Raw genomic sequence first — 72,089 nt, 5'->3', positions numbered from 1 at the left:
TTATTTTCCACACCTTGTATAGTTAATCATCGTGGAATTTGTCCTGTTCACTAGATCCTGGACTGCCATTTTACACAATGTAATACAATGTTAGTGCTTAGCTGAGCCTTACTCATATTATCATTTATAGTGTTGTGATTGCCATCCACTTTCAAATTATGTGTAATAGTGGCCAAAGTAGTAGGTGCTGCTCTCAAGATGTAGGGCTGGAGGAGGCAAGAGTCGGATAAGAAAGATAAAAGTGAAAAGTTCAGCACTAGAGATTAGAGCACGTCTCAAAGCCTGAAAACATTCGATGCCTTGCTAACCAGATGTATCACATAAGGCTCTCAAGAAGAATAACCACACTTGTGACATATGCGATACAGTGAGAGCGATAACCTGCTGCTACCGTCTTGATTAACCGGACAAGTTGGCAGGTGGTTTGGTCTTACATTCATAGCAAACAGCACAGATGTGCAAGCAGGAGGAAAGATGGTGGAATGTCTGATCTACCCAATAATCAATGAGGCAGATAACAGAACGTTATTTCATTTAAACCTGAAACTTAGATTTATGATGGATGGGAAAGATCAATGCACTTTTCATAATTTAATGAATGTAGATATTTTTAGCACATATTGTGGGCTACCAAATGAAAATCATGAGCTTGGGAGTATTGTACAGAAGTCCCAAAAATTAAATTGCAATGTAACATTTGTTGCCTGTATATTAGTTTTGAAAACTGTAGTACATCGGACATGATTATCCATTTAAAAAGCTGTGAAGTTTTTCAAGATAGTCAGCTATCAACTAGACTCCCGTCATCGAGAGAACTGAAACTGATTTAAACAAACTGCATTATATATCCAACTGTAGCTGGATTTGAGACAGCAGTGGGAAAACTTCATTTATTGTTTTCAAAATTATTTTGGTTCTTTCGTCGATTTTTTTTGGTTCGATCTTTTTTGTTTTGTCAGTTTATTAAACAAAATTGTCTAAGGGTGATTATCTTCTACCAATTATTTTCCACAACGGATACGTTCCATCTACCTCGTAGGGTTTTCACGCCGCATCCCACATCTTTTTGTAGCTGTCACGTTTCCCAAACTGTTGTTAATGTGTTATGCTACTTCTAGTCTATGAACCTTGTGTTTGTTCTAGTGTTTTTACTGTGGTTTTAAATTCATAAAATTTATTATCATCATTATTTCATTTAAGTAATCAATATTACAGTTACACCATCCATGGTCTCCACATTAGAGAATCTCCAGGCTACTTCCAAGCACGTGGGGTTGTGTAGGAACTGTCATTATCTCGCCTGATTGCTGGGATTACACCAGAGTTAGCTGTTTAATAGATTGTTGCTGGATGAAACTGATGTCAACAAGTAGATGAAATGAAATGGCGTATGGCTTTTAGTGCCGGGAGTGTCTGAGGACATGTTCGGCTCGCCAGGTGCAGGTCTTTTGATTTGACGCCTGTAGGCGACCTGCGCGTCATTATGAGAATGAAATGATGATGAAGACGATACACACATCCAGCCCCCTTGCCAGCGAAATTAACCAATGAAGGTTAAATTTCCCGACCCTGCCAGGAAAAGAACCCGGGACCATATGACCAAATGCCAGCACGCTAACCATTTAGCCATTAGATGAAATGCCATGGTGATATGGATTATGAGGCAGATCATATTCACTGTCAACAAGGAATAAACAACAGGTGGTGCGACGTAAAGCAACTAGTGATAAAAATCATTGTTATCCGTATTGAAGATACTGAATAAATATATTGAATATATATGTTTTGAATAGGTGACAAAATAAACCTTTTAGCATCCTACGTAAAGCAACTAGCAAAAAAAAAACAAAAAAACAAAAAACAGGCGAACATCATTCTCGGATACTGAACATCTCTCAAAAGAATTATTTTGAATTTCTCCATCGAAAGATGGATATACTTATAGATGTATTGAATAGGACGACACAATAAATCTTCTTCCTTTGTAAAGCAAAAGGTTTTTCCTGTTTCTTTTTACAAATTTGAAACCAATTTCTCAATGAATCTCTTAAAATGTTCTTGTAAAACTGGGAAGGTCAGAATCATAGTTTACAAAATCTGTGACTTTTTCTACTGTTGGCAGTTCATTTCTATCAAAAAAGCAATTTACTTTTTGCTGCACAGCACTTCCTATCCTATCTGTTAGCTAACATATGATCACAGATGAACTCATTCCTCTGCGCTGAGCATCACTTATACACCAGGTGAATCTCCTCTGCCAGTCCGCGCTGACATTGATGTCATTAACGCCGCCACACTCCATGTAGTGCTCTCTTCTACCGCATTCGCAGTTGTCACGCTGTATTCAAATTGCACCACCACCTTGATCTTCTAATTTTCTTCATTTATGAATCCTTCAAATTCATACTCAGCACTTTCCTCATTAATGGTACAGGTTTCTACAACCACTATCTTCGGCAGGTAAAGAAGTCTTCTGCAGATTTAGCTGGTGAGTCTGAACAATGACAACTCTATTTTTTATTTCAGGTACTTTAAAAAAAAAAAAAATCTTTTTCCTCATCTTCTTCTGGATGTTCTCAGGAGCGTATGTCAGCATTGCCACAGAGTTTGAAACACTTGCTCATGTCCTGGGAGCCTGTACTTACTTAACTCACATCGTCATGCTGCCAGATCAGCCATCGCCATTGCTCTGAAGAACAAGGCATTCAAAGCGTACCAAGAAGTTCATAGTCTCTCCAGTGATGGCAGCAGTCGGCAAATAGACATTTATCATCTTCAAGGCAAATTCTTCACAGACACATCATAGATCCTACCATAAGGTTTGAGGCTCACATCAATAAACCGAGGAAGTCAGTGCAGGGAAGAACAACATCTATCAACCTACTGTTGAATATTTGAAAGAAAAGTTATCACCTCGCAGATATATCTGTCACTGGTTTGAAGATTGGAGTGAAAGGCACTATCCTGAAGCTTTTTGTAGACTTCTGTAAGCAGTTCGGACTTCCTAAAACCTTCATCACTACCATGGCAGTTAGTGCATTAAAAGGTTCTATCTCCATTTCTAGGAAGCACACATATGGTCCTTAAAATATTATCCTTTCTTTGATTATTACATTTCTATAAAGAATAGATTCATTCCTAATCAAAATTTGTATGGTGGTCTTCTTTAGTGCAGGTTCTGGGAGAGCTTAGATGACATGGATGAGACCAATGAGGGAATGACCCATGTCTCAAACTTTACTTTTGAACAGATGTTGCTAATTTGTGGATATAAAGTACATTATCAGAGTACAATATTTTGCAACGATGCCAAGAAGTTAGCCTTGAGGGATCATTGACTGAACCAGTAGCACCAAGAAAGACAGAGCCAAGTACGTGTTCGTAAGTAAACTGGTCTCCTCAAGGTCTGAGATGACTCAGCAACTTGCTGCATGGCCTTAGAGTAGAACACTTATATAAGCAGATGGGAGGAAAGCATTAGGCAGTGTTAGTCTCTCTGCTGAACTGCCTTATACTAAGGTAACTGTAGAGTAGTGCAGTCCATGCCACAAGGAGATGTCAAAAGGTAAATTAACAAAGAATATGCTGGTACATAAAACAGCCTAGCTGGTCTGTCTGTAGATCAATTTTGTAATCTCCTGTGGAAAGTGATATAGTGTTAGATTGGCAATGATGGAAAAAGTGCAAAATAAAAGTAATTGGGCTCAATTACAATTACGTGAGAAAATATTATTCAGTTACTAATTACTTTATTTTTCAAGAAGTAATCAGTAAAATTACAATTGAGGCAGGGAGTGATAGAGTGGGTTATGCTGAGAATTTGGAAATTTTGAGTTACGGGTACCCTCGTCTTTCGGTGTGCCTAATATCAAACACATCCCTAGGCTAAGTTCCCCCCCTTTTTAAAAGAACTTACGCAAATTGCTCATCTTAAGTTTATACTGCAAGACAGTGAGCAATGCCAAGCAGATGCAAGCCTTTGTGATGAATGCTGCCTCTCAATTACACAAGCTGGCCAGTACCTGCACCTGTTCTTAAGCACGTGTTAGTTGTGTACAACATGACGGGCAGTGAGTAGTTAGAAAAGGAAAAGGGCTTAAGTGTGGACAAACTTAGGATTAGGGGATATCTATATAAATAAAAATGAATCGCTAAATGTGTTGCCAAGTGCAAAACTCGGAAACGGCTGGACCAATTCGGCTAATTATTTTTTCAAATATTCGTCGAAGTCCGAGTAAGGTTTTTACGAAGAGAAAAATTTGAAAAAAATGCCAGGAAAAATGTAAGCCCCATTTCTCTTTTTCCATTCAAACTGTTCGTCTCTCTTTCCTTCTCCCACGTTTGCGCTTAGAGCTGTTCTCCTCTAACCAAATGTCCGTAAATCTGAATGTTATCGGTTAAAATGGGCGAATATCGGATTATGTACAAAATTTCAAGCTGCATTTGATGCCGTTAACAAAAAACGGTTTACAAAATAATTGAGTGTGAAAATGTTTAAATAATGGAATTTTACCGGCACCTCAAATGCAAAATCTTCATTGCATAGAACTTATGTCATAACTCCTATTTTATATTCACTATATTTGTAATATTTTCACTGCTGGTAAAGGAACATTTCAGCTCGACGTAGGTAAGTTTGTTTTTAAATTTAAATGATAAGAACATGCACTATTTGTGTTTCTTTCCAGTAATGTTCAGAGAATTTTATGTGCAGGCACGAAAAAGTCAGTCGCTAGCCAACTTCTTTGCTATTGAATTTGCATGGGGGGGTCAAAGCGAGGCAAATGGTCTTCAAGTATGGAAGTTATTTTTAAAACCAACCCCAAGTTCTTATCTCGCTTAGTTCTCAGTTTGTGACAGGAAGAACGTCTCCTTGGGTTTTGGATTCGCGCGTGACTCGGCTGGTTGGCTGGCTGTCTCGCTGCCTCGACTGCCGGTACGGATCTCCCACTCTCTCCAGACTATCCTCGTTGCTCCAGACAGTCGCATGCAGTGTCGTGTTTTGTTATAGTTGTTGGAGACCTTTGTCTACCCTGATTGTTGTTAAACCTTAGCTTCTCAACAAACAATTTCATCGATTTCTTTGATTGATTAATTTATTTTGTGTGTGCTTCCATACACAGTATACTCAATTCAAGACTCATGCCGCCTATGAGACGCGGGCGGAGCAACTTCGGTCGAAGAACTCGAAATGCTACAAGCCAAGGTAATTTTCAGTCGAATCGAACTGCACAACAACGTGAAGAGCCAAAGAGAATATGTGAAGAACGAAATGAAGCCAAATACAGTAGAGACAATACGCGACACTTACGGATTTAGCCTTGTTAAAATGGGAGACAATTCGACGGTGGCGCTCCTAGTGACTTGACCTGAAAAGTCGTGCTAAATTCAAATATCAATATACGAAAATGGATAAATAAATTACGTCTAGAAAGAAAGTATTGTTGAGATATTAATTTCGAAGTTGCTAAAGGAATTCTGGATAAATGAATGAAGAATTATTTAAAAGGTTATTATTTAAAGACTGAAATTAGACATATAAACAAGATGTGAAATGGGTTGATCTTTCATTTATGCATTACCTTTCTTGTTTTAGCATTCCTGCCTGAACGTTTATGGTTAGATTTGTCTTTTCTCTCATTTAAAAAACGTTGTATCATCACATTAAGACACTTGTCAATAAAAATATTGCCACATTCCTCACACATAGGCCTATGATGCAATGAATTAACATTTAAAAGCTGGACAATTTTCCTCTTAACATGAAGCCTACTAACAAAAAGAAAATTTATAAAATCCCGGCTTTAATATGAGAAGAGGGATAAAAGAAAGAAAAGTATGAAAATGTTGTCGATAGTGATGCTTTGTGGAATAGTTACGTACAATTAGAGTAAAAAATGTAACATACCCTTGGCTGTATAGTCGAGGAGTTTTAAAGTTGCTGGCCTGGAAATGATCTGAACAGATTTTATAATTCTTATATAAGGGTAACGTCCCTTCTTTCTTGTACACCTTATCCAAATCACTTCTGTGTCATTTCAAAACCCATAGATCACACCTACAACAACACATCGGTATTGAAGGTTAACTGCTGCACTATGCAATAAAATATGCGTATTATATTTTAAGCCTGTTGAAGTATGGATCGAGCAGGTCAGAAAATTATGAAGTACTATAAAAATCTCTTTGTCACTGGAAGAATATATATGCAAACTCAATATTACTTACATTTTCTTGTCACGAGAGTAGCGCATTCTTCTCTACTTCATAGTTACTGCAGCCAAACACACCATATACCTTTCCCCTCATATTGAGAGGAGATATCAAGGAATGACACACGCTACTATTTAATTATGTCAACTCACTGAAAACGCATAAATAACACCAAAAACTTCACACACAAATACACGTGCTCTTATGACAGACTCAGTAGTTCTCAGGTCTACCCGCTAGAGAGAGAGCTCTAATAGCTGTCTCTCGATATCTCGCTGAGTGTCGCATATTGTCTCTACTGTATTTGATGAAACTGAAAGGATTTGGATGTCACAAACCCGTGCAGCGCGTCGTTCAGCTAATAACCTTGCAAGTTTGAATCGAGCTGCTTTCAGTTACGATGTTTCAATTGACTACAGTGCCTATCAATGTGTTGCTACTGGATCTATGAACTCAATTTGCCAATATTGTAAGGCATTGAAATACAAAAATGAAGCCGCTGGATTGTATTGCGCAAATGGCAAAGTGAAATTAGTGCCATTGATTCCACTCATTGGTTTCAGGAACAGGAACAGATTCCATACATTTCCTTACAAATATCCAAAACTATAACAACTGCTTTCAAATGACTTCATTTGGGGCAACAAATGTATTTCGGGACAATTTCATGCCAACTTTCAAGGTAACATATAACAAGCAGACTTATCCCCCATATTGCTTTGTTTACTTCATTTTATAGTTTATGTGACAAAAATAATAAACCTGTCCTTCTTAATTTACAGATACAAGGCCAAATATACCACAGAGCAGGTTCACAGTTGTCGGTGTTAGATGGCGACTACAAATTTCTGCCAATTTATTTCATGGGCAATTCAGTACAATAAATTGATCTGCGTTGTGCTCATAAAAGTTCAGTGAAGAGGTCTATTGTAGAACAATTACAAACTTTTTTCATCAACACAATCAGTTGATTACATTGTTCAGAATTGCCCTGGATCTCATGCCATCTGATAGGCCTAATCACAAAATTGTAATCAGAACTATCCATGCAAATTTTTGAACTCACTGGATTTGCCAGGATTGCCGCCTCACATTCTTCAATTAAAGATCTGATCAGTGATCATAATGTTGCAAAAATATCAACCAACCGTGTCTTTGTAATGGCACACGGCTAGCGGTGAAAACATTACTGAACAACGTGATCGAAGCAACCATTCTAACGGGGAAGTATAGATTGTGATTCCGACTGACATGCCATTTGAATTTAAACGACTGCAGTTTCCAGTGCAGCTCACTTTTGCTATGACCATAAATAAATCCCAGGGGCAGTCATTGAGTGTTTGTGGCATTAATCTTGAAAACCCATGTTTTTCGCATGGCCAATTGTATGTTGTCTGTTCCTGTGTTGGAAAAACATCAATTTGTTTGTTTGTTTGTTTGTTTGTTTGTTTGTTTGTTTACGCGCCTTCGACTGTGTCATATGGAACAAGTTGTGGGAAGTGCTCAATGAATGTGGAGTCCCAAAACACTTAACGTCATTATTGAAAGGTCTTTATAACAGTCATAATGCAACCATAAGGGTGGATGGTGAATGCTGAGAATTTTTCAATGTGACAAATAGAGTCAGACAAGGTTGCATAGTGTCACCCCAACTCTACAATATCTACGCAGAGTATGTAATGAGAAGAGGATAATGGAATTTCAATCAGTGGTAGGAAAATCAACAATTTACGCTTCGCTGATGATACTACACTCATTGCAGGAAGTGGACAAGAACTTGATGAATTGCTCTCTAGAGTGACAATCATTAGTTTGGATTTTAGTCTAGAAATTAACATGAAAAAGACCAAACCAATGGTTATCAACCGACAAAGTCAAATCCCAATCCAAATAACAGGATATCTGAAAGATCTGGAGTTGGTGAATGATTGTGTATATCTGGGCTCCATAATCAGTAACACGGGAAATTGTGATAAAGAAATAAAATGTCGGATTGTCCTAGGTCATGCCGCAATGGTTAAACTCACAAATATCTGGCAGAACCGGGCATTATCCAAAACAGTGAAAATAAGATTGGTGGAATCACTGGTGTTCTCTGTTTTCCTGTACGGTTGTGAGACCTGGACTGTGAAGGCTAGTGACAAGAACCTAATAGATGCCTTTGAGATGTGGTGTTGGCAGAGAATGCTCCGTATACCATGGACAGAAAGAAGAACAAATGCCTCCATTATAGAAGAACTGAGCATCACAAAACGTTTATCTGTCCGCATTAGCGAAAGTTACCTCCAGTTCCTGGGACACATTTTGAGGACAGAACGAGACAATTTAGAAAAGACCTTTCTGCAAGGCAACATTGAAGGCACCAGACCAAGAGGCAGAACAACAAGTAGTTGGTTAGACCAAGCAAAGAAGATCACCAGTCTACTTCTTCACAATATCTTAAGAAGAGCTGAAGACCGCTCAGCATGCAAAAATCTCGTTAAGGATGCAGTTACTAACAAAGTGAAGAAATGAGGTCACGACGCTCAGCAGTGAGTAAACCGACTGATGATGATGATGATGATGAATCAAACAAAACGTATTGTGTATCTTCATAGTGTTGATTGGAATCAGTGTTTTCTATGATAGTTGTTTCCTACGAAGAAAGAGGAGTAAGTTTTGCCATATTATCTTCACGCCATCAACTTATAAAATTACTTGATTTGCAACAGGGGATAATTATGGCTCTGTGAGGGATTTGAAGATCTGCTGAACAGTTCCCATCTATGTTACAGTCTATCAGGGTTATTTCTGGGTAGTGATATTCTGTGACCTATTTCAGCATTTCTTTGTTCACAATCAACATATTAATATTGCAGGTAACAAAAACACATTTTTCCAGTAGTTTGTTATTAACTTTTGGTAGCAGTAGAAAATTAACTCATTCGATGTTGATAATGTAGTCATTTGCATTATTCTGACTGACTGACTGAATATGAATTCAATCCATTGTCGTTTATTTTTGACAGAACGACATCTGTCGGGTCAGCTAGTCAGTGATGAAAGGGAACAATGGTGGCTCCTGCAAAGCAGTAAGTTAGGCGTGCTATCAGTGACAGGTAGGGTGAAACTGGAAAAGGTGATATACACTGCCTGGGAAAAAAAAAAAAAAAAAGTTAAGCACCCAGAAGGTGTGGTTGAAAGTGAATGGAACTACCATGTGCTTTTATTGAACTGATTAGTATAAGGGATGAAAGAGACAAAGCCGTTGGCATTTAAAGGTTGAATGTTGAATCCAGGTCAGTACAGTGTCACACCCGCACTGGCCGCAATGCATGCCTTTATGTGGTTCGGAATGGTGTCAAACAGCCTTTGGATCCTCTCCTGAGGCTAGTTCATCCACATTTGTTGCAGCTGTCTCTCCAGATCCCATAGGTTGGTACTGGGACGGAGTCGCCTTCCAATGTCATCCCACATGTGTTCAATGATGGAGAGGTCCGGGGATCTTGTGGCCACGGAAGGATCTCAACATGCTCTAGGCAGTCCATAGTCACACGTGCTGAGTGTGGACATGCATTATCTTGTTGGAACATTGTCCCCGGGTGCTGTGCCATAAAGGGTAGGACGTGCGGACACAGAATGTCTGTGTCGTATCACTGTGCCGTCAAAGTCTTCTGAAGCACTACACGCCTGTGTGTCTTTCCACAGTATAGGCAGGATCTGCCCTCTGCTCTTGATGCCACCAAACCATAGGATCTGCCCTCTGCTCTCGATTAGCACCAAACCACAGGATCTGCCCTCGATGCCACCAAACTCGCACATGATGATCATCGGAGGTTATGGAGAAGCGGGACTCATCGCTGAACGTGATGCGACGCCAGTCGCCACCTGTCCATGCCTCCAGGGCAAGGTACCACTGCAAACGCAGGCATAGCTGTTTTGGTGTCAATGGCAACCGACGCATGGGGCGGTAGGACCCAAATCCGGCGAATACGAGTCATCGAGGCGTACGGGAACTCGCAGGTTGTTGTAGAGTCTCTAGTACATCTCCGCGGATGGCGGGTGCCAAAGTAATGGGATCCCGCAATGCTTGGCACACCATACAACTGTCCTCCCTCGGGGTGGTGTTTCTTGGTCTACCCGAACCTGCACGACGTGATTGGGTGCCCTCTTGTACCCACTGAGCCCAACATCGGGCCACTGTGACATCTGCATGGCCCACATGCTCGGCAAGTGCACAATACGACCAACCAGCCTCGTGCAGTCCTAAAATGCAGCCTCTGTTGTATGCTGTCAATTGGTGGATAAGCTGTGTAACGTGTCTGCGAGGCATCGCTGATGCTTCATACTGTACGCAGTCCTCTCTGAACGCCTTGCTTAACTGTCTGACTCACAGCAGTTGACTGGTAACAACTTACCAACAACAGGATGGTGCTATCACGAATGCACTTTGGTGGGCGTTCTACACATTACAGATCTTGTAAATCTAATAATTTACTCGCACATTAATGGTATGCAAGTATACCAAAATGGGATAATATCGGACCGCTCCTTTTGGGTGCTTACCATTTTTTGTCAGGCAGTGTATATTTTGTGTGTTTCTACAAAATAGGTGACTATAATGCAAGGAAAGGTTTTTATTTGATCTGATAAGTCGGCAAGACTGCAGTAGGATTTACTCATAGGAAAGAATTAATGACAATTAAGAAAGAAGGCACACACAGGTATTCTGTGAAAAATTCCCGTCCTCCAGGAAGAAAAATTAATAAAGCTAAGTATAAGGATGTGATGTCACTTCTACCATATATATATCACAGAAGCACTATGCACTCCAGCTGGATGACTCAAGTACAGATGAGAATCATAATTTATGATGGTGTTTAATAGCCTCTCAAATATCTGATAATTTAAATAATTTTTTGTTGCATAGATCCATACGTATTCACCGGTAGCATTACATCATTTAGAGGAAGGTACAATTGGGTGGCACAAAAGTCTTAATAGACTTTATTAAAGTTGGTGTTAAGTTTGACCGAAGATTAAGATTCTCAAAATTGTATTTTATTGTGTTTAATGTTTTTTTTTTTTTTCTTCACAAAATTGCAGGACAAAAACAAAGTTTTAATAGTGCTATACACTGAGTGGCCAAAAGTCATGGGAAGACACTGAATGTGATGTTAATAACTAATTGCTCCTCCGGGAGCCCTCAAAACAGCAGCAGTACGCCGATGCATTGACTCTACAAGGTGTTGTAATCGTTCTGGAGGGATGTGGACCCAATGCATCTTGCACTGCTATCCACATTTAGTTTTGTGTAGTCAATGCTGGGTTCATGGAGCGTACACCAGCATCGACAGCATCCCATAAATGCTCGATTGGATTAAGTTCAAGGGATTTGGAGGGTCAATCCATGGTCATAACTTCACTGGAGTGCTCCTCCAACCACCTGCGTGCCACCACAGAACGGTGCCATGGCACATTGTCCTGTTGAAATATGGCATCTTCATCAGGGTACTCTAGGGCCATAAAGGGATGCAGGTGGTCTGAAAGAATGTCCACATAACATGCACCTGTCAGTGCTCCCTGCAGCCGGACAATGGGGCCTAATTGCGACCATGAGGGCGCTGCCCCGACCAGAACTGAGCCACAACCTTGTTGATACGCAGGATCCATACTTCATGGGGTATACGCCATGCTCTAACGCGCTCATCAGCTCGATACAACTGGAACTGGGATTCATCGGACCATACCACATGCCGCCACTGTTCCATAGTCCATTGCCAATGTTCGCGGGCCCATGCATGTTGTTGAGCTCTGTGTCGAGGTGTCAGCAAAGGGACACGAGTTGGTCATCGGCTGGTGAAGCCTATGCGAGTTGCCTCCTTACAGTCCTGGTAGAAATGGGTTCCTGACTCTCAACATTCAATTGAGCGGTTATCTGACTCACAGTAGCCCGTTGAGTGCCCAGTAAGGTTCTGCAGAGGTGATGTAGGTCCGTTCGTTAAACACCTGTGGTCTTTCCGTGTGGTGGTTTACATGGGTGGTAACATTCTCTCTGCGATATTGAAGATGCACCATCGGCACTGTTGATCTCAGAAACCTGAATTCGCTTGTAACCTCCGCAATGCTGTGCAATGATCATCCCACGTTCGAAGTCAGTTAACTCGCGATGTGTTGCTGTCTTCACTACTAGTGTCTGTGGCAGACTTCTCAACTACACCACAGCTAGCCACAAAGCTCAGGGGTCATACACGGCACATTTTCTAATGGGATCACCCTTCTCGTGACTTTCGGACATGTAAATGGTAATCCTAACTCATGAAGACTCAGACAAGAAAGGAATGTAATGTATAATATAGAACTTTATAATATTTTAAAGTTTGTGATGTGTAGTTTTTAAGTTTATCTTTGTAGCTGAAGATGGTCTTCGTAATAGACCAAAACTAGTCCTATTGTAAATGAGATAGAATAAAATTCTACAATACAATTTACTAATGTTGATTAGGTGGAAGTGTCCAAAATGAAGTTAAAGCTACTGATACAGATGAGCATATCGAGGAAGACTCGGATATCTGAAAATACTGAAATATGTTGTTTACCTTGGCAGGAGTTCAATATTCAGTATAATTGAAAATGTGAATACCTTTTGTGAAGGAATAACATGTGTAGTATGTAGGTTGATCAACAAAGACTGAGACTGATTTTTTTTCCTGTAGCTTCTGTGATAGTTTCCTATCTGTAACATAAATATTTCAAAACAGGGGGGTCTTATGTATAATGTCTGTAGGCGGCAGCACTCTCATATCGGTAGACTGGTAGTAATGCTCTATTGTGTAGACACTACGTGCATTTTGCATACCAGACAGTGGAGGTGACGCAAGAGGAGCAGTACAGCACAATCAAATTCCACGTCGTTATGGCTGCATCATTATCATCCTGAAGGAAATCAAGCCAGCACAGAGTGGAAATTGCCAGGTTCTCCAACATCAAAAAAGGCAAAAGTTGTTCCATCTGCAGGGAAAGTGATGGTAATCACATTTTTGACTCTAATGGAATGATTTATCAGCATGCAGTTCCCCCTCACAATACTGTTACAACAGCATACTGCATGTCAGTATTGGATACACTGAGGAAGCACATTGCAAAGAAACGACCAGAGCTTCCTCGGACTGGGTAGCAACTTCTTCATGACAATGCACGGCCTCACGTTGCAAATCAAGTCGTGCAATTTCTAGCTCGATTCAAAATGACCTGTGTACCGCATCCACCTTATAACCCTGATCTTGCACCTGTGATTTTTTTTATTCCCACCACTAACAGCAACGCTTAGGGGCATTCGATTCGAGAACTCTAAAGCAGTGCTCAAGAAAAGTGAGGCGATTCTTAAGGACTTGACAAAGAATGGTCTGCAGCATGTGTTCAAGGACTGGCAGAGATGCTATAAAAAGTGCATTGAAGTAGGAGGGGACTACTTTGAAAAAATCAGGTTAACACTGAAATGGTGTAATAAACATCTGTGAAAAAAAAAAAAATTCTCAGTCTTTGTTGATCTCTCGTATTTGGGTAATGAAGGTGATTTTAGGGTAAGCAAAGTACTGAGTTAGAGTGATAGGAAAGTGGATAGATGGATGGAAAGATGGAATGATGCTTTTTTCCATGTGATGTAATTAGTTGGAGGAAAGGAAATTTTGTTTGGAAAAAAAGGGAAGGAAAAGGAGCTAACATGAGAGGAGATGAATCTATTGTAATACAAAGTTATTTTGTTTGTTTGCAGGTGAAAAGTAGAGGTTAAATGAATTACATCCTGTAAATAATTTTCCTAAAGAGTTTGAAATGTATACTTTGAGGTGGTAAACAATAAAGTATATGTTAACAGGAATATTGTTCTCTTTATTAGGACAAACACAAAACTCAAATATCTCAGTTCCATCTAACTCTGGTCTGGCATAACCCGCTCTCTCACTCACTGCCTCAATTCCTTTACAGAACGCTAGTCCTAAGGAAATCTCTGACATCTCTTGTTAACATGCTGCTGTAAAAAATCACAGTTTGTAAGGAAAATATATTATTCACTTTGTGTGGTTTCTTTTTTAGCAGGGCCGATGACCTTCAATGTTAGGCCCCTTTAAACAACAAGCATCATATTTTTTTTAGCATAGAGACATTAAGTGGCTGTCATCACTGTGAGAGACTATACATAGCTTGGAACTTGCAAAATGATTTATATAAATCATGTCATTTGGTTTTCCAGGTACATCGCAACCTGGAGGACCTGTTTCAGATACCTAGCCATTATGTTTTCCAGTGTTCTTAGGTTTGCTACTGTCAGTTTACTTTATCAATCAATCAGTCAACACTGATGTACGTTTAGGGCAGTCGCCCAAGAGACAGATAACCTATCTGTTGTTTATCTAGTCTTATCTTAAATATTTGCAAAGAATTTGGAAATTTATTCAATATGGCATATGACAGGGTCCGTAGAAAAAAAGGACCTGGGAAGCTATGAAAGTAAAAGCAATAAATGAACAGATAGTGACAAGGGTGAAAAATATGTACGATGGAAGCAAAAGCTGTGTTAAAGTCGGAGCCAAAACACTGGATAGTTTAAGTTAACAAATGGGGTACTTGTAAAGCAAGGAAGCGCCCTCTCACCTCTGCTATTTATAGTGGTTATATAGATGTTGATTCCCATAGGGAATCTGAAATATTTGTTCCGAATGAGTAAATTTTTATAATACCAATATAAATGGTCCGTTATTGGACATTATAAATTTTCCAGCTAACTCATTCCTGGTTGCCAGCGTTTCGCCCTCGTGTGCTAGGCTGGGCTCATCAGTTGGTACCTAGCACACCTACCAAGACGCCAGCTAGTGCATACCATGGAGGCCACTGCATAGGCTAATTGCAGCCACCAGCAGTGCCAATGCACTATGAGAGACTTTGTCTCATTATCAAAAATTGATGCCTGCTTGGCCATCAGATATATAGATGTTGATTCCCATAGGGAATCTGAAATATTTGTTCCGAATGAGTAAATTTATAATACCAATACCAATTCCCTATGGGAATCAACATCTATATATCTGATGGCCAAGCAGGCATCCATTTTTGATAATGAGACAAAGTCTCTCATAGTGCATTGGCACTGCTGGTGGCTGCAATTAGCCTATGCAGTGGCCTCCATGGTATGCACTAGCTGGCGTCTTGGTAGGTGTGCTAGGTACCAACTGATGAGCCCAGCCTAGCACACAAGGGCGAAACGCTGGCAACCAGGAATGAGTTAGCTGGGAAATTTATAATGTCCAATAACGGACCATTTATATTGGTATTATAAATTTACTCATTCGGAACAAATATTTCAGATTCCCTATGGGAATCAACATCTATATATCTGATGGCCAAGCAGGCATCAATTTTCAATAATGAGACAAAGTCTCTCATAGTGCATTGGCACTGCTGGAGGCTGCAATTAGCCTATGCAGTGGCCTCCATGGTATGCACTAGCTGGCGTCTTGGTAGGTGTGCTAGGTACCAACTGATGAGCCCAGCCTAGCACACGAGGGCGAAACGCTGGCAACCAGGAATGAGTTAGCTGGAAAATTTATAATGTCCAATAACGGACCATTTATATTGGTATTATAAATTTATAAATATTTGTTCCGAATGAGTAAATTTATAATACCAATATAAATGGTCCGTTATTGGACATGAAGTTCTCAGCACAAAAGGGTGAAGTGCTGGTAACAACACAAAACAAAAACCGAGCGTATAATGGCATGCCATTAGGAGGGGAGCAGTTGAAAGGAGCTGAAAGCTTTAAATACCTGGGAAGAGTAATTGAAGAAAATGGAGGAAACAGGACAGAAATCAATGAAAGAGGAAGGTGTGCAAATGGATTCTTTAAAATTGTGGGAGCATTGATATGGAACAGGGATGTACCACAAAAGGTGTTAACTACAAGACTTATGTTGTGCCAATTCTGACATATGGATCAGAAACATGGGCAATGGAGAGGGATAAAAATAGAATATAAGCAGTGAAAATGAAGTCTCAGAGATGTTGAGTAGTTTAAGAAGGATGGACAGAGTAAGAAAAGAGTAAAATCAAGGCTGCAGTGGTATGGACATGTTGAGAGAATGGGAGAAGAAAGGATACCAAGAAGTTAGAAATGGAATTGAAGAGAAGGAGACCTAGAGGAAAACCAAGAGACAGATGGCTGAAAAGTGTAAAGAAGAGCAGTTCAATTAACAAGACTAACATTTATCAAAAGTCAGGAGTCTACAGATTCCAATGTCAAAACTGTCATTCCTCATACATTGGACAAACAGGGAGGAACTTCAAAATCAGATACATGGAGCATGTAATTGCTATAAAATGTAATAGATGCTCGGCAGTCGGACGGCACATTTAAGATTCAAAGCATAGCTTCAGTAATATACAACAAGATATAGAGGTTCCCATGAATTTGTACAAAGGCCTTATTCTTGACGTTGCAGAAAATTGTTTCATTCACTTAGACCAGTTCTTTAACTCCAATTCAAACCTGAACAAAATCTCAGAAAAAACCAACATTCTTTTTGATTTTTTAATTAAAGTCTTTAGGTGTGTTGATCTTCCGAGTAGGCGGTCAATATTTTGAATGATACACAATACCCTATCACGTTACAGACCCCCACCATACTGTTCACAAGACCCACCTTAAACCCTCTACCCCCAGCCCGCTCCTTCCCCTTCTCCCCCTCCACCCCTCCAGACCTACCTCACATAACAGTCCGTATCTTCTTCTCATGAGTTTAACATTTCAACACGCTGTCCAAGGTGAGCCACATTTAACATATACCAGCACATTTTAGCATGCCCAGACCTATTATATTTTAACACTTATATTCCTTTATTTTAGAGCCTCCGTGGCTCAGACGGCAGCGCGTTGGCCTCTCCGCGCTGGATACCGTGGTTCAAATCCTGGTCACTCCATGTGAGATTTGTCCTGGACAAAGCGGAGGCGGGACAGGTTTTTCTCCGGGTACTCTGGTTTTCCCTGTCATCTTTCATTCCAGCAACACTCTCCATTCTCATTTCATAGCATCTATCAGTCATTAATAAATCACTTTGGGAGTGGCGACCCCATCGTACTAATAGCCTATATCTGCTTCATTCGTTCCGTCAATGACTGGAAAACAGGTTGTAGGTTTTCATTTTTCATTCATTCCTTTATTTTATTCTTGCTTCAGGCTGATAAAAATTCTTCCGATTGAACTGAGAACTTTAGATCATCTGTACTACATCGGAAAATAATACTGAACGACAACCTATTACCACTGGCTGTTTCTTACAATTTCATATACATCAGTGCAAATTTTAACAAGCAAAATCAAGCCCTTTGAGACAATGTGTACTGAGAAGTCTACACGTTCATTACACGATCAAAGTGTCATCAACTAATTTACAATCTCACTTTGACAACATTCAAATCAATAATGTCTTAGCGGACTGACAGATTGTTGTGCAGTGATTTGAATGCAACCGTTAATGTGGATTGTCATGCATTGGCACATGGACGGACCAGCCAGAGCTGTGTATCAAGCGATTTCTATAAGTTCTTGACGTTTTATTTGACACATGATGTAAATAGACGTTTTAAATACTTTTGTACTTTGATAATATGTCAGAACCTTCTCTTAATCTTTGATTGGTAAGAAAACCATATACATATCTCAATGTGTCACTATGCCAGTTCTAATTATTGCTATAAGTTCTTGTTATTTTATTAACACAAGGTGTAAATGGGTGTATAAAGACTTTTGTACTTTGATAACATATCAAAACCTTCTTTTAATCTTTGAATGGTAAAAAACTATGTACATATTTCAATGTGTCACTACGCCAGTTTTAATTTTTATGTCCTTGCTCTTTTGTTTGTGATTAATGTGTTTATGGCTGATGATGACATTTAAAATGGTAATTCTAAATTCCCACGGAGGGAATAGATATTTTTCCACCAGTAGAGCATATCAAAAATCAGATCAAAAATTAGATGTATGGCTTTTCAGGCGTTTGCTCTATTAACCAGCATTTCGTCAGGTCTGACACTAGACTCGTCAGAGTGGGATGTGTCAGACCCTACCCACTTATGCTGGGGTGTATGCAGGTGACTTATCAGAAGCCTCTTATGTGGCACAGTCTGATAACTGCATACAGGAGATAAAACTCCACAATGGAATTAATGCCCGCCTAGCAATTCCAAATGGTAATTCTAAATTCCCACGGAGGGAATTAGATATTTTTCCACCAAAAGAGCATATCAAAAATCAGATCAAAAATTAGATGTATGGCTTTTCAGGCGTTTGCTCTATTAACCAGCATTTCGTCTTAGGTCTGACACTAGACTCGTCAGAGTGGGATGTGTCAGACCCTACCCACTTATGCTGGGGTGTATGCAGGTGACTTATCAGAAGCCTCTTATGTGGCACAGTCTGATAACTGCATAGGGGAGATAAAACTCCACAATGGAATTAATGCCCGCCTAGCAATTCCAAATGGTAATTCTAAATTCCCACGGAGGGAATTAGATATTTTTCCACCAATAGAGCATATAAAAAATCAGATCAAAAATTAGATGTATGGCTTTTCAGGCATTTGCTCTATTAACCAGCATTTCGTCTTAGGTCTGACACTAGACTCGTCAGAGTGGGATGTGTCAGACCCTACCCACTTATGCTGGGGTGTATGCAGCTGACTTATCAGAAGCCTCTTATGTGGCATAGTCTGAAAACTGCATACTGGAGATAAAACTCCACAATGGAATTAATGCCCGCCTAGCAATTCCAAATGTAATTCTAAATTCCCACGGAGGGAATTAGATATTTTTCCACCAATAGTGCATATCAAAAATTAGATGTATGGCTTTTCAGGCATTTGCTCTATTAACCAGCATTTCGTCTTAGGTCTGACACTAGACTCGTCAGATTGGGATGTGTCAGACCCTACCCACTTATGCTGGGGTGTATGCAGGTGACTTATCAGAAGCCTCTTATGTGGCACAGTCTGATAACTGCATACGGGAGATAAAACTCCACAATGGAATTAATGCCTGCCTAGCAATTCCAAATGGTAATTCTAAATTCCCACAGAGGGAATTAGATATTTTTCCACCAATAGAGCATAACAAAAATCAGATCAAAAATTAGATGTATGGCTTTTCAGGCGTTTGCTCTATTAACCAGCATTTCGTCTTAGGTCTGACACTAGACTCATCAGAGTGGGATGTGTCAGACCCTACCCACTTATGCTGGGGTGTATGCAGCTGACTTATCAGAAGCCTCTTATGTGGCATAGTCTGATAACTGCATACGGGAGATAAAACTCCACAATGGAATTAATGCCCGCCTAGCAATTCCAATGGTAATTCTAAATTCCCACGGAGGGAATTAGATATTTTTCCACCAATAGAGCATATCAAAAATCAGATCAAAAATTAGATGTATGGCTTTTCAGGCGTTTGCTCTATTAACCAGCATTTCGTCTTATGTCTGACACTAGACTCGTCAGAGTGGGATGTGTCAGACCCTACCCACTTATGCTGGGGTGTATGCAGGTGACTTATCAGAAGCCTCTTATGTGGCGTTTTATCTCCCATATGCAGTTATCAGACTGTGCCACATAAGAGGCTTCTGATAAGTCACCTGCATACACCCCAGCATAAGTGGGTAGGGTCTGACACATCCCACTCTGACGAGTCTAGTGTCAGACCTAAGACGAAATGCTGGTTAATAGAGCAAACGCCTGAAAAGCCATACATCTAATTTTTGATCTGATTTTTTATATGCTCTATTGGTGGAAAAATATCTAATTCCCTCCATGGGAATTTAGAATTACCATTTGGAATTGCTAGGCGGGCATTAAATCCATTGTGGAGTTTTATCTCCCGTATGCAGTTATCAGACTGTGCCACATAAGAGGCTTCTGATAAGTCACCTGCATACACCCCAGCATAAGTGGGTAGGGTCTGACACATCCCACTCTGACGAGTCTAGTGTCAGACCTAAGACGAAATGCTGGTTAATAGAGCAAACGCCTGAAAAGCCATACATCTAATTTTTGATCTGATTTTTGATATGCTCTATTGGTGGAAAAATATCTAATTCCCTCCGTGGGAATTTAGAATTACCATTTGGAATTGCTAGGCGAGCATTAATTCCATTGTGGAGTTTTATCTCCCGTATGCAGTTATCAGACTGTGCCACATAAGAGGCTTCTGATAAGTCACCTGCATACACCCCAGCATAAGTGGGTAGGGTCTGACACATCCCACTCTGACGAGTCTAGTGTCAGACCTAAGACAAAATGCTGGTTAATAGAGCAAACGCCTGAAAAGCCATACATCTAATTTTTGATCTGACATTTAAAATGTCGAAACTGGTCCCATATTAATAAATGTTGTAAATAACATCTACACAACACGTAATTTGTATTGAAAAGGTGGACCCTTAAGAAACATTCTTTCAGAAAGACATACGTCTTGGTTGAGCAGCTCCTCTCCTTTGTTCCAACTTTTCCCTGACCGAACTTGCAAAATTCTTGTAACACTGTACTATTTTGTCGGTAATCACCCAGAACAAATCGAACTGGTGAGGGTCCTCTATACTGGAACCATACTCTAGTTGGGGTCTTACCAGAGACTTATACGCCCTCTCCTTTACATCCTTACTACAACCCCTAAATACACTCATAACCATGTGAAGAGATCTGTAATCGTTAATATGATTACCCCAATGAAGATCATCCCTTATATCATTAATGTCTAGGTTCTTACATTGTTCCCCATGAGGTGCTGTCACCCCATCAACATAATGTTAAGGTGAGAGGACGTATCGTTTAGTTTTCCAGATACTTTGCAACCTGGAAGGCTTGTTTGAGATATCTAGCCATTATGTTTTCCAGGGGGTTTTTTTAGGTTTGCTACAGTCAGTTTACTGTATGTTACATCAACCATATCTTGCATTTGGGGCAAATCGATGAAATTTAAGCAATATATGATATACATTATGAGATATTGAGAATAGCATCTCTTGTACATTCAGTAAGTCCTGAAAATATGTAAATATTTTAGATGGATCACTTGTTTGAGCTACTCCAGCTATCACCTAACACCCTATGATGCCACACCCACGGTATTCCCTGCCTGTCGTAGGAGGCGACTAAATGGGTGCCAGGGGCTCTGAACTTAGGAGCGTGTGTTGGCGACCACGGGGCCCTCAGCTGATTCCTGGCATTGCTTCCACTTACTTGTGCCAGCCTCCTCACTTTCATCTATCCTATCTGATCTTCCTTGGTTAACTCTTGTTCTTTTCTGACCCCAACGCTACTAGGTTTGCGAGGGCTAGGGAGTCTTTCATATTCACTTCACGGCCCTTAACTTTCTTCGGCTGATACCTTCATTTTATGAAGTGTCGGGTCCCTTCCATTTTTTCTCTCTGATTAGTGTTACATAGAGGATGGTTGTCGAGTTGTACTTCCTCTTAAAACAGTAATCACTACCACCACCACCTCTGCCACATGGCTTTTGTTGTCAGTTATAAGTGGATTAAAACACCCAGAGATATTGTGATGGCATGTGTGGGCTGGACCACTAACTACTTTTACAGTTACTTAAAAGGTATGGTCAAATGTTCCACCTTTACAATACTAAAAAGTAATTTTATTTTTTATTTAATTATTGAAATAACATTTAAAAAGTATAATGGAACATGTTTCATCTATCTTGTAGACATCATCAGCTGAAAAGTTTTTAAGATTAAACACAAAGGATAATGACAAAAACACATTAAAAATAATTCGAACTGCCGAATGCGTGAGTTAAAATGTTGAAGAATATGCTGGAATGTTCCGAGCACAACACTTGAATACTTTAGAAGTGAAATTTAAAATATTGTACACATATGATGGTTCAATAAAATTGATAATAGAGTCCTCCTTAACGTGATGATGCTGTGTTGACATACAGTCTGCCGATGCAATATTTTAAATTTCACTTTTAACAGTATTCAAATGTTGTACTCAGAACATTGCAGCATATTCTTCAACATTTTAACTGGCACATTCGGCAGTCCGAATTATTTTTAATGTGTTTTTGTCCTTGTCCTTTGTGCTTAATCTTAAAAACTTTTCGGCTGATGAAGTCTAAAAGCTAGATGAAACATGTTCTGTTATACTTTTTAAATGTTATTTAAATAATTAAATTTAAAAAATTTAGTATTGTAAAGGTGGAACATTTGACCATACTTTTTAGGTATACATATGACAATACAGGCTTTATAATGAAATTCATTTTATGCAATACTTTTACAGTTTTCGGAGAGGGTTAGAACAATAACCACCACCACCACCGGACCATATCATCAATGACAGTACAGCTGCTCAGGATGAACTAAACCCTGTAATGGTCTAACTCCTGTCTAGTCAAGTATATCCTGGGTTGAGTGACTCTGCAGCTTTCATTCATATCAGTGGAGCTTATTTGCTGACCTCAGTAAGCAACAGATAAAAGACCTCTACATATGATTGTCCCTTATCAGTCTAAACAGAGTACAGCTGACATACACACACACAGAGGTATGATCACTGCTTATCTTTCATTACATGTTACACTATGACTTTGTAAAATAAATATCAGGAATGTGAACAGGACTGTTTCAGGGTACATAAACTCTTGATTCAACGGACCCTAATTCAATGGACTTTGGATGTAACAATTATAATTTGACAAATAAATAATATTTGCAGATGATGTTCTGATCTGGGGAAAAACAGGGGTACAGGAGAAGCTAAATCTTTGGAATGGCAAGTTAAAAGAATATAGGCTAAACATCAGTTTAAAAAAAAAAAGATGTTGAAATGACTATCAACGGAAAGACACAATTTAAAACATTTTCCTGGAGGGAACTCTGTTACAGCCTGTTCCTAACTTCAAACACCTTGGAACAGTCATTTCAAAAGATAACAGAATGAACCAAGAAATACTTTATAGAACATGGAAAGCTTCTCAGTTTTATTTTAAAGTGACAAATCTACTGTGGGATGATAAAATACTTCAGAAAGCAAAACTAAACATGTTTCATACCTACTTCATTACAATTCTCACCTATGGATTCGAAACACATAGCCTACACGGTAAGGCTAATTTTTGTATTTTATATAATTTACACCCCCATTGGAGCACTTTAATCAGTCATATATATTAAAGTCTAATAGTATTAGATAGAAGAGCCTCAGTGGCTCAGGTGGCAGCGTGCCAGCCTCCTCACCGCTGGGTTCCGTGGTTCAAATCCCAGTCAATCCATGTGAGATTTGTGCTGTACAAAGTGGAGGCAGGACAGGTTTTTCTCTTGGTACTCCGGTTTTCCCTGTCATTGTTCACTTTCATTTCATTTCATCTGTCATTCATTAATCATTGCCCCAAAGGAGTGCAACAGGCTTTGGCAGCCGGCATAATTCCTATCCTTGCCACTAGATGGGGGCTTCATTTATTCTATTCCTGACCCGATCAAATGACTTAAATACAGTAATCTTTTTCTTCTTATTCTTCTTCTCCCAAAACTTCTTCATCGTGTTGAACCTGGCTGCCATTTGGTTGTCAGTAATGGTGTACTTCCTTCATTCAAATGTTATGAGTTTGAATCGTAAATGTTTATTCCTTAACGACAAGGCTAATAGTAAAAATCCAGTCAACAGAAATGAAATTCATTAGAACAATGAATCAAAGGAGCAGGAAGGACAAGATCAGAAGTGGAGCAAGCAGGAAGGAGGCTGGCATCAAAAAATATCTGTTGCTGAGCTTTTAGGAAGACGCAGGCTACAATGGTTTGGACATGTTATGAGAATGGACAGAACGAGAACAGAAAAGAATGACTTTGACTGAGAAGTAAAAGGGGAGAGGCCAAGAAATCGATGGAAAAACACAGTGAAATTAGAGGTCAACAGGAGGAATGTCAAGTGGGAGGACATAGAGGAACAGAAACTCTATTTATTTATTTATTTATTTATTTATTTATTTATTTATTTATTCACGAAGCACAAGATACAGCTACACTGAGCAAATTTCATTTGCACTGTCAACAGACTAATTAAAAAATGTAAACTTTCATGATAAAATATAACAAACATAACAAAAGATAACAAGATGAGTTACACAGCCTACTAATAAGGACTGTCCAAATCAAAAACCATGAGATTGTCCATGTTCATAGCCAAGGCGTCGTGGATCAAAATGGCGGAATAACCTCTTCACAATCAACTTATCCTTAGGAGGTGGTTTACACCCCTCTCAAATATAATTTTATTTGATGCTATATCAAGCTCTTATCGCCTATTAATATTGTTAAAGAGAGTTGGGAGGAAGATCAGGAAAGATTGTTGAAGTATTGACTGCTGAATGTGGAGAAGGTCCTTGGTTCTGATGGAGCGAGAAGGAACACAAGAGAGAAGAGGGAGATAATATGTTCCGAGCGGTAATGCCCATTTAAGATCCCGTGGAGGAAACTCAGGTCAGCTACCTGTTGCCTGTTGTGCAGTGGTGACACATTGCTGTGTAGACAGATTTCTGAGCTTGGATTTTCTATTCCTAACAATTTCAGTACAGAAGGATACGGCTCTGTCTAACTGGTTAATATTGGAGGGGGAGGCTGTTGTCCAAATCGGAGAGCAGTAGTTCAAGACAGGTTGAAGGAACAAATGATGAGTGCTTGTACAGCACACCCGGCAAACTGGAGTTGGAAAATGATGATGATGAAGTTGACAAATAAATACAGGTGATAAAAATAATTTTTAAAATAATAATTCTTGTCTCTTTTTTTTTTCCTTAGACTTTTCTCAATTTCTTGATATGTGTGTGTGACCTAATTTTATGACTGAATATTGCAGTACCTGCAAATCGGTTTACCAACACCGGTTTTCACCCTCTCTCTATCCCATTATAATCATCATCATCGTCATCTCACCCCCTGTGTGTGGGGAACGCAGACAAAGAATGCACTCACAGTATCCCTGCCTGGCAAATAAAAGGGACGACCAAGGGATGATTGTATTAGAACCATGAAACTATTTGTAATTAGTACCATCACGTGGGGAACACCATAGGTTGCTTTTACTTGCACCGTAGTACCACTATGTCAGGTACCAAAAGTTTATGATCAGTAGCACGCAGGAGCACCGTGCTGTCAGGCCCCCGCTGAGAGTGCACTGTCGGCGTTTACAGTACCTGTGATAAGTACCACTATATGAGGGACACCATGGTTCTGGCTTGCCTATGTTTAGTACCTACTATATGAGGAACACCACGGGATAGTACGAGTCCCTGTGGTTAGTACACTTATGTGACGAACGTCACAGGTTTGTGTTGCCTGTAACTAGTGCTGCAATGTGTGGAACATCATAGGTCTGTTTTACATGTGCAAATTTCCTTACCTGTGAGTAGTACCATAATGTGTGAAATACCGTGATTCTGCGCTACTTTTGATTAGTACTGCACCATGTCAAATACCGTGGTTCTACTTTTCTAGCGATAATTACCATTATGAGGGGCCGATGACTTGGATTTTAGACCCCTTTAGACTGCACACATCATCGATTCACTATTGTGCTTTAGAAGCAGTCCCTTGGCCAGTAATACTATTGTTTTATGTCAGTTACTATGAATTTGAGGCTCTGCGGGTCGGATCCACTGATTGTTTTAAATCATATCCATCCATTCATCATCCTCACGTTTTGAATTCTGGTCAGTGGAGGATTTTGGACTTTTAATTTGTCATTATATTTCGTCTCATTTTGTACCATTAGGGGTCGATGACCTAGATGTTGGGCCCCTTTAAACAACAAGCATCATCATCATCATCATCATCAGCAGCAACGTCATCTCACACCTAGATCCACAGTTCTCCCAAGGGTGTCAAATAGAAAGATCAGCACCAGGAGAGCCCAACATGTCTTCGGCCACTTTTGCTACTAAAAACCATAGCTAAATAAAGAAAATCTATAAAGCATGCCAAAAAACAGACATGAATGTTACACCATCATTGTACATGTATTTGAAAGCTCAGGAGTGCCTCGCGAGTTCCAAATCCAATCCTGAAACCAAAGTGAGAGTAACCAATGTTTTGCTCACACTTGCTATATTAGGTATGATGATGTATGATCTTCAGAAAGACCTTACGAGCATCGCTGATTAAGCTGATAGTTCTTTACCTAATACGTGCCTCTTAACAAGGAGAGGTCAGACTCTGCGTCCAACCGATTTCAACGAGCTTCGATGTACCTATTGGGGGATACACTCAACAGTAACTCGTCTAGAAGAGTTTAGGTCAACACACTTTCATTTTTTAAAAAATTGAGGTCAAACATCATGATGCAGGAGCCGCTTTGGACCAAGTGGAAGTGATAGATCACTAAAGGTCTTTTCTGCTCTGATGGCGGGCGGCCTACGTGCTGTCAGGGGAAGCGGGGAACATGGGGCCGACCAATCCAGCACGACGCGAGAGGCCGTTAAGGGAAAGAGGCAGAGGCCACTAATACAACGTTGCCAGGACCGCCCGTGCGCTGTTAAAGTTGTTTTGAAATCCACATAACTTTGAAATACAGAGCTTCGTATGTTATAGTTCGAGTATGGCCTGTGGATGAGTTTTATTTGTTTTATTTATTTATTTTTCACATTTTATTCTATCTTCGATGTAGTACGATACGAGTTAATTAATAGTGCATATAAAAAGTGCATTGACAACAGACCGAAAAATAATTCTTTAAAAGTACAGAGTTACACAACACATTTGTTCAGTGTCGGGTATTCACCCTTTACGTAATACCGTAACTGAGGAGAGTTTTCCTTATTACATCTTTGTGGAATCCATCGATTGCCTTTGTTATACAGTTCGTTTTGATTCGTTTGCGCGGTGATTGAAATGAGATGGAACCAGATGACTGGGTAGGTAATGTCTTTAACTTCCTTTACTATACGCTCAACAGTTTGCATACTAACTTGACAAGCTTCTGACACACTCTGCTGCACTTTATACACACTGACTAAAGGGCCATTATTTTCTGCTTCCTTTTGAAAATATTCATGAACATTGCTGATTACTTTTCTATCCTGGCTCCTTATCTCCTTGCTCTTCGCCATTGTAAGATATATAGTGCAGTTATTACATACAACAACATTGAGCAATGCAAATAGAAACAAACTAACGTCACATCACATATCACGAGCACGCTAATCGAATAATGCAGTAAAGGACGCGGCAAGATTTACTCATAAAACAAGAATCATCTTAAAATAAACTGATCAAGCAAGCTCCTTGTAATACCCACATGCATACTGCAAGGCTACTCGGCAACACAGCAGTTCGGAGAGCGAAGTGAGCATGGCAAACTCCCCGGGAGACTGAGCAGTTCTCAGCGCCACCACCAGGCGATCTTTTACCTGATTGGGCAGTGACATGCCCCCCGCACCCCACTTCCCCTGACAGCATGTAGGCTGCCTGCCATCACAGTAAAAAAGACCTTTAAAAGGCAAACAAATTTTATTTAAACATGTCAGGTCTACAACCAAAAAATGTTAAATCCCCGATTCCGATGTAGCGATGTACTTGGAGAGTTACACTGCAGTCAAACGGAGTGATGGCCGAGTTGTTTGCCTTTTAGTGTTCTATCACCTCCCCTTGATCTGAAGCGGATCCTGCATAATGATATTTGAATTTGTTTTATTTATTTTTTTTTTTTTGAAAAGAAAAGTGTATTGACCTAAACCCTTGTACACAAGTTACTGTTGAATGTCCCCCAAGTGGCACATCGAAGCTCGTTGAAATCGGTTGGATGCAGGGTCTAGCCCCTCCTTGTTAGATATTATTAGAAAGGTATAAAAACACTCATTGTTTATATAAATGTAAATAGTATTAATTTTGTTTGTGCTTAAACAGGATTTCTTCAATTTTTTTTTTTAGCAGATAAGCAGTTATGTTAATAATAACATAAGATGTAATAGACATTGTGATACTCTGAAGATGAAGAATTCTTGTGTTTTGCGAGAGAAATGTTTACGACATGACAACATGTAATTCACACACACAGGCGGAGAGCACAGCATTATTATGAGATTCTTGAAATTCAGGTTGTTGCCGGGCTCGGTCAAAAGAGACAAGGTCTAACAGTAGGAATGAAGAAGAGGAACGTGGAGCAAATGCAAGTAGTGTCAGATCAATGTGGTCCTGCTCTTACAAAATACAGAGTACTTCTCAAGCTTAAAATGATGTGATGTCCAAGTATTGCTCTTCTATGTTCTTCTTCTGTATTTTTTGTCTTTTCTGTTTGTCTTTCACACCTTCCTCATCTCTGCTATCTGTATCCTGTTTGACTGAGGACCCACCGAGACAGCAGCACTGTATCACAAGTACACTGGAGATAAATCACTAGTTATCCAATGTTAGCATAAGAAAGTATTTATTCTCTTTGCAATTTATAGTGGAATAATAAGAAATAAGGTGGCCATCCAGTTGGTATTCTGAGCTGAGGTTAAAAATTACAATCTACTAGCCAAGAAATAGACATGTCATCGTCATCATCATCATCATCATCATCATTCCCCTTATTCAGCTCCTGCCATGTCAAAACATTTATGTCACTTGTCCACCTTCCACCATTTCTCTCCCATCATTGTGTCCCAGTCCAGGTTTCTTCTTCATGTACTCCTCTGTATTGAATTGATCCACCTTGTTCTAGGTCTTCCTCTTGCTCTCTTTCCCTTGAACTTCATCTCTTTCCTCCTCCATCCTCTTTATATGTACAAACCACCTTGGTTTACTCCTGACCAAAAATATGGCTTCCGATTGAGATAGCTAAATAAATTTCAGGAAACTCAATTGTCAAAAATTACCAATGTTTCGTCCCAGTGCAGCATGGACTCATCAGTTGGATACTGCACCTTCCCAATATACTTGTGTTTCATTGAATTCTACTCTCCTCCCTACTTGCCATTGTCCAGGTCACAGCCGCATAAGTCAATATGGGTGCATAATACATTCTGTACATTATCTCTTTACACTTCCTTATTGCAGACAAGGTTTCTTACACTCTAGTAGAATGCATTGCCCTGTTGCACCCTCTTGCTAATCTCCATATCCAGCCTTGTATTCTGCATTATTTCACTCCATAAGTATTTGAAACTGTCAACAATTTCAGGGCTTTGACCACCAATTTTTGCAATGCGTTTCCCTTGTCTTTCTTCCTCTTGGTATCTTGCTTTTCTCTGTGATGATTTTCAAACCATGCTTTTCAGTTTTCTTGTTCACTGCATCAAGTTGTTCTTGTACTTCTTTGCTGTATAGACAAGTGCAGGCTGTCATTGCTTCTGCAAAGCAAGAGCATTGATTCTGAGGGGAAACCCAGAACATCCTATATTTTCGGCATATTTACAATATTTTTCTAAAGCTATTAGTCGTTTTTGAGAATACGTTTTTCTCCTGCACTTCTTCTTAAAGTCTGTTGGTTGTGTGGAGGTGTCGCTGATGACTGATCAAGCCGAACTTCGCATGAAAAACATGTGGCCACATAGGTCACATCTAAAGATGGCCAGGTAGGCATCAAGTTTCGAAAATGAGACCAAGTGTCATAGTGAGTTGACACTGCCGGTGGATCCAAGTAGCCTACGCAGTAGCCTCCAAGGAATGCACTTGCCACACATCTTGGTGGGTATGCTATTTACCAACTGATGAGCCCGATTTAGTACACTGGAGCGAAATGCTGGCAACCAGGAATGAGTTAGCTGGAAAATTTATAATGTCCAATAACGGACCAACTATATTGGTATTATTAATTTACTCATTCGGGACAAATATTTCAGGTTCCCTATGGGAATCAACATCTATATCACTTTTCAAGTTTCGTGGCAGAGCTGGGAATCAAACCCGGGCCTCCCGGGGTAGCAGTTAATCGCACTCACCACTACACCACATCCTCGTACAGATCTTTATTTCTCCTAAGTCTAAACTCTCCTTCCTTTGTTGTCAGTGCTTCCAAAGATTTTCCTCAATAGTGTTTTCTTTAACTCTTCCATTGTTTCTCATGAAGAACATGCATTCTGTTGCTTACAGATTATTATTACTACAGGCTCTTATTTTGCAGATGGCAGGTCCACGGTGCTTGTGGGACATGGTGTTCTTCGTGGTCCTTGCTGTAAGTGTTGGCAATTGTGCTCGAATTCTGATGCTGGCCCCTGTGCCTTCCAAGAGCCACTTGATCTCCTTCAGTGCTCTTACAAAGGAGCTTGCACGACGAGGTCACCAGGTGACTGTTGTGAGTGGGTTCCCTATCAAACCTCCAATAGCCAACTACACTGATATCACAATTGATTCAAGCTTCCCGGAGAATGGTGAGTCTCTCTCAAAACATGTAAGTACCATACTTACTCATGTAATCCCCACCCCCACCCTTTTATTACTTTGTTTTTCAACCTCAAAAATGGGGAGGGAAAATTATGTGAATCTAAATGAAAAATCAAACATAATTACCTTACTTAAGTAACAAAATTTATTTAGGCCTAAAATAGTACAAAATAAATTTAAAATATGTATAATTTTTTTTTTTTTTTAATCGAAGGCAATAATATGTTCCCTAGCAAAAATTGTATGGAAACATTGTCTTTTAATGTCACGTGAGAATTTGCTGAAGATAGGAGCCAGATACCTGAAATAAATTAGAATACTGTATTAGGGTAAAGTCTGTAAAATTGCCTGTGCTAATATGTATTTCACTTCAAAGAAATAGACTTACCATGTCATTCATTCTTCAAAGAGACAGATTGTTTCTTTTCATGAACTGACAAAGCCACCCTCTGCTTGTTTTAAAGTCAGGAATTTTCAAGGTTTTTGCTACTTCTTCAGCCTTTAACTGGAGCATCTCATGGGTGAAAAGTCATCATTTCTCAAATTGATTTACTTAAGAAACAACTTCCTCGTCAATTTCTAGATTTTTCCTGGTTTTTGGTCCCCAAAATGTTGTTTTCTTGGTACACTGTGATTATTTCTGTTTTGGCCAGAAACGCAGGTGTGGTGATGCTACGGAAAATTCACAAGATTGCCGTTATATTCGGGCAAATTCTATTACAGACAATTTAAATTGTGTGTCGTAACTACTGTTTCTCTTTCTAGGTTGTTTAAGTAAGTTAGACAATAGTATCAAATTCACTGAAGAGTATGAGGACCATAACTCAATTAACTTTCTTGATATTACAATAACAAGAACTTCAAACAAGTTTGATTTTCAAATTTATAGAAAACCCTCTTTGAGCCCCACAACCATAAAACAAAATTCCCTACACCCATAATCACATAAACAAGCTTCATTTTACAGTTTAGTGTGCAGAGCCCTAAAAATTCCCCATTCAACCGCCAATTTAAAAAAAGAAATAAATACAATAAAAGAAATAGCCATATTCATTGGATACAATCCCTCAATCATAAACAAATTAATTAACAAAGTGAAATTAAAACTAGCCACAAACCTCTCCTCAATAGAAAATGACAAATCAAAGTACGCAACATTTACCTACACCAATCCGATCATACATCAAGTAACTAAACCCTTACAGAAACAAGAAATTAAAATAGCCTTTAAAACCCAAAACTCAAACTAAAAAATATTTTTTAACCACAACACAATAAATTCAGACAAAAATAAATACTCAGGTTCCGGCATCTATAGATTAAAATGCACCGAGTGCAACAGTTCGTATATAGGACAAACCGGAAGAAGCTTTATAATCAGATATGCTGAACTTTTCAATGCCCAGAAACACAATAAATACTCAGCAATGAGCAATCACATGAAGGATACAGGGCACAGCTTTACCACAATCAAACAGGATCTCCAAATTTTAAAAAGAGTTATAAAAGGCAGACTCATGACCGAGTTTGAGAATTTATACATTTTCTTGGACCAAAAATACAATGCAAATAAAAACCTAAATGACCCAATAGATAACAGAAGCCCTTTATATGATCAAATAGTAATTTTGTTCAATAAGATAAATCTCCAAGACAAAAGAATTCTTTAACATTTTTGAAACAATATCAAGAAGTATCCCTACCAATGCACACAACTCCCTCCCATGCGCCAACCACAAGCCGATGAACACATCACGCCCCTCTTCCTCTCCCAATGTACACAACTCCTTCCCATGCGCCAATCATAAGCCCATAACCCCACCTTCTGTGGTCCACTCCCCTCCACCAAGACGACATACGTACAATACGAGGAGCAAAACATTAGTGACCACCAGTGTTCCTAAAACTTCCCACGCAACAAGTCAACAGTCCAACAAATTAAAGGTAAGCGCAAACATCACATCTCTCTCAACGCATAGGCAAAAACCTCCTCCGATTTTCTTTCATTCTTTTTATAAACAAATTAATTATGGTTCTGTACTTCATTTCAGAACTTAACACGTACCAGATATCGTACCACAGTTTGACAGCCCCCATTGAACCATTAACCATCAACAATATTCCTCAACAACAGAAGCTTACTATCAATATAAAATGTATCAGTCAAATGAAGAAGATAATAATGACTATTCAACAATCCTCTTCAAGATATCAATTTAATTACTCAACATAATTTGTAGTAATAAATATTATCGCTCTCTTCGCGTCAAATTACACCATTAATCAAGAAACTGCACAATGGCGAGGGATGATCTAATGTTACTTTGGCAAACTCACACAGTTCGGCCTGCAACAGATTAGTGCAACTATAAGTAATCTGTTGAACTGCAACGTGAATGCAACATTTTTCTGGGTTAGACATTAACCACAAACAAACTTTAGAACTTGTTGACTAATTTCATATAGACTATATTGAGTAAAACATGCCAAAGTCAAATACTACGACATTGGCACAGTATTGGAATGGTTTTCCTCACCATTTCGTACTTAACATTGCATTTGTTTTTTACCTTCTCTACCATTTTGTATTAACATGTAAATCTTCATCCATATCAAACATCGACTACGACTTCAAGCCATCAGTATTGTCATTTTTAATCACATGACACCTCCTTTTTCAAGTGAATTTTTATACAAGTATTCGTTATCGTATTAGAGTTTTAATTAATTTAGAAACATTGTTTGTGATGAACTGTAAATTTCACTTTAACATTTTGCAACATATTTTAGAATAATTTTTAACCAAGTACCTGGTAAAACTGAGGTTTTGATATTGACTGAGGATGCCCCATAAGAAGGGGCAAAACATGTCTCAACTTATATTTTAACAATGTTTTAACTTATATATGTTAACATTTTGAAATGTATTGCATAGGTGGTAATAAAATAAAATATTTTATATATGTTGTTGTTTGAGTCATCAGTCCATAGACTGGTTTGATGCAGCCCTTCATGCCACCCTATACTGTGCTAACCTTTTCATTTCTACGTAACTATTGCATCCTACATCTGCTCTAATCTGCTTGTCATATTCATATCTTGGTCTACCCCTACCGTTCTTACCCCCTACACTTCCTTCAAAAACCAACTGAACAAGTCCTGGGTGTCTTAAGATGTGTCCTATCATTCTATCTCTTCTTCTCGTCAAATTTAGCCAAATCGATCTCCTCTCACCAATTCGATTCAGTATCTCTTCATTCGTGATTCGATCTATCCATCTCACCTTCAGCATTCTTCTGTAACACCACATTTCAAAAGCTTCTATTCTCTTTCTTTCTGAGCCAGTTATCGTCCATGTTTCACTTCCATACAATGCCACGCTCCACACGAAAGTCTTCAAAAACATCTTTCTAATTCCGATATCAATGTTTGAAGTGACCAAATTTCTTTTCTTAAGAAAGCTCTTCCTTGCTTGTGCTAGTCTGCATTTTATGTCCTCCTTACTTCTGCCATCGTTAGTTATTTTACTACCCAAGTAACAATATTCATCTACTTCCTTTAAGACTTCATTTCCTAATCTAATATTTTCTGCATCACCTGCCTTCGTTCGACTGCACTCCATTACTTTTGTTTTGGACTTATTTATTTTCATCTTGTACTCCTTACCCAAGACTTCATCCATACCATTCAGCAACTTCTCGAGATCTTCTGCAGTCTCAGATAAAATAACAATATCATCGGCAAATCTCAAGGTTTTGATTTCCTCTCCTTGGACAGTGATTCCCTTTCCAAATTTCTCTTTGATTTCCTTTACTGCCTGTTCTGTGTAAACATTGAAAAGGAGAGGGGACAAACTGCAGCCTTGCCTCACTCCTTTCTGGATTGCTGCTTCTTTTTCAAAGCCCTCGATTCTTATCACTGCAGACTGATTTTTATACAGGTTGTAGATAATTCTTCGTTCTCGGTATCTGATCCCTATCATCTTCAGAATCATAAATAGCTTGGTCCAATCAACATTATCGAATGCCTTTTCTAGATCTACAAATGCCATGTACGTGGGCTTGTCCTTCTTGATTCGATCCTCTAAGATCAGACGTAAAGTCAGGATAGCTTCACGTGTTCCTACATTTCTTCTGAAGCCAAATTGATCTTCTCCCAACTCAGCTTCAACTTGTTTTTCCATTCTTCTGTAAATAATACGTGTTAAAATTTTGCAGGCATGAGATACTAAACTAATGGTGCGGTAGTTTTCACACCTGTCAGCACCGGCTTTCTTGGGAATAGGTATAACAACATTCTGCTGAAAAACGGATGGGACTTCTCCTGTCTCATACATCTTGCATACTAAATGAAATAACCTTGCCATGCTGGTTTCTCCTAAGGCAGTCAGTAATTCAGAGGGAATGTCATCAATTCCAGGTGCCTTGTTCCTATTGAGGTCACTCACAGCTCTGTCAAACTCTGACCTCAAAATTGGGTCTCCCTTTTCATCAGCATCAACAGCCTCTTCATGTTCCAGAACCAAATTATCTACATCTTTACGTTGATACAACTGTTGGATATGCTCCTGCCATCTTTCTGCTTTGTCTTCTTTCCCTACGAGTGGTTTTCCATCTGAGCTCTTAATATTCATACACATAGATTTCCTTTCTCCAAAGGTTTCCTTGATTTTCCTGTATGCAGCATCTACCTTTCCCAGGACCATACAGCCTTCGACATCCTTGCACTTCTCCTTCAGCCATTCTTCCTTAGCTGCCTTGCACTTTCTATCCACTTCATTCTTTAATCGCCTATATTCTTTTCTGCCCTCTTCATTTCTAGCATTCTTGTATTTTCGTCATTCATCAATCAGGTCTAGTATCTCCTGAGTTATCCACTGATTCTTAGTTGATCTTTTCTTCCTTCCTAACATTTCTTCAGCAGCCCTACTGACTTCATTTTTCATGACTCTCCACTCTTCCTCTATAGTGTTTCCTTCAGCCTTTTCATTTAGTCCTTGTGCAACATGTTCCTTGAAACAATCCCTCACATTCTTTTCTTTCAACTTGTCTAGATCCCATCTTTTTGCATTCTTTCCTTTCTTCAATTTCTTCAACTTCAGATGGCATTTCATGACCAACAAGTTGTGGTCAGAGTCCACGTCTGCTCCTGGGAAAGTTTTGCAATCCAACACCTGGTTTCTGAATCTCTGCCTAATCATAATGAAGTCTATTTGATACCTTCCAGTGTCTCCAGGTCTCGTCCACGTATACAGCCGTCGTTTGTGGTGTTTGAACCAAGTATTGGCAAGGACTAAATTATGATCAGTGCAGAATTCAACCAGACGACTTCCTCTTTCGTTCCTTCGTCCCAATCCAAATTCTCCTACTGTACTACCTTCTCTTCCTTGGCCTACCACTGCATTCCAGTCTCCCATCACAATTAGATTCTCGTCACCTTTTACATATTGTATTAAATCTTCTATCTCCTCATATATTCTTTCGATTTCTTCATCATCTGCTGAACTAGTAGGCATATAGACCTGCACTATTGTGGTGGGCATTGGTTTGGTGTCTATCTTGACGACAAGAATTCTTTCACTATGCTGGTCGTAGTAGCTTACCCGCTGCCCTATTTTCTTATTCATTATTAAACCAACTCCTGCATTTCCTCTGTTTGATTTTGTGTTGATAATTCGGTAGTCGCCTGACCAAAAATCTTGTTCTTCCTGCCAACGTACTTCATTTATGCCAACTACATCTAACTTTAGCCTATCCATCTCCCTTTTCAGGTTCTCTAACCTACCACAACTATTCAAACTTCTAACATTCCACGCTCCGACTCGCAGAATGTCAGTATCCATCTTCCTGATGATCGCCCCCTCTCGTGTAGTCCCCACCCGGAGATCCGAATGGGGGACTAGTTTACCTCCGGAATATTTTACCCGGGAGGAAGCCATCATCAGTACATCATTCATACAGAGAGAGCTGCATGTCCTCGGGAGGTAGTTACGACTGTAGTTTCCCGTTGCTTTCAGCCGTGTAGCAGTATCAACACAGCTAAGCCATGTTGAGTATTATTACAAGGCCGTATCAGTCAATCATCCAGACTGCCGCCCTTGCAACTACCGAAAGGCTGCTACCGCCCTTTCGATGAACCATTCGTTAGTCTGGTCTCTCAACAGATACCCATCCGATATGGTTGCACCTGCGGCTCGGCTATCTGCATCATTGGGACACGCAAGCCTCCCCACCGCGGCAAGGTCACATGGTTCGCATATATATATGAATCATAAAGACGAGATAAGTCCATGGTTTGCAACTAGTGGAAACCGTAGATAAAACAGGGGTGAAATATGCGATTAATCTTTTTCCAAATTTTCGTCCTAAAAATCACGGAGGGAAAATTACGCGAGGGGGGGGTGGGGGAATACACAAGTAAATATGGTACATTGAAACTTCTCATTGCAAGTACTTCAAAGATACGGGCACTTCGTAAATGTGGACAGATTTTTATGTTCCAACTGAGATCTTCTTCTTTTCTTCATGGGGCGTCTAAATATTAGTTCCTAATTAGCATCGATCTCTAAGATCTTCTGCTACCATGTTTTCCTTCATTCCCATCTAGATATACCTGCTTCCTTCACAAAGCTGCAGGTTGTTCTTATTGGGTCTTCTTGGATTTTTTCTCTTTCTTCACCTGGTAGTCCTAGAGTGGAGAGTCTGATTCTACCCAGCGCCTCACATTCGAAAAGTATGTATTCAGCTGATTCCTCTGCTTCATTGCATTTCATACATAATGTCTCTTATTTCTCCAATTCTATGTAGGTGTTTTTTCAGATGGCAGTGTCCTGTTAACAGTCCTACTACCCATCTTATATTTTCTCTGCTGAATTTCAACAGTTCTTTAGTATGCTTCTTGTTTGGTCCTTTTATCAGTTCCTTTGCAAGCCTGCATCCTGGAGTATTTTTCCAGTTCTCCATTTGTTTCTTTTGTACCTATTTTCCTATGTAGTGTCGGGTTTGTCCATAGGAAATCCCGCACACAGGTTCTGAGCCTACAAAATGTGTTTTTGCCCCTTTCCTGGCCAGTTGATTGTCCAATTGAGATAATATGGAAAGCATAATTATTATAAAATCAACTTTCATTTACAGACACAGACAGCTGCCTAGGTGTCATAAAGCTTCCTTCTTGTCAGAACTAGGATCTCGAAATCGTTTACTCTGGAATGTCTTCTTCATCTTCTTTCTCCCTTGCCTTTTCCCATCATAAGGAGTCAGCCTTTTTAATCTTGCCATACCACTTATTCCTGATTATGATGATGATGATGATGCTTATGCTTGTTGTTTAAAAGTGCATAACATCTAGGTCATTGGTCTCTAATGGTACGAGATGAAACTTAGTGTAATAATAGCCATAGATGGCAGCAAGCTGGCCTCTCATCACTGGATTCCGTGGTTCAAATCCCAGTCACTCCATATGAGATTTGTGCTGGACAAAGCGAGGTTTTTCTCCGGGTACTCCGGTTTTCCCTGTTATCTTTCATTCCAGCAACACACTCCAAATCATTTTATTTCATCTGCCAATCATTAATCATTACCCCAGAGGAGTACGACAGGCTTCGGCAGCTGGCACAATTCCTATTCTTGCCACTAGATGGGGGGTTTCATTCATTCCATTCCTGACCTAGTCAAATGACTGGAAACAGGTTGTGGACTTTCAGTGGATCTCATCCTCAGTGCCTCATTTTCTTATCAAATTCATTAAAAAATATATTAAAGTGTAATATTATGAAATAAGGCATTGCCTTTGAAGTGAAATTATATATTTCATTCAAATTAAAAGTTGAAAATACACATTAAAATACACAAATACAGACTAATTAGAATAAAAATAGTTAACAATGAAATTATCCTGATATAGCTAATCAGTATAAGAAATAAATTGACAAGAGCGCCCACCTTTTCAATACTGCACTTCAATACGGAACAAAAATGAAATTTATAGCTTATAATTATAAAGAGCTATTCAGTCTCGCGTACATCAGTGGATCAATCCCTTCTGACTGGTTGACATCAAGTTTCATCCCTATTCCAAAGAAAACAATGGCTACAGAATCATAAGCCCAATGAGCCATGTTCTCAAAATCTTCCTAAAAGTAATACATGCAAGAATATACAGCAAATGTGAATCCTACATAGGTAGCACCCAGTTTGGTTTCCATAATGCCTTTGGCACCAGAGAGACATTGCTGGGGATGCAGGTTTTGCCACAAAGATGCATAGATATGTCTGTGGATGCATATCCCTTTCAGACCCAGTTGGTACAATTCATTGCAGTGACCGAGAGCATTCTGAACAGTTTAGTTTTAAAGCATAGGTTTGTGCAAACTCTTTGATATGCATTAATTGGTGCTGTGCTCCTGTGGAAGACCTGTGAAGTACGTTGATTCTTCTGGTTTTGGCGGTCATCATGGCAACCAGTGCATTATCAGGTAAGTCTGTTTATAACTACCTTATTTGGTTAGATATTGATATCAAACTGCATAATATGAAAACTAATACCATATTAGTATTTTTGATGCATAGATACGGCAATTATAATTTGTTTATTTTCCTGTAGAGCTTCACAAAATGTTACCCACACGTTTGTGTGGGCTGGGACTGAAGTGTGCTAACCTTATTCTTATAACTCAACTAACAAATGGCCCACGAAAAGGAATATATGGTATTATTTCCTTAATGTATGAATACAGATTACAGTGTAATTAAATAACTGCTATGTTTACAGCAATTATTTAACATACACCATAGTTTTGTTTTAACATAACCTTTAAATTTCAGAAATATATTGTTCTTCATCTATCAAGAACCCAATGTACAGGTCAAAAATTTATTTTGACAGACATTTCACAACTATACACCTTCTTGATGCCCTATGTGAGAAATAAATCTATGGAAGTGGCACTATTATGATGAAAAGAGTGAAAAATAAAATATTTAAACCCGACCAAAAGATGGTAAAAGGTGAAGTTGAGGAGGTATGCCGATCAGATGATGGAATGTGTTTAATTTGATGGAAGGACTCGAAAGTGGTTGACCATGGCCTCAAATTTACATGGAGAAACCCCTCTTCATGAAGTAGAGAGATGAGACAAAAAGGAAAAGAAGTACATTAAAGTACCAATTCCAAACACACAAAAAATATAATGAAAAGATGGGCGGTGTCGATACCTGCAATCAGGTGTTGGAAGATTACCTGAACTTTCTTTAAAACAAAGAAGTGGACACTGAAAACCACTATTCGCCTTATTGGTCTGGCGACCGTTAATGCGTGGATGGAGTACAGGAAAGATGCTGTATGCAATGGAGTTGAGAAGAAAAACATTCTTGATCTAATGAAGTTTCAATTAGCCTTTGCTGAAATACTTATTGCATCAACAGACTTAGTGCCCTTTCAAGAGGAGGAAGAACAAGAAAGAGATCCACCAACAAGAAGATGTGTGCACCACTCCCATGTGTGGACAAAAGGCTCGAAGGTTTTAAGCACTGGCCAGCTGTTGATGAACTGCCGACGGCGGGCATGAGTCGCATGAACAGCTGATCCAGACGAACCAGAGTTTGATGTACTAAGTGTAACATTTACCTTTGTCTAACAAGTAAGAATAAGTGTTTCAGTGAATTCCACAAGAAATGATATAGTAAGCGTAAGCATTTTTCACAATTATTTATTATTTTCTTCAAAATTTGGGACAATTTCTCACTGATTGTATTGTGTATATTATATAAATAAATAAACAAATTTGATGTGATAGGACGTGTATATTATATTTACCTTCAATCTCCTTCTAGAAAAAAAATTCATTGCTATATTGATATTAATAAATATAAAGGGAACTTTACAAACTTTACTAGTGCTCCACTAAAACGACTGAGTATAGACCCAGCCCACACAAATGTGTGGGTCATAAAAAACAACAATGGAATAAGATTTTTTTGCTGCAACAATTTTTTTATGTTTCTGTGTTCAATCGAGGTATTAAACAACGAAAATTGCAAAAAAAGAAACTCTCTCCGCTCAGTCTTGGGTCTGAAAGGGATATGCTTGTTTTATTGATTAAGAAATGCCTTTGCTGGCAGGACCTAGTGTTTACAGTGCACTATGTCTTCTGACATGGGCTAGAGCAATTTTGTTACTTTCATTGATCTGTCTCTGTCTTATCTTTGGCTTTGACAGTATGAAAGTGACCGAGGTATGAGTGATGCTAGTAATGCTATTCCTTCTGCAGCCAGTCCCTGTTATGAATGGTGTGAAAAAGTTGTCATAGGGTCGGTTGGTGCATGCATTTCAGCGGGCTTGGCAGACTGATGTGTAATAGCAACTTCTGATGCGGTGAGGAAAACAACGGGGAAACTATCTCACTCCTCATTTCCCTAGTACGCCTCTTCAGTGTTGCCTAAGCCATCTATGACAGCTGATGGCAGAGATGTTGAGGATCCAACCAGCCTTAGGGCTGAAGACTGAACATACAAGAAACACCTGTGCTGTTGAAATAAAGCAAGGAGGTAAGCAAGGCTGTTTTCTATCTCCACTTCTCTTCAATATTTACTCTGAAGTTGTATTTTCTGAAGCACTAGAGGGAAAACAGGAGGACATCGTTGTTAATAGGATCACAATAAATAATCTGCGATATGCAGATGATACTGTTCTGCTTACAACAAGTGCTGAAGGGACTTTAAGATCAATGTCCATCTCTGTTTACTTCCGTGTTATGTATTTTCTGTCTTATTTTATGGTGCCAAGACTTGGACCCTAACAGAGACATTACTAAACTGTGGTTGAACACAATGCTGCAGCAGGTCTGTATTTAAATGCGAAAAAGACCAAAGTAATGGTCATAAACAAACATGTCATTCAACCTGCTAACTTGACAGTAGCTGGCCTATCACTGGAGCAGTTCGAGGGCTTTAAGTATCTCGGCAGTGTACTAGATCACAGCTGGAATAATGCTGTTTTAATTAGGTCCCGGATTGAACAGACAAGGACTGCATTCAAGAGAATGAGCAAACTTCTCTGTAACAGGGACTTTAAAATCAATGTCCATCTCTGTTTACTTTGGTGTATTATGTATTTTCTGTCTTATTTCATTGTGCCCAGACTTGGGCCCTAACAGAGAACACCACGAAAGAACTTCAATCTTTTGAAATGTGGTGCTACCGATGCCTACTCAGAATATTACGGGTTGACAGAATACATAACACTGAAGTACTCCAACACCTGAACAAAGAGCTATAGGTCATGCGCAACATCAGAAAGAGGAAACTAGAGTACTTTGGCCATATCATTCGAAATGATAAATGTATACTCCTTCAACTTATCTTACAAGGTAAAATTGAAGGAAGGAGAAGTAGGGGAAGAAGGAGAACATCTTGGCTATGGAATCTATGAGAATGGTATGGGCTCAGTATCCCCAGTCTTTTCCGAGTTGCTGAGAATAAGAACCAGATCGCCCTGATGACAGCTGACATCCAATGAGGATGTGGTACAAGAAGAAGAAGAACGATAAAATAAAAGTTAAAAACTAATAGAAAATTCATTTTTAAATAGGCCACTATCCCTCATAAAATGGATGACAAGGTCTGCTGACTGCTGGTCATCTCGTAGAAAAAGGGAAATGGTTAGACTACAGCGCAGATCATTCAGGTCCACGCGCTCTGTAAGGATGTGTACCCCGGTAAGATGACTGTCGCAAGTACACACCGAGGGCACTTCTCTGTTCATTAAGTAGGAGTGCGTTGCTACGACAGTGGTCGATCGAAAGATGACAAAATACCACTGTTTCTGTCTGAGAAACCCAAAGCGAAGTCTTCCTATAACTTCATGGTTCCTTTTATCATTCTCAGCTTATTTGGAAGAGGGGTGGCCTGCCACTCCAGCTCTCAGTGGGACATAACCAAAAGTCTCAGCTGAGCGTGAATATCACTGGCTGGATCCTCGTAAGGCATCGGGGGCAGTGTGACCGCCTCCTTGGCAGCCCTATCAGCTAACTCATTTCCCTCTACACCCATGTGGCTTGGGAGCGACAGGAAGGTGATTCTGGTGCTAGCAGGTCCTGGATAAGCTGCACGTGTGGGTTCTCATTTATCCCTAACATTTCAGCCAGAGGTCACAGGTCTGTACCAAGTAGAATAGGCTTCAGCTCTACATTCAGGAGGTGGAGGTGCTAGTCCCCACTGTCAGCTGTCCTGAGAATGGTTTTCCATTTTTTTTTTTTTTTAATACAATCTTCCTGCAACAGCTGCAGGTTGTCCAAAGACAAAGAGTACTTCAACAATAATAATGGATATAGATACAGTAGATACATGAGATTGTATGAGGGTTAAGTGTAGGCAAAATGTGAGGCATGTCAAACATTTATTTGAGGTCTGCAAGCATGGTTCTTGAAGATCATGATGGATTTTTTGAGAGTAGTAATGGCGATGTTATAGATGAAATTTCTATTCAGCCCAAAGGTAGTGCAGAAGTTGACAAAAAATTTAGGTATGTTTCCTTGAGCACCTAACATCAAGCCGATTGCAAAGATGGACGAGAGCTCATTCTTTTGCTTATAGAAGTCCACTGTTTCTTCATAAATTCTTCTTTTTTCCCCCGCATCGACCTCTTCTGTCTGGTTTTTGTTGGTCTCAAATCCAATTGTTGGATCAATGATGAAACCTTTAGAACAGGATGGCTTAAAAGCAATAATGCCAATGCGTTGGTTGCTTCTTCTGTTGGAGAGACTGTGTACTGTGTACTTCTTTATAGACATTATAACCTTGTCCTCTCAAAGCATTAGCTATCATTAATCTGGCTACATTATGGCGTATTATTATTCTCCAGCACTAAAGCAAATGCCAGGACACTACCTGTTGTAGGCCACAGCCACACTCACCTCACCTCCTCCTCAAAGCACATCTCCCTGGCCTCAGAGACAGAGCTAGTAACCTAAGAGGCCCATCGTCCCCTTCAGGGATGGTGTGAAAACTTGGGTTTTAGCAGTGCACGTCTGCCTCATTCTCTTACTCCCCATACCCATGGATAAGTGTTTCTTCACATTATAATAACCCCCTGTGGGTGGGGTACACAGACGAAAAATATACCCATGGTATCCCTTGCCTGTCGTAAGAGGCGACTAAAAGGAGTGGCTAAGGAATGATTGAATTAGAACCATGAGACTACTTGTAATTAGTACCATCACGCGGGGAACACCCCGGGTTGCCTTTACTTGGGAGTAGCACCACTGTGTTAGGTACACAATAGGTTTGTGATTAGTAGTAACAGTGGGTAAATCAGTATGGATTTACAGTACCCACGATTTTTTTTTTTTTTTACATGTTACTTTACGTCGCACCGACACAGATAGGTCTTATGGCGATGATGGAGCAGGAAAGGGCTGTGGCCTTAATTAAGGTACAGCCCCAGCATTTGCCTCGTGTGAACATGGGAAACCACGGAAAACCATTTTCAGGGCTGCCGACAGTGGGGTTCGAACCCACTATCTCCCGAATACTGGATACTGGCCGCACTTAAGCGACTGCAGCTATCGAGCTCGGTGTACCCATGATTAGTACTACTATTTGCAGAACACCATGGGCTTACATTGCCTGTGCTCATTGTGAGAAACACCACGGGTCTGGGTGTTGCCTGTGATTAGTACCATTACATGAGCGAGACCGTGGGTCTGTGCTGCCTATGACTAGTACCCATTACGTGAGGAACACCATGGGATAGTACAAGTCCCTGTAGTTATTACACCTATGTGAGGAACATCATAGGTTTGCATTGTTTTAAGTTCATAATCATCGTTCATTGTCTTTTTTTATTTTTTTATTCTAGTCAGTGTATTACTTTTGGAATTATTTTTAACTTTCAATATTGTGAGTCAGATCCGCTGATTATTTTAAAGTCATATTCATCCATTCATTCTTCATCGTCACGTTTTGAATTCTGGTCAGTGGATGAGTTATGGAGTTTTAAATTGTCATTATATTTTGTCTAATTTCGTACTGTTAGGGACCAATGACCTAGATATTAGGCCCCTTTAAACAACAGTCATCATCATAATCTCAGTGTAATAATCATGTATGAACTTCACATGTTCATACAATTTTATTTATTTTATAACTGTTAACTTATTTGCCCCCACCTGGTGTCAGCTGAAAAGGAGATTTGATGATGATGACATGACCCTATCTCTCTGTACGTACTGTAAATGACTTTTATCTCTCACTGGGCCGATGACCTTTGATGTTAGGCCCCTTAAAACAACAAGCATCATCATATCTCTCACCAATATATTAAACAAATTGCTTTTTTCTTAACCTCAAAATGCTTCACTAAAACCTAAATAAGAATTGTAAGCTAGTCCTTTTCCTTGTTTCAGTAATGCCAAACTTGTTCACCATGAACGAAGAGAAGTTTACTCTCCGCATATTTACAATGATGTGGGACGTAGGCCTCCAAATCTGTGAACGAGCGCTGAAACATCCCAATGTACAAAGTTTAATAGAAGATAAAGTGTCGCAGTTTGACCTCGTCATTTTGGCGCCATGCCTTAGTGAGTGTTTCTATGGTTTTGTACACAGATACAAAGCTCCTCTCATTCATATAAGTCCCAACACCATTGGGCTGTGGATGGGAGATGGAGTTGGTAACCCGCACACATCTTCGTACATTCCAGACCTCATGCTGGGATACAAACCCAAAATGTCGTTTCTACAGAGATTTGCTAATTTTGGTGTGACATTTGTCAATCATTTGCTTCGAGAGTTCTACTTCCTTCCGAAACAGCAGGAACTGGTAAAGAAATATTTCAAGGACCCATCCATACCGCCGATACAGGAAATGGAAAAGAATGCTTCCCTCGTGCTGCTGAACACGCACTTTAGTCTCAGCTACCCTCGACCTTTCACTCCTAACACCATTGAAGTGGGAGGGATGCACATCACACCTGGAGAGAAACTACCTGAGGTGAGTAAAATCGTTTGTTTGGAATACCTAACACATTAATAATTATAAAATTAATGTTGTAATGGTCCACCTTTTCAATACTATAATATGCAATATTTTTGGCCTTGGATGGCCATCATCAGCCTTAATGTGATACATCTAATAACTAAACAAATGTACAAACACACAATTAACATAAAAACAAATGTACAAACACACTATTGACATTAAAAATCTGGGATAAACTATGTGTAAAATTTGAAAAATAAATTAGGCTCTAAATTCATAGTGTCTGGAGTATGCTCATCATCCAAATTCTTTCTTGCATTAATGTTCATAGAATTGTTAGTTCCATCACTGCTAATCATTACAATTTCAATTGCAAAACAGGAACTGGTAAATGTTGATTCTGCAGTCAGAATCTGCTTGAGTGGTATTATCAGTACGCAAGCCACTGGATGCCACTGTAAATAATCAACAGCTGATGCAGAGCTGCTAGATGGTGTTTCCACATCAACCAAAATAAATAAAATGAAATGTTCCCGTAGTGCTTGTTAAAATGATGCTGAAATGTTGTTGGACATTGTCAGGACGGCACACGAAGATATGGTTCAAACTGATACATTCTTAATTTGTGGCTGGTATAAATTCGCAATTCATTGCGGTGTCTATGAAGTTAACCTGAATAAATTATAGATAAAATTAATGAACTGAAGGAGTGTGTGTTAGTCAAACGGCATAGGTTATATGAGACTTACCTCTCGTTGCGGCATGTGGTGCGTGGCCTATTGTTGTGTGTCTCATACTAACGTTGTAAGATTCAAAGGAAAAGGAAGGGGCGAAGCAAGGAGAGAGAGGCGTGGCAAGGTGTGAGGGGGTGGGTGATACCTAGCACATGTTTCTTTCAAGCAAAAGGCTTGTAGATTTACTCTACTGTCGATATCATGATCGTTGTTGGGCTACCTAGTGGTGATGAGGGTACAGGTTGCTGGAAGTCAAGTAAGGATGACATAAAATTGCTAGGAGTAAACTGAAGAAGTTCTGCAAAGACAGGATTAGAAGTAGATAGTTATTATTTTTTTTTTTTTTTACAATTTTCTTTACGTCGCATCGACACAGATAGGTCTTATGGTGACAATGGGATTGGAAAGGGCTAGGAGTGGGAAGGAAGCGGACGTGTCATTAATTAATTAGTCAAACATGGAAAACCACTTTCAGGGCTGCCAAAGTGGGGTTCGAACCCACTATCTCCCGAATGCAAGCTCACAGCTGCCCGCCCCTACATTGTTTGTTTAATAGTGTGTTTCTTTATGGGTATGTTATAGGTGTTATAATTAATATTTGACAGCTTGAAGAACTTCAAAGTTATGTTACTAATGTCACAAAGTAACCTCAACTTTGTCCGGCCCCGCGGTGTAGGGGGCAACGCGTCCGCCTATCACCCGGCGGCCCCGGGTTCGATTCCCAGCCGGGTCAGGGGTTTTTAATTGTAAATGATTAATATCCCTGGCCTGGGGACTGGGTGTTTGTGTCATCCTCAACGTTCCTTTCCTCACATTCAACACTTACGCAATTCCAATTGCACACAGGTTCATATCATATGGTGCAAGTAGGGGAAAAAGATCTCTATAGGATGACACCCCGAACAAATAGCATTAAAAAAAAGAAAAACCTCAACTTTCCAAAAAAAAATACATACATATTCATTATAGACTGCTATGCCTTTCAGCGTTCAGTTTGCAAGCCTCTGTGAATGTACTAAATGTCTACCCCCTGTGGATGAGGGACACAGTCGAAGAATACACGCACGGTATCCCCTGCCTGTTGTAGGAACCGACTGAAAGGGGCGACCAAGGGATGATTGACTTAGAACCATGAGACTACTTGAGATTAGTACCATCATGTGAGGAACATGATGGGTCTACCTTACCTAGGAGCGGTACCATTATATGAGGAACACCACGGGTTGCCTGTGAATAGTACCATCGTGTGCTTCCCACCGAGGTGGGGGAGCAGGTACTCAGTTGCACAGACTAGTGTCCAGTGTGAGAAGGTGTGGAGCACTGCGCTCGAATGTATTGGTTCCTCCATGTTCAGAATGGGTTTGCATTACCTATGAGTAGTACCACTGTATGAGGAACACGATGAGTATAAGTGGCCAGTGATTTATACTACAGTGTGAGGAACACCACGGATCTACCTGGTGACTATGATTAATTTCTGAAAGAATGTTTCTTGAGGGTCCACCTTTTCAATACTTAGTATGTTTTTTATTAATTTACATAAATAACCATGTCTTAAATGGGACATGTTTCGCCTATCTTTTAGGCATCTTCAGCTGCTGTTTCTAATATCCAAGATCAAAATTACTAGGATCCTAGGCTTGGGCTAACATGAATTGCTCTGTCTAATAAGTTATGGTTACATGTTACTATACATTTTATAAAAACATCTTTGACATGATTATCACACTTTAAAACTTGATTATATTGGTTCAATCCAATGTTACTTATAATGATGTTGGGTTGGCGTGGATTCTTCATCATCATCATCATCTTCATTTCCTGTTTCCAGCTTCAATCAAGGACCTCCATCGCTGCCTATCTCTCCACCACTCATCTCCTTTTTTAAATACATCTTCTGGTTTTCCTCCCCACTTCTCTATGCACTCCCACACTGAATCTGTCTACCTCTTTCGGAGTCTTCCTCGTGGTCTCTTTCCTGTTAACTTCTCTGAACAAGCTTTTTTTTGGCACTCTCTCTTCTCCCATTCTCATCATATGCCCATATCACTTTAGCTTTCTTGTTTCTGTCCTGTCTTGAAGTTTCAGCATTCCTGTCCTTTTCCTTATCTCTTCATTTCTAATTCTGTCCTTTCTGGTCTTGCCCTCGATACCTCTTAGGAATTTCATCTCCGCTGCCTGTATTCTACTCTCCTCTCGTTTTGTTGTAGTCCATGGTCCAGCTGCATAGGTTAGTATGGGTTCATACTAGGTTGAACATAATACTTTCTCTCATTTCTTCGTTACATCTTGGTTCCACAAAATAACCCTTACACTCTGGTAGAAGCTGTTTGCTTGTTGTATTCTTTTCCCAATTTCCTTGGTTATCTTTCCACCTTCTGCGATCACACAACTTTTAACCACTTCCATAATTTTACCATTCAGTTTTATCTTTCCTCTTCCTTCCTTCCTCCCTCCCCCTTGACATCACTATTGTTTTACTTTTCTCTGGGCTTACTTTCATCCCAAATTCTTCTATCTCTTGATTCCATAGATTTACTTGTTTTTGCACTTCCGTTTCATCCTCACCCCATATCATCTGTAAACAACATGGCTTTTGTTGCCTGTCTTCCCAATATCTTTAATGTTCTTATGAATTTCATCCATAACTATGATGAATAGTATGGGGGATAGTAGACTTCACTGTCGGAGACCAGTTTCAACTTTAAACCATTTTGTTTTACCTATACTAATCTTCACACTACTAACACAATGTTTGTACATAGCTTTTATCATTTGTACTTCCACTCTGTTAACTTGTTTTTTTCCTTAATGTGTCCCATACCAACTGTCTGGGCACACTGTCATAAGCCTTCTCAGTATCAATAAATGTCATCACTATGTCTTTTCCAAACTCCCATCATTTCTTCATCATATGTCTCAATGTAAAGATCAGGTCAAACGTTGATCTGTCTTTCCTAAAACCATACTGTTCTTCTTCCATTTCTCCATCTAGCTTCCTCCTCAGTCTTCTTTCCAATACTCTCTCAAATATCTTAGCTACATGAGCAATAAGGGTGATCCCTCTGTAGTTATTGCATTCCTTTTTATCACCTTTTTTAAATATCAGGAAAATTAAACCCCGATTAATAGAGCCACTGTAGCCCTATTGGTCCTGCTGCTTTTATCATTTCTGTAGTTACCTCATCCACTCCTGCTGCTTTACCGCTCTTCATCTTTTATATGGCTTCCTCTATTTCTAACATTGATATCTCTTTTTCTTGTTCTTCTTCCGTCCCCATTGTTTCTTCTTGCTTCTTCTCATCTACCAGTTCACTGTATTTAATAATTAGCAATTCTGAGAAGTATTCTTCCCATCTTTTTAGTATGTCATCTCTTTGCTTCAATATCTGCCCTGTTTCAGTTTTAATTTTTTTTGTACCTTCCCTATTTCGTAAACTGTTCTTCACCAAATCATACAAAACCTTTTTACTTCCCTTTATATCCTCCTGTAATGTTTCTGTGAAACTTTCCCAGCTCTTCCATTTCTCTTCTTGTACTATTTTCTTACATACTTTTTGGCTTCTTTATATTTCTGCCATTTCTCTGTACTATTGCTGCCTATCCACTTCCCCCAAGCCATTTGTTTCTCTTTAACTGCTTCCTTTACTCTGCTGTTCCACCAAGGAGTCTCCTTTTCCTTTTCCTCCCTGACAGTCTTCCACGGATGTTTACTGCACACTTTACAAAACCGTTTCTGAAACATGTCCATTCCTCTTCCTTAATGTTCACATCATCTTTGGGAATTTCTTTCTTCAGATCCTCTTGAAACTTTTCCCTTATTTCTTTCTCTCTTAACTTCCATCCCTTTATTTTTCTTTCCCTTTTTTCTAATTAACTTTGTTATTTTACCAAGTCTTAATTTGGCTACCACTACTTTATGGTCTCCTTTGAAATCTGCTCTTGGCATTTCTGTCACATCTTCCAGTTGTCTACGTTTCTCCTTCTCCACCAGAATAAGATCAATCATTGTCTTTGTCTTTCTATCTCCGCAATCATATCTAGTTATTTTTGTGAGTTTTTTTTTTTTTTCTAAACCATGTATTGCCAACAATTAATCCATTCCTTCTACAAAAATCTGTTACCAAATCTCCTTCTTCATCTTGGTTTCCATAACTATAGGGGCCAATTATCTCTTCTTTGTCCTGTCTGTCTGTTCCAATATGTGCATTCATGTCTCCCATTATTATAACTTCTTTGTCTTCAGTACAACTTTCCAGTTCTTCTAGAAACTCTTCTAAACATTCATCTGCATTCCCCAATTGGGATGCGTAAACCTGTATAAAATCCTTGATTCCAGTCTCAAGTCCAAGTCTAACTTCAATTATCCTGTCACTGATCTAGTCAATTTTGTCCACATATTGCGCTAAGTCTTCTCTCAATATAACACCAACACCATTTGTTGCCATCTTTCCTCCACTCCAATATAATCTATACTCTTTCTTCAATTCTTTTCGACCTTTCCCCTTCCATTTTGTCTCACTCATTCCCACGATTGCTCTGTCTTTCTTCTCCATATACTCTATCAGTTTTTCTACCTTGCCATTCAAAGTCATGACATTGATGATACCACTTCTTATGATGTCTGTTGGCCCACTTCTCACAGTTCCCCCAGAGCACTGGGAACTGCGCATCACTTCAGGGTAACGCCCTAGCATTTTCCGAGGCCTTGATTCACTCATACTTATTTCTTAGGCTGTTTGTACGATGGGTTCGCCACCCCCAAAGGCATTTTATCATCTTCTGCCAGGTTCAAATTAGGCCGCCCCTAACATGAAGTCAGACGCCTTTTGTAGCCGCTCCTCTGGAGTACAGACGTTATGGGTTTGCCCCTTCCACCATCTCCACCGTACCAAAGTCCATCTTCTCTGCCGTGGATGCCGTTGAGGTCTTCACCCATAACCCAGGGCAAGAGCCCTCCATATTTATGACCCCTGGAGAAAGGGGTCTCAGTATTTAAAGCCCCCAGGCATGGATTGTTCAGTCTATAATTTCCAATGTGTGCAACCAATAGAAAATTCACTGACTTAATTGTCACTTTTTTAGTATGTTCATTTTTGAGATAAAAATTCAGTTGTGGTTTTGTAGGATGTTGTTGATGTGGTCAGTTGTCTGACTCTTTTTCTTCTTCATTGCCCTATGATGATTGATTAAAAATAGTCAAAACAGGGCTGTCTGCTGATATGTGGGTCAGAAGAGGGGACTTCTCAAGATTATTTTTTCGGTTGTTGTGGACTTTATTGCTCATTAAAGGGCTGGGAGTGGTGGATTGAGAGTCTGTAATAAGAAAAGTGTCTTAGTTTTAAAGTTTATGTGAATAACGTATAAAATGGGGATGCACCACTCTCAGCCATGTATTCAGTCTTATTCTGGCTGATTTTAAACCCTTTTTCCTCTAGAGCTCTTCTCCAGCATTCTATAAGGGCGAATCAAAAAGTAAGTTAAACTTCCAAGTTATGGCCATATATGAAACCACCTACACGTAGGCAACATGACCATGACAACATACAATGTAAGTTCACTTTTCCACATAGTCCCCAAGAGACTGTAAACTTTTCTCGGTCAACCACATTTTTGCTGTGTAACTGCCTGGGGACAGCTGCTTCTACCTCCTCATTGTCGTGCACTGAGATCCTGTTTCAGTTTACCGAACACATGATAATTGCATGGCACTAAATCTGGACTGTATGGAAGATGTTAACATCTCCCACTTGAATCATTGCAGCAGTTCGGACTTTTGGCGGGCCATGTGAGGTGTTGTGTTTTCGTGCAACAAAATCACACCGGTGCTCAATTTTCTCTGCCACTTTTCAATCAATCAATACTGATCTGCATTTAAGACAGTCGCTCAGGTGGCAGATTCCCTATCTGTTGCTTTCTTAGCATTTTCTTGTATGATTTAAAAGGAATTGGATATTTATTGAATATTCCCATATTCACTTGTACAGCTGGCTGAGCAAACCAGTAGAAGTCATTTAATCCCTGCCATTGCCTATGAGCGTACTTTTACTCAGAAACTACTCGCTAGGTCAGTGTGATGTAACAGTCTGTATTTTCTTTTAATTCACAGGATATTCAGAAGTACATGGATGAGGCAGAACATGGGGTAGTGTACTTTAGTCTCGGTTCCAATGTGAAGAACAAGGACATGCCTCTAGCTATGAGACAGGCTTTCCTGGACACGTTCGCAAAGTTGAAACAGAAGGTCTTGTGGAAGTGGGAGGCGGACGCTATTCCTGGACTGCCTGATAATGTCCGGATTGGCAAATGGATGCCTCAGAATGATATTCTAGGTGAGTGGCATTTCTTTCGGTAGGTAACATCTGGTTGCTTCAATTGTGGACTCCAGTTTCCCGGGTGTGGTATACAAGCCCTCGTTACTTCCTCCTTTCTTTCTGTTCCTCTATGTCCTACCATTTGAAATTCCTCTTGCTGACCTCCAATTTCACTGTGTCTATCCATCGATCCCTCGGCTTGCATATTGACCTCTCTCCTTTCACTCCTCTGTCAAAGGAATTCCTTGCTGTTCTCGTTCTGTCCATCCTCATAACATGTCCAAACCATTGTAGCCTGCGTCTTTCTACAAGCTCAGTAACAGGCATTTTGATGCCAGCCTCCTTCCTGTTTGCTTTATTTCTATTCTTGTCTTTCTTGATCTTTTGGTTTGTTGTTCTGATGAATTTCATTTCTGTTGACTGGATTTTAACATTAAGCCTTGTTACATAGAGTATAATATAATAATATAATATTTGTGATATTCATGACAGTGGCACCATCACGAACGTCATCTTACCTGGTAGTCCTAGAGTCTTCTGCTTCAGTGACTCTTGGGCCAGCCAACTCCAGAGTAAGCCTCAAGATACACTTTCACATCATCATTCACATGGAAGAACAACAATCCAAAGAATGGTTTCCAGTTCTTTTAATCATCTGTTCCAATAACATGTCATTTGACAAATGATTGTTTACTTGCCTTTCTCTTAAAACAGTCACCATCATCGCCAACGCCACTACCACACCTTCATTTGCTGTCCTGGGAAATTAAATGTCCTGTGCATTCTGCTGTTCAGCTATGTCACTCACTGGATTCTTCCTCCCATTAACTGACAATCAACATTTCTTTATGCTGGTAATTGAAACAAACAAACAAGGGATGAAAACCAAGTCAGGAAATATAATGAAAGGTTAGATTGGGAAAAGGAACCAGCAGACAGAGGAAAATAGTACAAACCTGAAGACATAAAATAAGGAAAATCTACACAATGTCATACAATACTGTCCTAAATTAGAAAAGCTCTCTCCACAATGATCCCAGTTCTTTTGCATCCATCTACTCTTATCTCCCAACAAGCTCACTTCTGCTTCCCGGTTGCATCTGGAGGGTACGCAGCAGGACTTTTTTTCTGAAGCCGAGTGTGCTTGTTCGTGTGGGTCAACTCTGTCCATTCCAAGAAAGTGGATATTGCTTTGAACAATACGTGCCATGCAGTTTCTGACTGTCTTGAACTAACAAATGTCGAAAAGCTATACCGCACTTGTGGCATGGCTCCACCTTCAATACAAGGGCAGATAGCAAAGGAAACTGAGAAAATTAAACAAGAGATGGACAACTGTTCCTTTCTATAGACATGAAATGGCGCAACATCATCTCAGGTCATGGAGGAGATTCATTAATAACACCAGGCCACACCAAGTGTTCTTAGGGATCGATACTGGTAGCAACAGTCTACACTATCCTACTGGAATTGGTCAACGTAAGGAACTAGAACACATACTTTGCAACCTTGCCTGTCTGGAAGACCCTTAACCGGAATGCCTAGAACCAAGGCTACACTCAGAAGATGGGGTTATACACAGAATGCTGATTGCGACAGTGATGTTAAGCATTTGTTTCACTGTCCAAACTGCAGTGTAGAAACTCAACTTGAAGACTTCATTACAGTCAGTGATAAAGCTATTTTGGCCACTTCATGCTGGAGTAGTTTCAGCCTTTGAGGATACTTGATTATGATGATCGTCATCAGCAGCACTGAAATATTTCAGCTACTGCAGTAGTTGGTTATCTGGTTAGGGGCACATAGCTGTCAGCTTGCATCCGGGAGATAGTGGGTTTGAACCCCACTGTTGGGAGCTCTCAAGATGGTTTTCCGTGGCTTCCCATTTTCACATGAGACAAACGCTGGGGCTGTACCTTAATTAAGGCAATGGCCGCTTCCTTCTCACTCTAGCCCTTTCCTATCCCATTTTCGCCATAAGATCTATCTGTGTCAGTGCGACATAAAGCAAATTGTTAAATTAAGTAGCCACTTGATGTAATAATTTATATTGTAATGCTAGCTATAGAAACATCTTCCAGCTCTAGCTCTTTGAAATCACTTGGACAAGGGAATGCCACAGCTGTGGGGGTCACCGATTTTGTTCTAACTTTGGAAAGCCAATCTACATAAAAAATAAACCAATACATGTTTGAGAGGTTTTGCCATTGGCCCTTATTTACTGAGGAACTATTCCTTTAAATATAACAGCCTCCCTACCTGTTGGCAATTTGCCTGTGAATATTGGTAGCACCACTGGTGTGGTGGTCAGCATCTCTGAATTCTATACAGGTGTCTCAGATTTGAGGAGTGCTAGGTTTCACTTTTACTTTATAATTTTATTCTCCGTTATTTCTCTTTTATTTTTATATGTTTTTGTCTTTGTCCATGTGGACTAGAAAATGCACTCATTTAGTATAAGCTGTAGCGCAAACTCATGAATCTTACTACTCACGGCTTGACAATTCTTATAACCACTACCGCAGGTACAATGAGAAAGAGTGAATTTATATATGTTTTACAACAAAAGATCAGCAAGAAAAAAGAATTCACGCTATGAAGTGTTTTTGAGAAAGTTTCGTTTTCAAGTTTGTCTTGGCAATTTAATTTGTTGTAGAGTTCAGCATTGTAAGATATAGTGAACTATGTATGATTTTGAAACCAATACATTTATTAGAACTTGGGCACAGTAGAATTTAATATCTCATATTTGTAAAAATAAATTTAGTACTGGTCAGTGAAGACCAGTGTTTTTTCAAGTCAATTAAAGAAAGAGAAAAGGAGAAGCCGATTCGTCCCACAGAAGAAGTCGGGGACATTGACCACAAGGCTAGTGGTACTTCCCCCCCCACAATGCCAACATGTATGCATGCTGTTCAATTCAAAGTATGACCAATAGGACAAATCTGCAGGCTTGTATTTCTTTGGTTTGGCATAGAGCAACCTCCCAAAATTTAGATATAAGGATTTTCAGGTGTCTTTGGCCTGACAGTAGACTTATCAGAGTGGGATGTGTTAGGTCTTACCCGCCGATGCTGGGCTGTACAAGGGGGTACATCGAGTTTTAATGATCACCTTTAAAAAAAAATTTATAGAAAGTTTGTTCTGATTTGCAGTTGTTAACTCTTTTCTACGTAGTTACATCCAGATTTACACATTTTCCCCAGCATTTCTTGACCTTCTGAATACCATTATTGTTAGAAGTCTGCAGATTATGCCTTAAACCACTCTTCCAGTTCACGAATGATGTCATCTGTGTTGTCAAATTGGCGACCCCGTAATGGATTTTTCATTTCTCGGAATAAGAAAAGGTCACTTGGTGCAAGATTGGAAGAATAAGGTAGATGCTACAAGACTTTGAAGCCACACGCCGTTGTTTTGTCAATTGCAACTTGAGAGGAGTGAGCTGGTACATTGTCAGTTTGGAGACGAATCCCTCTGGAGATCATACTGCGGTGTTTCTGAATCAGAACATTTTGCAACTTGTCCAGAAGATTGTTGTAGTATGCACCAGTGATGGTTTTACCCTTTTCAAGGTAATTGAGGATGTCTCCACAACAGTAAAAAACCAGAGCATTATTAGATGATTATAACTTTACGATACCCTTTCGTATGCAGGTGAATTGATCAGAAACCCATTAGTAGAGGCAAAATCTGATAACTCAAGAAAAAAAAAAAAAAAACCCTCAGCCTGTTTCCAGTCATTCGACCGGGTCAGGAATGGAATGAAGCCTCCATCTAGCGGCGAGGATAGGAATTGTGCCGGCTGCCAAAGCCTGTTGCACTCCTCTGGGGCAATGATTAATGACTCACAGATGAGATGAAATGATAATGGAGAGTGTCGGTGGAATGAAAGATGACAGGGAAAAACGGAGTACCCAGAGAGAAATGTGTCCCGCCTCCGCTTTGTTCAGCACAAATCTCACATGGAGCAACCGGGATTTGAACCACAGAACCCAGCAGCGAGAGGTCGGCACACTGCCACCCAGGGTGCAAAATTAGATGGAAATGGTGTGGTAGAGAAGGATCATAGGGCTTAACTACTAGTGTTTATTTCAGGCGGGGGAGGGGTATATAATTTCCCTGTAAATAAATTACCCCGCCCCCCAGAAAAATGTAAAATTTAGATCTTTTTGTTTGAATTTTGTTGTTATAACAAGAATGATAAACATTAGAAAGTTATTACAATCAGCTGAGAAGTTTATGAGAGACTGTCCCTTTCTTAAGAAAGGCCAGACGAGGCGTTGTTTGTCTTGATTTATGGCTTATTAGTGGAACCTTCCTCTACTAGGTCTATGTGCTGACTGAACAAATTTGTCAGTTTTTACACTCCTTAAGTGAATATTGTCCTATTGGCTACCTATCGGAAACACACCCTCTCCAAGAAGTGCAGGAGTGGTGTAAGCTCGAGCTACTTGGAGCGATGACGAGAGAGGAGGGCTTGAAGTATGTTATATGTTGCCCGGGTTTCAGATGGACTTGCCAGAGTGAAACATGAACAATAGACTGCATGTGCGGAGTTGCCACTGCTGGTCTAGCAGTCATTCTATTATTTGTATATTATGTGATCTTTTATGAGAATATGCACAGCAAAAATCATTAATTTCAGTAATATTTGCTGTACATGTTCCTCATTATTTTATAATGAAGGAATCCTCCCCCCCCCCCCATCCCAGGGCAATTTTAGTGGGGGGGGGACCTTTGTCATAAAATCGTCAGCGGGGGGAAACCCTCAATCCCCCTACCACCCACAATTCGCACCCTACTGCCGCCTGAGCCACGTAGGCTCAATCTGATAACTGCTTATGATAAATTCACCTGTGGGTAGCGCCTGACACATCCCCACATCCCACTCTGATGAGTCTAGTGTCAGCCTAAGACAAAACGCTAGTTTATGTAGCAACCGCCTGAAAGCCGTACGTCTAATTTTTGAAATACTCTATTAGTGAAAAAAAAATCGAAGTCCCTCATTGGGAACTTAGGCCTCCCAAAGTTTGACGAAATCAGTGAACCCATAGCTGTGACCTTCCCTTGTAGGTGTTGGTGTTTCCTCTCTGTAAAGGCTGAGAGGATTACAGGAAATGAAGTGTCTTTCGTTTCCAGCGCACCCTAACCTACGACTATTCATAACTCACAGTGGACTGCTCAGCACCCAAGAAGCCACATACCATGGAGTTCCGCTGCTCGCCGTACCTGTCATGGCCGATCAGATTGGCAATGCCCACAATGCTCAGACTAAAGGTTATGCTATTATGTTGGAGCTAAAGAATATCACCACAGAATCTTTGACCTGGGCATTGGACGAACTCTTCAACAATCCAAGGTAAGCAACAATGATACCATTCCTCCCTCCTCTGAATCCCTCTTGTGCAAGACAAAGTCTCATTACTGACTAATGACTTAGCATTGTCATAGTTATTCTGTAATTCATGTACACAGATATTAATACATTATGAAAAATATCCCATAACAGAATATACAGTGTATCTATATAAATAAAATTGTAATGACTGTGTGTCTGTACATTGACTATTTTGGCAAAATTTTCATTCATTTATCTGTTTCAGTTGTAATAATGACCATCAGCATATTTTTTAGCTTTGGTGTCTGCCTGTCTGTCTGTCTGTCTGAGTTCTTGTAACTTGAAAACTATTGGATATATTTCTACCAAACTTCATATTTAGAATCCACCTGTCCTTGGGTAGGTTTTAGGCCAATATTGTTTCTAAATTCCTGAACTGACTGAGGATTTATATGAAACCAAAATCATGAGTTTGCACTCCCACAAAATATACACAGCCAAACTTAATGGAAATCTACCTGCCTTAATGGAAATCAATTTCTAAAACTTTTTTCTCATGTGCATCTTTTCGATATGTAGATTAATAAGGGAGATATTATTAACAGACCGTTTTTCAGTCTAAGTTTGAACGGACTTTTTTAAGCTTTCTTTGTCGATTTGTCTGTTCGTCCGTTTGTTGAGTTCTTATAACTGGGAAACTACTCTGTATATTTCTACCAAACGTTATATCTGTCCTCTTGTAGGTTCTAAATCCCAGATTGGTTTGGTGGTTTATAGGAAGGAGAACAATAAAACTTTGATTTCCACCTATTCAGTTCATTAAAAGCAACTTTAAAATTAGGATCTCATCCTTATTTTATTGCTTAATTGTTAAAACAGGACATGTTTCGTTCATATTTTGAACATCTTCAGCTATAAATATTCTTACAAGGTTAAATTGGTAACATTGTTCTAGAACATACACTTATGGTTTGCCGTTAACAAACTTATCCATGATAAACTTTAAAAAACCTCTTAAGTATAAAACGTGTATATATTACGTCATCTTATTGAAAATAATATGACTATTTGTTGAGTTTGAAACTTGAAAACCTTATTCTAATATTTAAAATACAATGCCATTAGTTAGTCTCTGTATAAATACATTTACAATCTGTTAAATTGCTGAATGTCTTAAAATTATTTGTTGTATACACATTAAAGTGCCTTTGCTGGCAGGACCTAGTGTTTGCAGTGCACTATGTCTTCTGGTATGGGCTAGAGTAATTTTGTTACTTTCATTGATCTGTCTCTATCTTATCCTTGGCTTTGACAATATGAAAGTGACTGAAGTATGAGTGATGCTAGTAATGCCATTCCTTCTGCAGCCAGTTCGTGCTATGAATGGTGTGAAAATATTGCTCATAGGGTCAGTTGGTACTTGCATTTCAGTGGGCTTGGCAGACTAATATGTACTAGCAACTTCTGACTCGGTGAGGAAAGCAACGGGAAACTACCTCACTCCTCATTTCCCTAGTACGCCTCTTCAGTGATGCCTAGGCCATCTATGACAGCTTATGGCAAAACTGTTGAGGATCCAACCAGCCTTCGGGCTGAGGACTAAACATACACACACATTAAAACATTTTGTTGCAACTGGTGTAAACTTTCTCACATATTGTAGCATATGGAAATGAAATCTCAATACACTCTCAAAACAGCTGAGTTTAGGCATGAATATTATTCTTTCATCCATAAAATGACAAAACTGATGCACACTGTTGATTATAGTTGATTTACCCCCCCCCAAATATACATGACCATCCTTAATGGAAAACTACCCGCTTTAATGGAAATCAACTTCTAAAAAAAGTTTTTCTCAAGTGCACCTTTTTGATAAGAGGATAATAAGGGTGTTATCATTAATGGACTGTTTTACAGGCTGTCATGTTATTTCAGGTTGGGTTAAATGTTTTAACTAAAGTGCAATTTTACTCTTTACAATGGAACAGATAATAAGAGTTCTCTGAAAGTCGTAAAAGTAGTTAGTGGGACGTAAAGCAAATGACATTATTATCATTAGATAATACGAGAGATTATTGTCAATGATTGGTTTCATGAGTCTTTAGCCACTGCGCCATTCCCGGTTTAACCGAGAAATAGGGAGAATTACACACAACTTCGGAGCAGGAACTGTATCGTTCAATAAACTCTGTGATCTAACCCATTCTGTCTCCACTTTGTTCAGCTGTATTGTATTTCACATTACTGCCATGTGCTTTCGTAGATGAATATCAGTTTAACGTGCTGTATTAAACGTTTGAATACAGGAATGTAACTTTGCATAAATTCACGAAGGAATCGTGAAATAGATTACCAATTGTGCGAAGAACACAAACATACGTAAGTTTAGTTTGTAAGATAGTTTATTGCTTCCACCACAAGTACAGGAAACATACACTAGGTATTGTTAGTATTAACACAAATAATCTATAGACAACAATCTCAGCATAATGTCCGAGTCATTAGAAAAATTATTTTAGCTACCTATATTAAGTCAGTTTTTAAAATGACATATTCTAGAAACTCTTCAACACTATAAAATCCCTTTCTCCTTAAAAACTGTGACAGTACCCTGTTAAATGCACTTCTGTCTAATGCTCGAATTGTTAGTAGAAGTTTATTGTATATCTTAAGCTGTTGGTAAAAGTGGCTGTTTGTGCTTTTACTAAGCCTGAAACGAGGAGTATCCAGATCATTCTTGTATCTTGTGCCATACGTATCAACTGTAGATCTTTCTTTAAGTTTGGTAAGATTCTCTTTTACATGCATAATATTTGTAAGAATATATAAACAACGGACTGTCATAATTTTTAGGACCGAGCTCGATAGCTGCAGTCGTTTAAGTGCGGCCAGTATCCAGTATTCAGGAGATAGTAGGTTCGAACCCCACTGTCGGCAGCCCTGAAAATGGTTTTCCGTGGTTTCCCGTTTTCACACCAGGCAAATGCTGGGGCTGTACCTTAATTAAGGCCATGGCCGCTTCCTTCCCACTCCTATCCCTTCCCTGTCCCATCGTCGCCATAAGACCTATCTGTGTCGGTGCGACGTAAAGCAACTAGCAAAAAAAAAAATAATAATAATAATTTTTAGGCTCACAAAGTAAGTCTTACATGAGTCTCTAAATACATTATTTGATGTAGGACAAATGCTCCATAACCTGATCCCATACAGTATATGAGAGTGAAAGAAAGCATGATAGGATGCAAGAAGCATATCCTGACTGATGTAGGTTTTCAGTTTCTGCAACAGATACCACACCCTGGCTAATCTCTTACAGAGTTCCGATGTATGTATTTCCCAGGTAAGTCTTGTATCTACATGTAGGCCTAATAATTTAACAGCATTACAGCAGTCATTATTTACAGTGTGATCCAAAGTAAATAGGATATTTTCTGTTTTAGTGACATTAATAGTTAATATATTGTGATGAAACCAGTTTTCAGCAATTTTAACGGATGTGTTGACTTGGTTTCTTAGTGTTGTGATATCAACATTACTATTTAGGAAAGTTGTATCATCAGCATATAGAACTGATGTGCAGGGAACATTACATGCTAGGTCATTGATGTAGACAAAAAACAGGAAAGGTCCCAAACAGACCCTTCTGAGACACCTGCTTCAACAGTTTTCATATCAGATTTCTTCTTATCATTTATTACACCATCAGTTTCATTTGATGAAGATAAGAAGCCATTAATTTCAGTTCTTGGTCGCTTACTCCATAATAACTGAGCTTATGTATTAAGATTTCATGCAAGACACAACCAAGAGCTTTTGTCAGGTCAATTAATGTAGCACCTGTGACTGTTTTATTCTCAAAATTATACTATAAATGTGAAACATACTATATCGTTACACGTTGGTGGGGTAGATAAATATACACCGAAACTTGTAGCATTAAACTTCTACAAGTATCTATGAATATGACCATTTTTGGTCCCTGATTGGTACGTATTGACTAAGTTCATTAAAAATATCATAGGCAGTTGTATAGTCCACCCTGTCATTAATTATTATAAAAGTCTTTTATACACTTAATACTCATACATTTAAAAAAATATCCACTTTTTTTCATCAGTGAACTTCACATATATAAAATCAGATTTGTGTATTCCAAGATCAACTTAATCTAACTTATGTTAACACACATAAATATTTATAATTAAAACATATAACACCGTTTTTGTACTGTATTAACTACACATTAAAGGGAGTTTCTTCAAGATGCTTCAGTTATAATATTTGTCCTTATACAGACTCACTTGAAACTTTGTATTAGACTGTTGTATTTTTGTTCTTGCTTGTGTTAACATATATCTAAGGCTTTCTTGTTCAATCTTCTTTCTCACCATAAGTTTATTATGCCCCTTTAAATAAAGTCTAGTTGCTTAAGGCTAGTCATCTAATATTACCTTACATATATCAACAAAGCAGCTCAACTATCCCGCCTGGAAGATGTTCTTCTTTGTGTAATATCACGGAGCAGTAAACCTATGTTTCTCTCCAGCCATAAAACGTATTTATGTCAAAAAGAAATGCTGAGACAAAGAGAAATAAAGATTTATATACTGTAGATGTAAAATATTAAGAATGCAAGAGAGATAATGATGGTTTAAGTTTTTGTCTTTGTCTCCCCTCTGTTCCTCCATCTACCCATGTTGATGTATCACCGAGTTTATCACATTATGTGTTCCTAGCTTGTTGTCCATGATCTGTATTAGACAACCATATCACACTGTTATTTCAACACAGGTACCGAGAGAACGTGAAGCAGATGTCAGCTCTTCTCCGAGACCAACCGCAGAGCCCTCTGGAGAAAGCTGTTTATTGGACTGAGTACGTGTTAAGACACAAGGGAGCTCCTCACATGAGATCTGCTGCGCTTGATCTCTGGTGGTTCCAGTATTACCTCCTAGATGTTCTTGCAGTGCTACTGGGAGCTGTAGCCGTCTCTCTCGTCATAACGTGGGTGTCCTGTCGTGCTCTCTATCGGCTGCTGGTCTCAAAATCCAAAGGAACATCATCAAAGAAGCATACCAAGTCTAAGAAAATTAACTGAGAACCATTTGCTGGTGTTTCATATACAGTGTGACATTTTTAAGTTCCCTATAGCTTTGAAAAAGAAATAATGGAAACCATACAGACGAAAGACAGGCGCTATTGGTATTGTGATCATAGCCTCAGACTTCCAGTGCTATAAATTAATACTATTTTCATAGACACAGGACCTCCAGTATTACGCGACTGTTGATATCATTATCATTGCCATGGGACCTCCTACTGTATATGACACGAGAGATTAGCTCCTGAGGGAGCAATAGTTTCGTGAGTGCTGTAAGAAAATAATCGGAACATTTTGGGAAACTTAGGTGAGGGAGCTTTAGTTTCAAGCTGTGGTACATAATGTCACGAGCATGCTGGTGTAGTGGATCTTGTGAACCGGGATGTTGTCTACGAGGTAACTAAAGGCCTCTGCATGCACGGTCTTTTCAGGTACTAAATTGATAAAGGAGCAGTAGTTCAAATAGTGCTGCTAGATGTTAGATTATCCCTCCATTCAACAGCACGATTCCAATGGCATCACAAGAATAATTTCCACATAAAAGCACATTTTTTCATCATCTTTGTATCATCATCATCATCATCATCATCATCACCACCGTTTTGCTGGATTCTTTGAAGATGCAGGCAACGCAGAATATCTGCGTTAACAGACGAAGTCTCCGTTCACTCCAAGGTCTCAGACTCCTTGTAAAAGCACGTTAGAAAGGGCCTGGCCTTAATTAAGATACAGTTCCGGGATTTGCCTGGTGTGAAAAAGGGATACCATGGAAAACCATCTTCAGGGCTGCCAACAGTGGGGTTCGAACTCCCAAATGCAAGCTCCCTCGAAGAATTACATTTACCTTCCTAATATGCTTCGTAGCGGCAAACTGACCGAAGTTTTCCGAAGTGCTCCGATTATTTTCTTACGGAGCTAGACTCTTGTTATATGAGTGCTGATATGGTGATCATAGCCAAGATTATTGTTGTTTAAAGGAGCCTAACATCTAGGTCATTGGCCCCATAGGCAAAAGACCTCCAGTTTTATGTGACTGTTAATCATCCTACTCCTCCTTTTCCCTTATCCAGCTTCTGCCAGGTCGGGGCATTTATGGCACTTCTCCCCCTTCCTCTCTCCTTCCACCATTCTTCCATCATTTTGTTTCTTCTCCTTGCACTCCTCTTTATTGAATCAATCCACCTTGTTCTCGGTATCCCTCTCGCTCTCTTTCCCTCGAACTTCATCTCCATCCTCTTTACATGTCTAAATCATCTTAGTTTATTCCAATCAATTCTCTCATTCAGGTTTTTATGTATTTTTTAAAAAATCCATTGCAGGTGGACTAATTCCATTCATCATTATCATCATCATTTCCCTTTATCCAGCTGTAGCTGGGTAGAGGCAAATATGGTTCCTCTCCACTTTCTGCAGTCTTTCCACCTCTCCTCCTCCATCACTGTGTCCCAGCCCAGGTTTCTTTCTATAATACTGCGTTGGATTGTATCCTTCCATCTCAATCGTGGTCGTCCACGGCCTCTCCTTCCTTGCATTTCCATAACCTTTTTTGGCATTCTTTCGTCACTCATTCACTTTATGTGCCCAAATTATCATTCATTTTTTCCACTCCAATTTCTTTCCAGATTTTCTCATTCCTAATTTTGTCTCTTCTACTCTTCTGTATCATACTCCTCAAGAACTTTATTTCGGCTGCCTGAATTCGACTCTCATCGTTCTTTGTCACTGTCCAAGTTTCCGTTCTGTAAGTTGTTATGGGTACGTAATACATCTTGTACATAGTTTCCTTTGCTTCCATTGGCACATCTTTGTGCCATAACATGTTTCTTACACTATGATAAAAACAGTTTCCAGCTTGAAGCCTCTTACTAATTTCAGCATCCAGTCAAGCATCCTCCATTAATTCACTCCTCAGGTATTTGAACATCTCCACTACTTCCAGGGGCTTGTCTGCAAATCTAATCTGACCTTTCCCTTCTTTCTCCCCTCTAGTCATAACAAGAGTTTTACTCTTTTGTACACTTATTTTCAATCCACATTCTTTGATCTTCCCATTCACCACATCCAACTGTTCTTGAACCTTCATGTCCTCTTCTCCCCAAATCACAATATCATCTGCAAATAACAACATGTTCATTTCTCTTCCTCCATATGCTGCTTTTGCTATACTTATGATGTCATCCATTACTATTGTAAACAGGATTGGTGATAGAACATTTCCCTGTCTCAGCCCACTAGTTATTTTGAACCAACTTGTCCTGCCAACCTGTGTTTGCACGCAACTACAACATTCCTTGTACATTGCCATGATCATTTTTATTAATCCCTGTCCAATTCTTTTTTATTTATTTTTTTTGCACCAGACTGTCCTTAATTGCATTAGGATTTTTAAAATGTATAATAACAGTTAAGAACATTTTACCCCCATGTGGTGAAAATTTGATTAGTCTATTGTGAATAGGAGCTGAGATGTATTTGTTTGAATTTTGCCTAAACCAGGCTGCAATATTATAGCAGTTACCTACTTTCTTTCCTTAAGCAATGTAAGTTATACATTATGAGGTATTCAAAATAGCATCTCTTGTACTTTCAATAAGTCCTGAAAATATTTTGGACAGATCACTTGTTTGAGCTATTCCAGCTATCACCTAACACCGCATGATGTCACATGGCTTTTATTGTCAATTCCTTTTCCTCTTACGCCCTCATTGGACCACGTCAGTTAACCATTTTCTGGTCATCTTCTGATAGGTTTTCTTTCTGAATTACCCGGTAGCTTTTCATTTGTTCTGATCTTCTCTGCTGTTTCTCATCTGTAAATACCCTTTTCATTCTATGCCATTTGTCTATTTTTCGTATCAATATTATTTTTATGTTTTTCAGTTTCCTTAAATTTTTATGTTTTGTTTTTCAAATCATTCAGAGTTATTTTTAGTTCTTCCATATACTCTCTCACTTCCTTAATCCATCCTACTTGTTGCTTCAGATTCCAGAGTTTCTCTATAATTTGTCTTGGTAATCTGGTTTCTGGTGTCCTCATAATGTGACCAATAAAGAGATCCTTTTCTTCCCTATGTTGTCAATTATAAGTGGATTAAAACACTCAGAAACATTGTGATGCCATGTGGCATCTCTGGGCTGGAAAGGGTTAGAACATTAATCACCACCATTACTGGTGCATTTCATCTGTGTCGTACAGGTGCTCAGGCTGGATGTGATGGTCTGAGTCATGACTAGTCAAGCATATCCTGGAGTGAGCTGTCTCTACAGATTTGACTCAAATCAGTGGAGCTTACTTGCTGACTCAACAAGCAACAGATAAAAGACTTCTACATATGATTGCCCCTTATTATTGAATGATAAGAATTTCATTTGGTCCATATTGAACTGAGATTACAATTAAATTAATAATATATATTTTTATATATAAAGTTACCAACATCTTCAAAAAACACAATGTTAAAATATCTTTCAAAACCAAAAACAGGAATATTGACCTCTTACATAACTCTTCCTCGGTCAACAAATCTAGAGTTTTTTCAAAATCAGGAGTTTAGTTTACAGATTTAAATGCAACAACTGCAATTCCTCGTATATAGGCCAAACCGGACGTAACTTTAATATTAGATATTTAGAACATGTTAACACTTTAAAATATAATAGATCTCTGCTGTAGGACAGCATATATATGATTCTAAACACACTTTCACTAACATAAAACAAGACATACAAATAATTGAAATAATAAATAAAGGCCCTCTTCTTTCCACAACCAAAAATTGTTTCATCCATCTCGACCAATACCTCAACCCAAATTTCAATTTAAATGGCATTTCAGAAAAATCAAATATTCTTTTTGACTTTCTCATTTTGATTTTTAAAAATGTTTCTTCTTTAAACCCAAATACAGCTTTCCACGCTTTACATAGTTCCTATCCATGTCTTTTGCCCCAGTTACCTCAACCACCTGACCAAACTTAGATCCACTCCCCTTCCCTCCTTTCTTTCATCACTCTTTCACATCTATTATCTTCTTTTTTCCTCTCCTTTTTCTTACTCATTTCCAAATCTTATCCCTCACTGCCTGTCATAAACTCTTCACTCTTTACAAAGTGAAATTTTATATTATATTTTCTCACGCCTTTTTACTCCTATCCAACTCATAAATTGATTTTTACTTTCTATAATTGTCTCTATCTCCGCATTGAACTGGGAATTATTCTCAAATATGGGTCAAAACGACTTGACCTTCAGATTGACCACATCGCCGCCTTAAGAACTCTTTGAGCATTCATTTTAATGATACCTTCATTTATCATCTGTGATACTCCATTGTTCCAATACTGCACTTATTTCTCTTCACACTGGTGCTTAACTTCAACTTTTCTGCATAAAAACAATAACAACCAGCTACTTGCTTCTTAGTCTATAAAACATATGACTACAAGATCCAACATTGAGATAATTATTTATCTCCACGTCAAGATTTAAAAAGACCTTTGAATACCCAGTGCATCTTTCTTATGTGATATTGAACTTTCGTCTTGGGAAAAGTTTTGTTTTTTACGTCTTTTATTTGCTACTGAATTTTTTACCTTGCACCTTTTGAAAAATTTAAAAGACTTTTTAATACCCAGTGCATCTTTCTTATACGATATTGAACTTCCGTCATGCAAAAAAGTGTACGTTTGTTATCTGCCAGTGAATTTTTACCTTGCACTTTTTGAAAGACAGGCTGAAGATGACCCTGGCTAATGGTTGAAACTGGTTCCAATTGTGATTAACTTATAATGTAACCTTGCATTAATAAATTTTCTTGTATTGAATAGGTGAAACCATAATATAGTATTAATTTAATTGTCCCATATCAGTTGAACCAGAGTACAGCGGACACACACACCTGCACACATGCACGCATGTGTGCACACACACACACACAATGCTTATCTTTCATTGCATCTTATCACTATGACTTTGTAAAATATGTCATGTGTGTGAGCAGGACTGTTTCAGGGTATGTAAACCCTTGATTTAACAGGACCTGATTCAATCAACTTTTGGATTTAACAGATGTATTTCAACAAATAAATAAAGACAATGAAATTTTTTTTTTAATTCTTCTCTCTCTCTTCCCCCTTCCCCCCCCCCCCTGGCTTTTCCCCTATTTCTCTATACGTGTGTGACCCAATAACTGCAAAACCCTTTAAAATGATCTCCCTATTCCCATTCACACGTCTCCATCAAACCACATTTGATGATTGTTTCACAGTTTAAGTTTACAAGTTGCTTTACGTCGCACCAACACACATAGGTCTGATGGTGACAATGGGATAGGAAAGGACTAGGAATAGGAAGGAAGCAGCTGTGGCCATAATTAAGGTACAGCCCCAATATATGCCTGGTGTGCAAATGGGAAAGCATGGAAAGCCCTCTTCAGAGCTGCCGACAGTGGGGTTCAAACCCACTATCTCCTGAATGCAAGCTCACACCTGCGTGCCCCTAACCGCACGCCCAACTCGCTCGGTACCCTATGGTTCAACAGGGTCTGCAAAGGTACTGACGTGTCCTTGTAAAACTCTGAGTGCAATTGAATGAGTAGCATTGGAATGTGCCTCAGCACGATATACAGCACCTTTATGACATCATTAACGTACCACCTGCCTAGCTTCCACTATGGATCAGTGGTAGAGTGCTGCCTTCTGGATCCCAAGATCCTGTGTTTAAACCTTGGTAGGAGTATGAGCAGGAAAAACCAGCCTACAGCTAATATTTGACAAAGAAAGAACAGTGTGTGTTTCTGTTTTGCATTACAAATATCTTGGGAGCTATCTAATTGAACAGTGGGATTGCAGACAAGAAATCAAAGTTTGAGATGAACAAACATAAAGCATATTCATCAAAATGAAAAATGTACTGTATTACAAGTGACTCAATCTTGATCTAGGAGTTCACATTCTCAAATGTTATTTCTTTCCAACATTGCTATATGGAATGGAAGGACGGACTGTAAGACTGTGCATGTAAGAAGGTAGAATATTTTGAAATGTGGTGAAACAGGTGTATGTTTTGCATTTCATGGACTGAAAAAACTCAGGAACACTGTCCTGATGGAAACAGTGAATAAGACAACTGACATTCTTCTTTCCTTCAAGTCCTGTGATTAGTTCCACTAAGTGAGGAACATCACGGGAATACTGGCGTCTGTGATTAGTCATGGGTCTGCGTTGCTTGTGAGTAGTACCCTTATGTGTGAAACACCATGGGTTTGTGTTATCTGTGAGTGGTGCCATTGTGTATGACATACCGTGGGTCTACATTACCTGTGATAAGTACCACCATAGGAGGAACACCATGGTTCTGCTTTGCCATTGATTAATAGTCTACCATTATGAGGGCTGGTAACCTGGATTTGGGACCCCTTTAGATAATCAGTATCATCTCAGTAATGGCAGCATTGTGAAATGGATCCACTGATTGTTTTGTTTTACGATCATTTTTTCATCATCATTCATTTTAGATTCTAGCCAGTGGATATATCTTTAAGTTTTAATAATCGTTTTGTTCACCTCGTACCATTAGGGGTCGATGACTTAGCTGTTAGGCCCCGTTAAACAACAAAAACCCTCGCCTGGATTACTTGATTCAAGCACTGGAAAATATCCAAAGAAAAGCAGCAATTCGATAAAGAGAAGTGCAAGAAGAAGAAGAAGAAGAAGAAGAAGAAGCCTAGACTGGGAAAAAATTATGGAAGAGGAAGGTGGGAAGTACCATAAATGTCCCGATCTGGCCGAAGCTGGATAAGGGGAAAGGAGGATGATGATGACGATGATCTCGTATTCTGCTGGCTGCTATTTCTTAATGGATGCAGTATTTTTACATCTCACTCTTGGCACGAGCCAGAATAAAATATAGCTTTCAGTGAAATCCTTCACCTCCATAGAGTAATGGCTAGTGTTATTAGTTGCCATCCTCGGGAGCCCGGGTTTGATTCCCGGTACTGCCAGAAATTTAAAACTGGCAGGAAGGCTGGTATGTGGTTGAAATGATACATGCAGCTCACCTCCATTGGGGGTGAGAACTGCACCACCTCGGAATGAGGACACGAGTTTACCTTCAAGGGCTGCACTCGGCTAGAAATAGCCACACAAAATTATTATTAACGAAGTCCCAGTCTCATTTTTAGCTTTAACATTATGGAATCTGCTGAGGTACAGTAGCGGCTGGCTCTAAAGAGCAGAAAGCACATGCCCCTCCAGCTAGGTAACTATTATTGTATGGTTTTAAAGTACTGACACTTTGAATGATGATGCATTCAGCTAGTGGTGCAATGTATTCATCTGACGTGTAGTTCGCTTCCTCTGGCTTGCTCGCCGATCAAGCTGGGCCTCTGCCCTTCTCTGCTGACACTTTCTTGGGTAAGTTTGTTTTGCACATGCATAGAACCTATTTCTTAACACGCACAGAACGGGAGATTCAGGCATTAGCGAAGCTAGCCTGCTTAACAGAAATACACTAAGGCTTAACGTGCTGAATCCAGCAACTGTTTCAAATGCAATTGTTGCAAATCTGTCATCTGAGAAGTGTGTTATGCTGGCTAATGAAATTAGTCAATATCCTATTATATGATATTTAGTGAGGGGTAGTTAAAATTAAATCTGTCCTATGCAGTGTGCGGATGTACAATATTTGAATGATGAGACACGTAAGGGATATCACAGATGTACTCACAGGTATGATTAACCTGTAGGTGATGTACATGAAATATATACCTAGTTCTTCTTAAACACACTGAATTTTGTGAGTAATATTTTAAACAGAGCATCTTTGCAACTGTCCCTAACTGAAAAGACAGAAATAAAAATACTCAATTGACCAACATTTCATTCAAAACTAGAATAACTGGAGCAATATAAAGGACAAGGCTGATAACCTAGATGTTAAGCCCCTTTAAACAACAACGATCATCATCATCATCTGAACAAATTGTGTGAATAACAAAGAAGACCCCAGCAAGGGGTGATTGATTCAAGGAATGACATGAGTAGAAAAATAAACTTGAGTGGAGTTTTTAAAAGTAGGAAAGATAATATGAAGATAAAGTTGGAACTCAAGAGGACAGATTGGGGCAAATATTCATTTATAGGACGAGGAGTAAGGGACTGGAATAAATTATCAAGGGAAATTTCCACGTTCGTTGGAAATTAAGCCAGGTAAACTATTATAAATAAATGAAAATACGAGGTAAACAATTGGTAGGGAATCCGCCACCTGGACGACCGCCCTAAATGCAGTGCATTGATGATTAATGCATTTTTCTGCTTTCCGTGCATGTTCTTCATACTTGATTAGGATGAAAACTGGAGTAACAAATCTCAAACACTTGAAAGAAAAGAAATTTTAAAAATAGTTCCTCGCAACAGATTAATTCATGCTTGGAATGTAGTGAATATAGTGACTCAACCGGATTCTGTTTATCGCCACTTCATTAACAAACATGACGATCGGGTTGGGAAAAACAAAGTATGCATTTGTTTACTCGTGTGTGTGCTTCGTAAGAATGTAAATTTGTGAAAAAACGTGTGCCCCTCGGCAGCCGTTCCTGCTGAAGTATTAGTGGTTGTGCTGCAATAGCACTAACAGGTCCAATCAGGAAAGAAATTGCAAATCCTTTTTAATGTACCACCACATGTACCACATAACCTATGATTGTGCTATGTGAGGATTCAACCAGCTTCCGGGCTGATGACTTGACAGACATCTCATGGAGGGCGCTTCACTTTTTCTGTTAGAGGCGGCAGATGGTTGGTTCGTCGTACTGGTGTTGATAATGTTTTTATTTACAGTTTGCTTTACGTTGCACCGATACAGATAGGTCTTATGGCTATGATGGGTTAAGAAAGGGGCTAGGAGTGAGAAGGAAACTACCGTGGCCCCAGTATTTGTCTAGTGTGAAAATGGGAAACCACGGAAAACTATCTCAGGACTGCTGACAGTAGAGTTCGAACCCAC

At 39.3% G+C, this 72,089-nt stretch overlaps 2 protein-coding genes across 2 annotated transcripts; both read left to right on the top strand.

Moving 5' to 3' along the window:
* Positions 1–22,782: 22,782 nt before the first annotated feature.
* LOC136884143 (UDP-glucosyltransferase 2) lies at positions 22,783–45,375 on the top strand. Its single transcript, XM_067156182.2, has 4 exons — positions 22,783–22,803; positions 30,355–30,601; positions 45,016–45,189; positions 45,245–45,375. The coding sequence occupies exons 2-4, from the start codon at positions 30,355–30,357 to the stop codon at positions 45,373–45,375; spliced, it is 552 nt and encodes a 183-aa protein (XP_067012283.1). The 5' UTR covers positions 22,783–22,803.
* Positions 45,362–68,176, top strand: LOC136884178 (UDP-glycosyltransferase UGT5). Its single transcript, XM_067156214.2, has 4 exons — positions 45,362–45,602; positions 52,434–52,656; positions 57,781–58,000; positions 62,774–68,176. The coding sequence occupies exons 1-4, from the start codon at positions 45,477–45,479 to the stop codon at positions 63,078–63,080; spliced, it is 876 nt and encodes a 291-aa protein (XP_067012315.2). The 5' UTR covers positions 45,362–45,476; the 3' UTR covers positions 63,081–68,176.
* The last annotated feature ends 3,913 nt before the right edge of the window (positions 68,177–72,089 follow it).

This window comes from Anabrus simplex, chromosome 12 (genome assembly GCF_040414725.1).
Source record: "Anabrus simplex isolate iqAnaSimp1 chromosome 12, ASM4041472v1, whole genome shotgun sequence".
Taxonomy (NCBI): domain Eukaryota; kingdom Metazoa; phylum Arthropoda; class Insecta; order Orthoptera; family Tettigoniidae; genus Anabrus; species Anabrus simplex.
Note: the sequence above shows the minus strand (reverse complement) of the source record. Positions and strands in the feature narration are given on the sequence as shown.

Excerpts from the sequence above, each read along its gene's own strand:
- LOC136884178 (XM_067156214.2), top strand. The coding sequence starts at position 45,477 with ATGGAAAAGAATGCTTCCCTCGTGCTGCTGAACACGCACTTTAGTCTC. Across the intron at positions 45,603-52,433 it reads CTGGAGAGAAACTACCTGAG|GATATTCAGAAGTACATGGA; the intron begins GTGAGTAAAATC and ends TTTAATTCACAG. Across the intron at positions 52,657-57,780 it reads GCCTCAGAATGATATTCTAG|CGCACCCTAACCTACGACTA; the intron begins GTGAGTGGCATT and ends TTTCGTTTCCAG.
- LOC136884143 (XM_067156182.2), top strand. The coding sequence starts at position 30,355 with ATGGCAGGTCCACGGTGCTTGTGGGACATGGTGTTCTTCGTGGTCCTT. Across the intron at positions 30,602-45,015 it reads TTCAAGCTTCCCGGAGAATG|TAATGCCAAACTTGTTCACC; the intron begins GTGAGTCTCTCT and ends TCCTTGTTTCAG. Across the intron at positions 45,190-45,244 it reads CATTTTGGCGCCATGCCTTA|TCCCAACACCATTGGGCTGT; the intron begins GTGAGTGTTTCT and ends CATTCATATAAG.